At 38.6% G+C, this 72089-nt stretch overlaps 2 protein-coding genes across 2 annotated transcripts; both read left to right on the forward strand.

The window, feature by feature from the left end:
* Positions 1–25889: 25889 nt before the first annotated feature.
* srsf4 (serine and arginine rich splicing factor 4) lies at positions 25890–32342 on the forward strand. Its single transcript, XM_067411120.1, has 6 exons — positions 25890–26040; positions 27260–27402; positions 29081–29190; positions 30554–30762; positions 30967–31032; positions 31192–32342. The coding sequence occupies exons 1-6, from the start codon at positions 25910–25912 to the stop codon at positions 31634–31636; spliced, it is 1104 nt and encodes a 367-aa protein (XP_067267221.1). The 5' UTR covers positions 25890–25909; the 3' UTR covers positions 31637–32342.
* Positions 32343–33052: 710 nt separating this feature from the next.
* tmem200b (transmembrane protein 200B) lies at positions 33053–39498 on the forward strand. The gene is made up of 2 exons (XM_067412271.1): positions 33053–33443; positions 36944–39498. The coding sequence occupies exon 2, from the start codon at positions 36977–36979 to the stop codon at positions 38180–38182; it is 1206 nt and encodes a 401-aa protein (XP_067268372.1). The 5' UTR covers positions 33053–33443; positions 36944–36976; the 3' UTR covers positions 38183–39498.
* Positions 39499–72089: the final 32591 nt, after the last annotated feature.

Below are 72089 nucleotides of genomic sequence, written 5' to 3' on the forward strand. Positions count from 1 at the left end.
CGAAGCCAGTTATTTTTGTGAGAACAGTGCCCGTACACTCTTTTGATGCGCAAAGGACTGATGATATTGATGAAAGATTTAAACCATTCATGATGAAAGGTTTTCTTTCAGTAAATAGTAGGCCTTAGGAGCAAAAAGAGATTCAGATTTTGCGAGACACTGGTGCAATTCAGTCATTTGTAGTGGCTGATGTTGTTCCGCTATCAGATCAGACATCTTGTGCTTCGAGTGTGCTCATTCAGGGTATAGAAATGGGTGTGGTTAAAGTACTGCTACACCTTGATCATCTCCAGTGTGAGTTGCTCACAGGGTTTGTTAAGGTTGGGGTACGGTCCTCACTCCCTGTGAAAGGTATTGCTTTTATCCTCCTATGATTTGGCAGGAGGAAAAGTAACACCAGTAGTGGAGGTTGTTGACTAGCCTGATTGTTTCATTAGTGCTGACGATATTGCTGATAAATATCCAGATGTATTTGCAGCTAATGTTGTAACTCGTGTGCAAAAGTGTAGGATAGGGAGTGACATTTCACTAAATGACTCATTCATGTTGCCGCTTTTTACTGAAGAAAGCTCTCTGCCTGAGGTCCAATGTTTTGAAGTTGTGAAAAATGATAAACAGCTTAACGTTGTGAAAGATTCAGAGTTGTTGACGGTACCTGTTACGTGCGAACAGATGATCGCAGCACGGCGAAAACCTGAGTATGTATTAGACGATGGATTACTGTTACGTAAGTGGCATGTTCATGTTCTCTGCAACCCGATTCCCAAAAGCAATTCCGTTTGAGAAAAAATACTGCTGCAGCTATTGTAAAGTCACTGATCAAATTCTTTTCCAGATTTGGACTGCCAAAAATTTTACAGACGGATCAGGGAACAAATTTTCTTTCCAAACTGTTCAGACAGGTGTTAAAAACTTTAGGTATAACTCACAGAGTTTCTAGCGCATATCACCCAGAAAGTCAAGGGGCAATTGAGAGGTTTCACCAAACGCTGAAATCGATGCTGCGCAAATACTGCCTAAGCTCCGGTAGAGAGTGGGATGAAGGGGTCCTGTTAGTTCTGTTTGGCATTTGCGAAACTGTTCAAGAGTCCCTCGGCTTTAGTCCCGCAGATCTAGTGTTTGGATAAACAGTGCGTGGTCCCCTCAAAATTTTAAAAGAGGGAATGCTGGGTGAAAATGTAGCACCCAAGGACAATATACTGGATTATGTTAGCCGATTCAGGGAGCGCTTACATAATGCCTGTTCGTTCGCGAAAGAATCTTTGGCTATAGCGCAAAAGAACATGAAAAAGCACTTTGAATTGAAGTCTGTCACTCGTGTAATCAAACCTGGAGATGAAGTCTTGGTACTTTTACCAGTTCCTGGTTCTGCTCTGTCTGCTTGTTTTGCTGGTCCATATGTGGTATCTAAATTTAGTGACACAGATTATGTTGTGCATACTCCTGATTGTAAACGGAAATTTCGGACATGTCATAAATATGTTAAAGCTGTACTTTTCCAGGGAATTGCCTGAGAAAACTGCAGAGGAGGTGGTTAGTCCAAAAGCTGGCTTTGTTACTACACCTGCTGCAGTTGTTTCAGCAACCACTGCTGAGGATTGCAAAGTGATATTGCCACCTGCTGGTGAGTTGCTCACTGACGATGGCATTTCCCTTCGTGGTGCTCAGATGAGCGCTAGGCTCTCTAATTTGGAGATACTACAGTCACTGCCAGCCTCTCTTTCTAATTTGACCGAAGCTCAGAGACAGGACATTGTTAAAATAATTAATGATTTTCCCGTGCTGTTTGGAGATATCCCAACTCAAACGAAACTACTGCAACATGACATCCAAATCACTTGCAATTCTCCAATTAAACAACACGCCTACCGAGTTAATAGTATGAAACGATCAGTAATGAAAACTGAGGTAGATTACTTACTGAAAAATGATTCAGCCAAACCCAGTTTCAGCCCATGGAGTTCTCCATGCCTTCTTGTCCCAAAACCAAATGGTACATTTCAGTTCTGTACGGACTATCGAAAAGTCAATTCCGTTACTGTCCTGGACAGTTATCCTCTGCCCAGAATGGAGGACTGCATAGATAATTTGGGTTCTGCAAAGTTTGTAACCAAATTGGACTTGTTAAAAGGTTACTGGCAAGTCCCCCTCATGCCATGCGCTGCAGAAATTTCCACCTTTGTAACTCCTGATAATTTTTTACAATATCATTTTCTACAAAAAAGGTTATGGCGTTTGGATTGCGAAACGCTCCGGCAACAATTCAGCGTCTTGTCAATATAGTATTATCAGGAGTGCCCAACTGTAATGCTTACCTTGATGACCTGGTGATATATTCCTCTGACTGGAATGAGCATCTGTCCCTCCTGAGAACAGTATTCAAACGATTAGCAAATGCATCCTTAACCATAAATCTGGCGAAATGTGAGTTTGGCAAGGCAACAATTACATACCTGGGCAAATCCGACCTGTCAGTGCAAAAGTCACCACTATCGTTGATTTTCCTGTGCCCACCACACGACAAGAATTACGCCGCTTTTTAGGCATGGCAGGGTATTATCGTAATTTTTGTAGAAATTTTTTCAACTGTTGTACATCCCCTTACCAGTCTATTAAGTCCTGCCAATGATTTCGTCTGGTCTGACTCTTGCCATCATGCTTTTCAAAGCATAAAGGCCTTACTAATTAGTGCACCTGTCCTTGCTGCTCCGCAGTTCTCTCGGCAATTTAAATTAGAAGTGGACGCCAGCGCATTAGGCACTGGCGCAGTACTCCTTCAGGAGGATGACGCTGGTTTGGACCATCCTATTTGTTATTTTTCGCGGAAATTTAACAAACATCAAATCAATTACTCCACGATAGAGAAGGAAGCCTTAGGACTTTTGTTAGCATTACAATTCTTTGAAGTATATGTCGGTTCATCTGCTTTACCTGTAACTGTATACACTGACCATAACCCATTAGTTTTCCTGTCAAGAATGTACAACCATAACCAACAACTCATGGTCTAAGCCGAAGCCTGGCACAAGCTTAGGGTTCCTCAGAAGCTTCTAGTTTCTTAGCATCATCTTCACATCAGCATTTTCAATACAGGAAAACAGAGGGAAGAGGGTGGGATCTTGTGATCAGTGACTTTAAAGGGTGAAGATGTCACACCCTCTTGAGGTGTCTGAGCCAATAAAGATTTGCCCCTTTAGAGGGAAGATTTACGAGTCTTTGTTCTGTAATAAGATATTAGCATAAGACATTGGATTGGATGTATGAGAGAAGAACCTTCTAGATTCTTATAATACTAATGTGTCACAGAGGTAGCAACGTGTAACATTAATTAACAAATAGAAAACAGAAATTGGAGTTCATCGATACCAAACATGCTACCCATGTGATTTTACTTAACCATAAATTTTCAACTCCGAAACATTAATTCCAAAATAGTTCAAAAGAGAGAGAATTAATACATAGAATAAACCCTATAAAAGGAAAGTCATGAGATGGGAAAATTGGATACATGTTTATACATTTCTCAAGTGGTTATATATAGAATATATAGGATTAAGAGGATTTATTTGTCCTTCTCAGAAAGAATGAAGTCAGAGTCACTAGTTTCTGCAAAATTCTTTCTGATCGTAAAAGTTCTTATCAGTTTTCCCATGTCCTGTAACAGGACACCTAGTTCTGCCTGTGTGTTAGCTACGTTTGGGATGCTAGTTGCAGTTTTAGCGGATGGGTTCACAGAACTCTGATAGAGTGAGTTTCTGGATAATTCATTACATATAATGAATTAGTGTGTGTCTGATTGGTCCAGACGCTACAAGGGAGAGGGAGAGTATGCACGGCAACCCCATGCACAGCTGCGACAGTCGGAACAGAACGAGTTGTCTTCGCTAGAAGGAAGTAGAGTGAAAGACAGAAAAAGATGTTGAAGACGGAACGTGGATCAAGAAAAAGGGGAAGGAATTACAATAGCTGATGAATGGAAACTTAGAGGGGAGTGAGTAAAAAGAAAAATGGCTGGATTAATTGGTTCTATTGGACCATTTGATGAATCAGTAGAGCAGTAGAGTGCTTAAACCAAAAGTTTTGACTACTTTGTGCTGGCAAACAAAATAAAAAAATGAAGCAATTGTGCCAGCATTTCTACGTGTCATAGGTGTGAAAACATTCAATTTGCTGCAAAGTTTAACTCAGCCACAGAAACCAGGCAACAAATCATATGAGGAAATAGTGGGCTTACTCAAAGATCACTATTTACCCAAACCACTGATCATCACAGAGAGATTCAGGTTTCATAAAAGAAATCAGCAAGACGGTGAATCCATCTCACAATTTGTGGCTGTGTTGAAACGATTCTAGCGCATATCACCCAGAAAGTCAAGGGGCAATTGAGAGGTTTCACCAAACGCTGAAATCGATGCTGCGCAAATACTGCCTAAGCTCCGGTAGAGAGTGGGATGAAGGGGTCCTGTTAGTTCTGTTTGGCATTTGCGAAACTGTTCAAGAGTCCCTCGGCTTTAGTCCCGCAGATCTAGTGTTTGGATAAACAGTGCGTGGTCCCCTCAAAATTTTAAAAGAGGGAATGCTGGGTGAAAATGTAGCACCCAAGGACAATATACTGGATTATGTTAGCCGATTCAGGGAGCGCTTACATAATGCCTGTTCGTTCGCGAAAGAATCTTTGGCTATAGCGCAAAAGAACATGAAAAAGCACTTTGAATTGAAGTCTGTCACTCGTGTAATCAAACCTGGAGATGAAGTCTTGGTACTTTTACCAGTTCCTGGTTCTGCTCTGTCTGCTTGTTTTGCTGGTCCATATGTGGTATCTAAATTTAGTGACACAGATTATGTTGTGCATACTCCTGATCGTAAACGGAAATTTCGGACATGTCATAAATATGTTAAAGCTGTACTTTTCCAGGGAATTGCCTGAGAAAACTGCAGAGGAGGTGGTTAGTCCAAAAGCTGGCTTCGTTACTACACCTGCTGCAGTTGTTTCAGCAACCACTGCTGAGGATTGCAAAGTGATATTGTTCTTATCAGTTTTCCCATGTCCTGTAACAGGACACCTAGTTCTGCCTGTGTGTTAGCTACGTTTGGGATGCTAGTTGCAGTTTTAGCGGATGGGTTCACAGAACTCTGATAGAGTGAGTTTCTGGATAATTCATTACATATAATGAATTAGTGTGTGTCTGATTGGTCCAGACGCTACAAGTGAGAGGGAGAGTATGCACGGCAACCCCGTGCACAGCTGCGACAGTCGGAACAGAACGAGTTGTCTTCGCTAGAAGGAAGTAGAGTGAAAGACAGAAAAAGATGTTGAAGACGGAACGTGGATCAAGAAAAAGGGGAAGGAATTACAATAGCTGATGAATGGAAACTTAGAGGGGAGTGAGTAAAAAGAAAAATGGCTGGATTAATTGGTTCTATTGGACCATTTGATGAATCAGTAGAGCAGTAGAGTGCTTAAACCAAAAGTTTTGAATACTTTGTGCTGGCAAACAAAATAAAAAAATGAAGCAATTGTGCCAGCATTTCTAAGTGTCATAGGTGTGAAAACGTTCAATTTGCTGCAAAGTTTAACTCAGCCACAGAAACCAGGCAACAAATCATATGAGGAAATAGTGGGCTTACTCAAAGATCACTATTTACCCAAACCACTGATCATCACAGAGAGATTCAGGTTTCATAAAAGAAATCAGCAAGATGGTGAATCCATCTCACAATTTGTGGCTGTGTTGAAACGATTATCCGAACATTGTGAGTTTGGCCAGTCATTGAGTGACACTATACGTTTATTTGTGGTCTTTATTTGTGGTCTTTAGTGAAGCTATACAAAAGCTACTAACTGAAAGTAACTTAACATTGCAGAAGGCCATAGAAATCAGCATGTCAATGGAATGGCCGCAAAAGAGGCACAACAAGTGCATCCACGCAAGTACAAAGTACTTATATAAGTACTTTCTGCCCTTCTGTTGAGTATTTGGGCCACATGATTGATAGTTCTGGACTTCACAAGCACCCTCAAAGGTGAAGGTGATAGTGAAAGTGCCAGCTCCGCAAAACGTGAGTCAGCTTCAGTCTTTTTTGGGGCTGTTGACTTATTATGCGAAATTTGTGCCAAATCTAGCTAACAGGCTGAAACCCTTGCACGAGCTACTGAACAAATCCAAAAAGTGTGAATGGACTAAACAATGTCAAGAATCCTTCAATGAAGTAAAAACAGCCTTAGCCCAGTCTAAAGCTTTCACTCAACCTCGCTCTGCCGGTGCAGCTGGCATGTGACGTATCGCTCTATGGCGTGGGGGTAGTGTCACACATCATGTCATTGGGTGAGGAAAAAAAACATCGCTTTTGCATCACAAACTTTGAGTAAGAATGTAACTATGCCCAAATCGAGCTTGAGGCACTTGCTATTGTGTTTGGGGTGAAGAAATTTCATCAATTCTTATTTGGAAGACGATTTACGCTTCTAACTGATCACAGACCTCTCACCTCCCTCTTTGGCCCACATTCAGATATTCCTTCACTTGCAGCTGCAAGAATGCAGAGTTGGGCCCTTCTTCTGTCTGCACATCAGTATGAGATAAAATACAGAACATCAGAACATCATACTAATGCTGATGGGCTCTCCTGACTTCACATCCAGAACCGGCAAAGGCAGAAATTTTCTACTTCAAAGAGGTGGACAATTCCCCTGTAATGGCAGCTCAGGTAAAAAAGCACACACGTACTCACCCAGTGATGTTCAAGGTTTTGGATTTCATGCTCAGAGGGGAAGTAGGAGATATGTCACCGCTCCTTAGGCCTTATGTGACCAGGAGAAATAGCTAACAGTAGAATCTAGATATCTACTATGGGGCTCAAGGGTCATTATTCCACCACCATTGAGACAACAAGTACTGGAGGAACTTCAATCAGGACACTGTGGAATAGTTTGGATGAAGGAAATCACCCGTAGCTAACTTTGGTGGCCAGGTGTGGATTCGGAGATTGAGGAAAAAGCAAAAACGTGCAGTGCATGTCAAAAGCTGTGAAATTCCCATCAACCAGCCCCATTACACCCCGGGGGGGGGCCTGAGAAACCATGAGTGAGAGTCCATACTGATTTTGCAGGGCCATTGGAAGAACATATGTTTTTAGTTCTTCTTGATGCCCACAGCAAATAGCCAGAGGTTGAGGTAATGAAAGGCACATCATTGAAAACTGTGGCAGCCCTTTGTTCAATTTTTGGTTGTTTTGGCCTACCACAGCAACTTGTCAGTGACAGTGGGCCTCAGCTGGTATCGGAGGAGTTTGAGGCTTTCATGAAGGTCAACGGGATTCAGCACATTCGATCAGCACCTTATCACCTGTCAACTAACGGTCTTGCTGACGGTCCAGACAATGAAGCAGGCTCACTGCCATTACACGATAGTCTGAGAGGTGCCACACGTGATTAAGTTAGCCGTTATGCTTTCTCCAATGGTAAGAGATACAAACCCTCTTATCTCACCATTATATACAATCTCTGGATAAGCCTTTATGCAAAATGGAATCTCACGTGAATTTGAAACACTTACAGATAAGTCTTGCGCTGAGGAAACATTTCACAAATTAAACAGCACACATATGTCAAAGCGCCTGACAGGGCAAGCCATGTTAAACATTGCGCTAATGCATTAGCTTGAAGCTTAAAATAAAGAATATGTTTTAGGCAGCTTGGATCGAATGTGGAGAAAATTTCAGTTGTGACATTGTTTTTTGAGTGTCAGCCATCTACCAGGAAATTTTAGAGCACTTCATGCTTCTTTCTGCTGACAAGCTTTATGGAGATGCTGATTTCATTTTCCAGCAGGATTTGGCACCTGCCCACACTGCCAAAGGTATCAAAAGCTGTCCATGGTGTTACTGTGCTTGTAAACTTGCCTGATCTGAACCCCATAGAGAATCTATGAGGTATTGTCAAGAGGAAGATGAGAGACACCAGACCCAACAATGCAGATGACCTGAAGGCCGCTATCAAAGCAACCTGGGATTCCATTACACCTGAGCAGTGCCACAGGCTGACTGCCTCCATGCCACACCGCAATGATGCAGTAATTCATGCAAAAGGAGGCCCAACCAAGTATTGAGTGCATAGAAATGAACATACTTTTCAGAAGCCTGAAATTTCTGTTTAAAATATCCTTTTTTTATTGATCTTGTTAAATGTGAGCTAAAGTCACCACAATTAAAAGAACCAAAGACTTAAAGTAGTTCAGTCTGTGTGCATTGAATTTATTTAATACATGAGTTCCACAATTTGAGTTGAATTACTGAAATAAATAAACTTTTCGATGACATTCTGCACCTGTCTGTGTGTGTATATATATATATATATATATATATATATATATATATATATATATACAGTGCTCAGCGTAAATGAGTACACCCCTTTTGAAAAGTACCATTTTAAACAATATCTCAATGAACACAAAAACAATTTCCAAAATGTTGACAAGACTAAGTTTAATATAACATCTGTTTAACTTATAACAAAAATAAGTACAATCCACAACAAAAACTACTACATCTAGTACTTTGTATGGCCTCCATGATTTTTATTGACAGCACCAAGTCTTCTAGGCATGGAATGAACAAGTTGGCAACATTTAGCAAAATCTATCTTTTTCCATTCTCCAAGAATGACCTCTTTTAGAGACTGGATGCTGGATGGAGAGTGATGCTCAACTTGTCTCTTCAGAATTCCCCATAGGAGTTAGATTGGGTTCAGATCAGGAGCCAATGAATCACTTTCACTATGCTCTTCTTCAGAAATCCAACAGTGGCCTCAGATGTGTGTTCAGGATTATTGTCATGTTGGAAAAGTGAACAACGACCAAGGGCATGGAGTGATGGTAGCATCTTCTCTTTCAGTACAGAGCAGTATATCTGTGAATTCATGATGCCATCAATGAAATTCAGCTTCCCTACACCAGCAGCACTCATGCAGCCCCACATAAGGACACTGTCACCACCATGTTTCACTGTAGGCACCATGTATTTTCTTTGTATTCCCCACCTTTGCCATACAGTTTTGAAGCCATCAGTTCCAAAAACATTTATCTTGGTCTCATCACTCCAGAGTATAGAGTCCCAGTAGCCTCATCTTTGTCAGCATGGGCCCTGGCAAACTCCAGGCTGGCTTTTAGAAAGGCTGCCTGGGCTTTAGGAAAGGCTTCTTTCGTGGACGGCACCCATGCATGCCATTGTACCACTTTTGCTACAGTATTCTGACTGATAAGTAAAGCTTTGCTGATCTTCTTGTAGCCTTCACCTTTCTGGTGTAAAGAAATTATTTTCTTTCTCAGGTCTTGTGACATTTTTCTTCCATGTGGTGCCATTGCTGACAGCATGACATGGGATGGGGTTTTACACCCTTTTATAGTCAACTGCCTACTGGACACCTGTATAATGAATAATTAGAATCACATGTGGTTGAATTCTTGTTAAATTAGGCATTTGTAGTCTAAAATTTAGCTTTGCTCCAGAGACTTTCAGTGGGGCGTACTTATTTTTGCATCACCCTAATTTGAGTAAAACTGAAAATTTTGTTCTCCAAGTTATATTATTAACCTTATTTTCATGTTATAACTTAAACAGATGTTATATAAAACTGTCAACATTTTGGAAATTGTTTTTGTGTTCATTGAGATGATAAAATGTTACTTTTCAAAGGGGGTGTATTTACGCCATGTGGCGACCAGGGCGGGCGAGAGCTGTGAGGGAACGGCGCGAGGCCGGTGGCGCGAGTGTTAATGAGCTTCACCTGGGAGGCACACCGGCCTTGAGTCCCTCACGGAGGAGCTCCGGGAGCATAAAAGGAGGAGCGACTACCGTGAAGGATGAGAGAGGACCAGGCCTGGACTTTATTTTATGTTTTGTTATGTTTGTGTGGCCGGCAGACATCTGCGAAGGTCTGCCGGCATTACTTTCGTTTTGTTCTTTGTTTATTTTACATTAAAGTTTGTTTGAATGTTCGCCGGTTCCCGCCTCCTTCTTCCCATATCTACTGACCTCGTTACACGCCGAGCACTGTATATCCATGGCTTCAATGAGGTGGCTGCTCGGCCAGAACACCTAGTAGTAAACTAGTTGTGTACTCAAAGTTTACTACTGTTATACTTAAAGTATACATGGCAGGGGCGCCGTTGGCACGGGGGACAGGGGGGTCAGGACCCACGCAGTTTTGATAAGGGCTGCTTCAATTAGTCACACTATATCATCTTTTAGCTTAGGATATTTTCTTTCAAATGAGACCATTTTCACGTTTCTGTGAGCTTCCGTTCGTAAATAATCAGCTGTTTTGTCGCGGATGCGAACAGGAAATGCACTCTCGAACGGAGAAACACGCAATCTCCAAACCATCGATCAAAGCGTGCTAACGTTTTAGGACAGGTCGATGGTAGACTATATAAATAATGCCCGAACGTTAGCGTTTGTCAATCAAGCCAAACCGTCCATTCAGAAACCGAGAAATTTGACACTTTAAGGTAAGGAGGCTGATCTCTCAGGTTAATGCGCGAGCTGGCTTTTTTTAGTTTTATAGTTTATGGACTGTTTTGATTTCGGTAATTACATCTTGAAAGGCAAAAGCATTGATGGCATCAAAAAAAGAGATATCTGAAATAGAAACGAAAGTGATATTGCCTCATCCAGTGGACGACGCACGAGAGGAGATCTGTGCGATCTGTATGTCTCCTGCGCCCCTGCATGAAAGTATACTTCATACACAAAAAATTGGCCCTGTCACCAGCTTACTTACTTTCATGCATTTCGGGAGAAGTGGATGAATTCACGTGTTGTAAATCCCTGCGGCACAAACTAACATGGCGGCGCCCGTAACGTGTATAGCTCAACTAACAGCAAAACACATCCACTTGCTCATATTTGACAATCGGAATATCAGATATTTCATGTTTTAGCTAACAAATTTGTGAATATTTTTATGAAATGTTTTTATAAAAACAAAATGAAAATCTTAATCTACTTTTATTTCATTTATCAGTCATACAGCGCTGCGGTGTGTAACGTGACAAGCAATGACACATCACCATGGAAACAATATAGGGATACATTCTAAATAACGGTCACCTGGAAAAACTCACGCTGGGGGGTCAGCCAGAATATTTTAAACTTGTGTGCGAAAGGGTTAAAGGTACAATTTGTGATATTTTTTTCCGCTAGAGGTCGCTAGAAGCCTATTCAAAACAAAGGCGTAGTTTGATGACGCCAAGTTTTAGAGCGGAAACTTGGGACATGTGGTCTCCATCTCAACGGACGGTGCAAAAGAATAGGGATTGGAGTCTGGAAGAACTCATGTTCGTGGATGCGATTATTAACGTTACTGTAGTATGAAGCAGAGCAGGACCGAGGGTTGTGGGAGCTGAACGAGGAGCTGAAGCGATTGATCAACACACGCCTCACGAGCAGCGGGGCTTTTATTATGACACAGTCGCCGGCGCCGCTTCCGCTTTTCCGGTCATGAGTTTACGGGAGCTGTCCTTGTCGGCAGAACCAGCGGCAGATGGTAAACAGTAATTATGTTCCATAAATAAGTAACACAATCCACCATAAAACGTGCAAGAATTAAATAAGGAACTGCTTGAAGCGAGCTAGTGGTTTGCTGGACGCTAGACACTACTTCCGCATTTGTCCACGGTACTGTTGTCATGTGGTTTCTACGTCAGTAAAGGCGGTAACAAAGGTAACTGACGTCATTGACAGGCGACTGCACTGCCCCGTGTCACTGTTTAGAATGGGAATTTTCTCATGATTTACAAGTAGTTGAAAACATTAGAGATATTGTTAGTAATAAACTGGACAAAATATATAACACTAGCTTAGTGGTTTTTGGATATTTTACTGCAAAAATTTTACATATTGTACCTTTAAATGCAATAAAGTTACACTACCAGACCTGTTCAACAAAATGTTGAAACAAGATTGTTTTTCTACAGACCTGTATGATTTACTGGAGGTCAGTCAGGTTTGAATACCTAGTCGAGAAGGAATGTGAATATACAAGGGAGACGTTCAAGGCATATTGCAGCTTAGATACTTATAACACAGACCAAAAGTTAACTTTGGGCCAGACATGTAACAGTGGCAGCATGCGTGTGGGCCACAGGTGCATATTAGAGCTCCTAGAAAGAGGCAATCCATCAACATTTACACGTACAGTCAATGTAGCCTATCTGTTGTCAGTTCACTCTCAATTGTAATTTTCAGTTCTGAAATTATTGCACTCGTAAGCACAAAATGGTAGTAGCTACTAGGGCTGCCCCCGACTAAAGATATTCCTAGTCGACTAACACTCCTGCATTTTTGCGATTAGTCAAATAATCGTTCATTTATGATATTAATATGAAAACTTGCGTATATACAAGGAAAGGTATAGTCCAAGTTGAAGTTTAACACTTCCATATAACAGAAAATGCTAAAGCATGATATTAGCACGTTCAAAATGAAAATGAAGCGCTTAAACGAATAGTAAAGCGTTGAAAGTATACAGCGCTTACGGACACAAAAATCAGTGGCTAATCAGGCTAACATAAACAGCAATCAGACTGCCTGTGCATTTTAATAATTTATTATCAAAAATACAAACTGTAACAGTTACATGTCAAAAAAAAACAAACAAAAAAAAAACTTTTGAATAAAATAAACTAAAATTCGTTCTTTACAATAAATTAAATAAACTTATTAGTAACTTAGGCCGTACAAAACAAGGCAAAAAAAAAAAGAAATACTGTAGCAAAAACGCTGTTTGGTATAAAAATAGTAAAATACAGTGGAAAATTAATATAATTTTTATATTGTTCAAAAGGAAAATTAACAAAAACGAACAATATAATAAATGCACATGGCACATCGCACAACGCCAAAACTTAGAATAAAAAAGAAGGCGGCAAACAAATGAACAGCCTAAGTATTTGATTAAATTGTTTAGAACAACTATATTTAAGACAAAATGTGGAACAAATAATTTAAAGAACACTAATACAAATCAAAAATATCAGAGCAAAGCCGCAAACTGCCATTAAGACGACAGATGAGTCTTGACCTGAAACAACAAATTGCAAACATCAGACTCATTTTTCTTACAGAAGAAAAAACAACTTCTGCATTATATAAAAACGAATAAATAAAAATAATATGTATTTATTTATTTGTATAGCCGACCCGTTATAAAAATACCCGTTTTTTTTTTTAATATAGCCTAAAAGATAGCATACAGAAACACTACAAAAAGGAAATTAAGCATTCTTACCTAAGCTTTCAATTCGATTTTATTTTTTTTCATATTATGTGAGAGGAACACCAGCTTGTCCACACTGTTGAGTGCTTTAGCGAGCTTTGGATATCGATGTTCATTTTTTTGCCACCATGCCAATGGTCGCGAATCAACCTTTGTTTTATCTGCCAAGTACATTTTTAGTTCATCCTTCTCTTCTGCATGCTCCTCCTCATCAGCATGGATATCTCAGCCTGCTTTTCCTTTTTCGGTTCGGGTTCACCCTCCTCTGCAGTGCTAATGCTGTCATGATCACTTTCTGGTGCAGCTTCTGTAGATAAACTTTCTGCCAGATCCGAAACTGTGGAGTATGCATCTCGTTCGTGTTGGTCAAAGAATGACAAGCTCTTAAAACGTGGGTCTAAGACAGCAGCTTGAATATAAATGCTGGTCGCGATATTTTCCGTCAGTTGCCATCTTGTGTCAATTTCTTTTGCTAGTTCTGTCTTTAGTGCTTTTGTGGTGGGACTGTCTTCGTTGTGCAGCACCAAATGGCATCTCTTCATGTTTATTAACATGGGCAGTGTGGCAGATAGGGATGCGTTTAAATCCTGAGAAAGCAGCTCAGTGAGAGTGATCATAGGCTTTAGCACTGCGACCGTGTCCTCCGCAGTCAGCTAATTTGTAGTTGTGAGATCTAGGCTTGTTCAGACCATTTGGTAATTTCAGGGTCTGACAGCACAGCTGTAACCGGCCATCTCTGTTCTCCAGCATGAAGTACGTGGAGTTCCATCTTATGGAGACATCTTGGATAAGTTTGTGTTCTGCAACATTCTGCTGCTTCTGTTTATGAGTCAGAGCTGTTGTAGCCTTGGTACTTTTCTTGAAATGCCCCACAAGGCATCTAGCAGCAGCGATGCATTGACATATGGGGTCAGTTTTAAGAGCCGCGTTTATGCATAACTGTAACGTGTGCCCCGCACAACCGACGCCCTTCGCATTACCCCAGGATGGATCATTAGAAATCAGTTCTGTGCACAACACCATATTAGCGGCATTGTCATGTACGACTGCTACCCTCTTTTCTGCAGGTATTTTAAATTCTTCCATCATTTCACTGAGTCGCTCTTTTATGTTGGTAGCTGTGTGTCTCTCCTCCAGCACTTTTGTTTCCAACACAAAAGAATGTAGTTGCCAATCTTCAGACATGAGGTGTGCAGTAACGGTCATGTAACCCTCAATCTTGATAGAGGTCCATGTGTCTGTTGTAAAGCTGACTGCTGTACAACTTTGAATTTTCTTAACAAGAATTTATTTAGTCGTGTTGAACTTGCTTGTTAAGCCATGCATTATTGTGTCGCGTTTGGGAATGGTGTAGCCTGGTTCAAGGAATTCAAACATTTCTTTGAACCCGTCACCACGGACAACGTTGAGTGGTCTCATATCAAGCGCAATGAATTCGACAATTTTCTCTGTGATTTCTCGCTTTCTTTTCTCACTTAGAGGGGGTCTCAAAACTAATCTCTGCTGCATCATTGTTAACTGCGAAGTCGAAGCGCACAACGCCACATCATCGCTGCTATATTGTGGATGAGCCTAGAGACAAATGCATGTAAAAAACCATGAATATGATTTAACTTAACAGCGCAAATGTGTTTATATCCTTATTGTTAAAACGAGGGGCCATGTGGTGGTTAACGTTACTTACATGTTTTAAATGATAAGACAGATTCGATGTTGACAAGTGATAGGCAAATGTTTGCCTGCAGAGTTTGCAAACAGCCTTTTTGGGGTCGTCCTTCAACTTTTCAAAATGATCCCACACTTTGGACTTTTTTCCTGACATAATTATTAGCATCAGCCAGACACCTCTCCCACAAGTGCGCTTTGGTATACCGCGAGGCACGAGATCTCGTTGATCTCTCGTTGCTTTGATGTCATGTCATACACTGATTGCGTAATTTTTTCACGTTATTTTTTTTGCGACTAACTACCTAATGAAAATGTATTCGACCAAGCCCTCTTCATATCGACTAACGTTTAGTCGACTATTTGGGGGCAGCCCTAGTAGCTACCCTGTCCTATCTCTTTTACATCACATTCTTTGAATGTACTGAGAATCTTTTGGTAAATCCAGACCTAGCTCCAAAAGTATACCCAATAACTCTGAATGTGCAGAATGAGACATTTCGGTTAGCTGCCCATTTGGCCAGTTTCCTTTAAGCATCGGAATATGGTTTGTCTTCAGGGTTGTCACGTACAAGTCATCAACTTTAGTATCAACATCAAAATCCAGATTTACAGCCTCATCAGCATTGTGTTACATTTTGAGTTTGCTTTTGATCTGTTTCCCTGTTCTGTTTATGTAGGAGTTAGTTTTTCCTTTGATCACATGTTCTTCTTTGTTCTCGGTTTCCCGCCATTTGTTTGTCTCCTTGGTTACTGATTAATTAGTGTCTTTAGTTCAGGTGTGTCTTGTTAATGTACCCTTGCCAACGTAATGAGCTTACAGGTATATCATGTATGGAATAAACCAGCAGTCAATATAATTTTAGTACAAAAGCTTTACATAGCAGTTTTATTGAAAACACCAAAATACACTTCAGCATAGACGCATTAAAAAAAAAAAAAAAAAAAACTAATAAACAAAAAGAACAAAAACAAACCAGGCAGCACATTTAGGAACAAGTGGAGTGAAAAGTTAATACTCCAAACCAAAAATTCATTCACCACAGCTTTACTTACTATGTGAAAACCCACACACCAAACTGCATCCACAAAAACACCACATGTGTGTCCACTGCCCCTCGAGTGCAACCGCCTGGGAAAACCTAAAAAGAAACAAACACAAAAACATTTAAACAACTCAGCAATCACCATTCCTTCTCATGAAAGCCATCTATATGATATTATATCCCAATACATATTGGACATTTATTGAAGAAATGGACTCATAATATACTGAGCACACTAAAAAACAAACATTTAACAGCGAGTTCAAAACTCATTAAAATACCACATTAGCTAAACACGACAGAATACAAAACTCTAAAATAAACAGAACAATCGGTGCCAGTCCTATGATAAAAACGGTCACGTTAGCACATTTCTAAAACAAGAACAATAAGGCAAATCAGTAGTTTTGACTACTACCTTGTTGTCTTAGTAGTGTGTGCTATCCTCAGATATAATAGTCATCAGCCCTGCTCCTGAACCATCAAAATATACATGTTAGTACATTTCTAAAACAGAAACAATAAATCAAAAAGTTCCGCTACTAACTTGTCTTAGTTGCTTGTACTATCCATGATATAATAGCAATCAGTCCTGCTCCTGAACCATCAACAACAAACAGCAACAAACAAGGAACATAACATTATGCTTGGAAAACAAACAAAACCATAAAAGCAGGTGCTACCTTGCCTTAGCAGCTTGCATTATCCACAGCTATAATTAGCATCAGCTTGCTCCTGAAGAGCCCAGCTTCCCGTTTCCATTCTCTTCTTCTGATCATTTATCTTCCCTTTAAAATAGTTATTGTGAGTGGTCGTCCTTTGAAAAGGTATTTGGAGGAGTTTCTCGAGCTCTCCCATCTTGTGAGCTAGCCTGATGCTTCTCTCATTGTGTGTTTTCGTATGGGATTGGATAGGGATACCATTCGGTATAGCAAACCTGCTTGTTATTTCTCCCTAGTTGAGTCTATTAATCTTATTCTTTATTTAAACTGTTCTAATTTTGAAGATGAGGAAGTTAAAGAAGAAAAGTATCTGCCTCATCCAGCCCCATTGAAGACACACATAGCGCCGGTTCCCTCCACATACGCCTCCAATGGATCTGTCCATTTCTGTCCTCTGGCACTTCCTCAAGTCCTCAGTCCAGTGGTTAAGAGGGCCACCATCCATGAGCCTTGTCCCAAGATGGCCGCCATCCATGAGCCTTGTTGCAAGATGGCCGCCGCCATGCCTAAGCCCTCTGTCAAGATGGCTGCCGCTGAGAATGAGACTCTTTCTGAAATGGCTGCCCTGCCTGAGCCCTCTCCAGAGCTAATGGAGGACTTATGGCTGATCGACATCTGGTCTTATGGCTGATCCACTTCTCAATCAGCCATAAGTCCAGCTAATGGAGGACTTATGCCTGATCGACTTCTGGTGCCTGAGTCCTCTCCAGAGCTAATGGAGGACTTATGGCTGATCGACTTCTGGTGCCTGAGTCTTCTCCAGAGCTAATGGAGGACTTATGGCTGATCGACTTCTGGTGCCTGAGTCCTCTCCAGAGCTAATGGAGGACTTATGGCTGATCGACTTCTGGCTGATTCTGCCTGGTCCATAGCCTGATCTGCCAGCTCCATAGTCTCCATCACAAGGCTTAATAAATGCTGCTGCACTCTGACTTTGATTCTCCTTGTCCGTGAATTGCCATTAAGGTAATCCATTTTACTACAATGCAGAGAGGAAACCAGGGGCATAAATAGACATATGGTGTCTCCCCCAAACTATTGGATCTGTCAAGTCATCATACACCAATTGTATTTTGTTTTGAGATCAAATAATGCATAATGGAAGAGAGTTTAGAATTTCAGCCTTTATTTCCTGATATGTATATGCATTATATACTACATTATAAACTACATAAAATTTTATTACAAACTACATAAAGCCATAGCACTCTTTGTATTATACAAGCCAATTAGCCAAATAACAAAACTATTGGGACATCTGACTAAAAGGTGTTTTCGTTACCTAGGATTTAAACAATAGATAGCTCTGAATGTCTTCCCATGGTTTTGTCCCTCTGTTTCAGTTGTGAAGACTACATTTGTTGTGAAAAAGCATAAGCCAGCATAAAGATCAAAGAGACAAGCCTGAACAGAATACTCAAATCAATATGTAACCATAGAAACAAACTGACAGGGGACAGAGGAGAGCTGAAAAAATTAACATATTAGAAGATAAACTAGGAAACAGAGACATGAACAGAACTCAAAACGTGACAGTACCCTCCCCTCCAGAAGGCGTGTCCTTGTGCCAGAATACATACATAGGGGTGGGAGGGTGGGAGCCTGACAAGGAGCCGCTTAGGCAGAGTAGGAAGCCTCCAGGGTGGTGCTGGCAGTTCAGGGGGGCCAGGAAGGTGCAGGTAGTTCAGGGACGGCCTCCTTGGCAGTGTATGAGAGAGAGCGGGCATCTCAGGGAACCAGGGAGGTGCTGGCAGCTCTGGGATAGCCTCCTTGGCTATGTATCAAAGAACAGTCAGCTCTGGTATCCAGGGAGGTTCTAGCAGCTCAGGGATGGCCTCCTTGGCCAGGTAGCCCCCCCAAAAAAATTTTCTTGGGAGGAGTTACGGCTTTGTGTGCAGCCCACACACACAAAAATGGCCATAGCCATGATAGTCAGCGCTACATTCTCTGGGTTAAAGTCAGAGGCTGGAGTGGATGCTGGAGCAGACTCTGGAGCAGACTCAGGGACTGGAGCAAACTCTGGAGCGGACTCAGGGGCTGGAGTGGACTCTGGAGCAGACTCGGGCTAGAGCGGACTCTGGAGTGGACTCAGGGCTGGAGCCATCTCTGGACTTTGGTCACCATCTCTGGACTCTGGTCAGGGGCCGGAGCCATCATTGGACTCTGGTCAGGGGCTGGTGTGGACTTGTGTGCGGCCCAGACACACATAAAGTTGAGAGCCATAATAGATGATATAATAGAGTGCAATGCTCTCTTGGTTGGTCTCTGGGATTTCCCTCACAGGAATGGACTCTAGGGATTTACCCTATGGTTTTACCTGATCTCCGTTTTATACAGTTGTACATGTTTTAATTATACATTAGAATAATTAAAATGAATAATGGTAGTTATTAATCTCTTATTGGCCTGTTTAGCTTGAGCCATGGAACAGAGAAACAAGCCTTTAAAATTGATAAAAGAACACAAATTATACAGACACTCTATATTTAATCTTATTAGATGATTAGTTAATTCCATTTAATTGATTTTACTTTAAATAAAACTTTTGCAATACATTTGTTAAAGTGTATTTTTAATGCATGTTTGGCCTGAGTTTTGTTGCATTTGCACTGCTCTGACCACTAGCACTACCTGATCTGAGGACTCTTAAAAGGTTAGTTCACCCAAAAATGAAAATTATGTCATTAATGACTCACCCTCATGTCGTGCCAAACCCATAAGACCTCCGTTCATCTTCGGAACACAGTTTAAGATATTTTAGATTTAGTCTGAGAATTGAAAATGTATTTACAGTATACTGTCCATGTCCAGAAAGGTAATAAAAACATCATCAAAGTAGTCCATGTGACATCAGTGGGTCAGTTAGAAATTTTTAAAGCATCGAAAATACATTTTAGTCCAAAAATGACAAACTACAACTTTATTCAGCATTGTCTTCTCTTCCAGAATCCTTTCCATTTAATTGATTCCATTGAATCCTTTCATCTGTCGGCGTTGGTAATGCACTTTTACATCGCCGTGGTTGTTTTTGGAGATACATCCGCGACATTTTGAAGCATCATTCTGGAAGAGAATACAATGCTGAATAAAGTCGTAGTTTTTGTTATTTTTGGACCAAAATGTATTTTCGATGCTTTAAAAATTTCTAACTAACCCACTGATGTCACATGGAGTACTTTGATGTTGTTTTTATTACCTTTCTGGACATGGACAGTCTACCGTACATACATTTTCAATGGAGGGACCGAAAGCTCTCGGACTAAATCTAAAATACCTTAAACTGTGTTCTGAAGATGAACGGAGGTCTTACGGGTTTGGCACGACATGAGGGTGAGTCATTAACAACATAATTTTCATTTTTGGGTGAACTAACCCTTTAAAGGCCCTATCAGTTCACACCCATTTCGGTGAGGTGACTAGTTAATGAATAAAAATGAGACTAAATGTGGTTTACAAAATAAAAACTATATGGAATAAAACAACTGTTGCTTATTACAATTGCATCTATATAAATCTATGAGTGTGGAAACTACAAACAAACCTGCTCTTTCTCGTGAATGAAGGACCGCTAATCCTCTTCCTCAGCTCTTTGTTTGCAGATCGGAATGTTGATCGTCAAAGTTTAATGCAGCATAACACTCGAGATCCACATATCAATGCTTAGATCAAAGATGGAAAACATTTCGTCTGTTTATTAGCTATAGTGGCATATCGAAAGTTTTCAGGCAAGCCAAGAAAGCCGCGTTCACGGCAGTCACGTGAAGTTAATTTTAGAAAGTTCTTTTATAAGCGTCTGCTAAGTAAAAATACCACAAATGTAAATGTGAGGCAATGCTTACCAGAACTGTTTTCTCGGCATGACTCCATACATTAATATCTCTTGGTAAATAATCCATTGTTTTGCTCGCGTCCGCTCCAAACCGCTCAAGCTTGGCGGATTCACCCACTAGCACAGGTACGAGACCCCTCCCGCGTGCGTGAACATGAATGAATCACCTGATCGAGCGTACAGCGAATCGCGTTTAAAATAAATGAAAGCGTTTAAAATAATGAAATGCTACATTACTTATAAATAGATTTGATATTACACATATTAGAGAATGTTCTTTCTTATATGGCACTTTTATTATATTAGGTTTTACCGCAGATATGTTGTTATTGACAAATTTGCTACATTAAACGTGTAACGTTAGTTAATTCATATCAGATACTACCAGGAAATTAAGTCTTAATAAAATTTTAAGACAATTTAATTATTGCTTATGTAACCATCTGTGAGTGAACATAAGCCGAGTCATTGCCAGAAGTGGCACAGATCTCTATAGCCAGAGTTTGGCCAGTTACAGTGAACAGGAATTGGCCCAGTGCTTTACAGCCATAACAAATACGGCTGGGCCACAATCGGCCCAGTTAACATGCGCCGATGCCGATTGTGAGCCGCAGGCGTCGCGGGGCCGCCGAGCTCGGGCCGATTACTACATGCTATCTGGGTGCTGTCAATAGATATGTCTGTGATTGGCTACAAAATATCAATGCTTAAAAAGATGTTGTAAATAGACATCCGTGACACTCTTCACCGAATGCTTACACCGAAACACATGGAATCATTTGAAAGCAGGTGTCTCTCTGCAGGATACGTTTATCAGCGGACATATTAGGGATCCACTGAAAGATGCCTACTTTCAAACAAATATGTTGCATTTATGTTTAATATATATAACTTTTTATATAAGTGAAACCATTAACATACATATTGTCTTTTAAAATTATTGTTATATGAGAATGTTTTCCTTGGAAATGTTGTAACAAAGATTTATTTTTGTAAATAAAATGCAATGCAATAAAATGCTTTCCAAATGTCATAAATTATGCTTTCAGAGGTCACTTAGAAGTGAGAACAGTTGTGATAGTCACACTGGAAGATCATTTAAAATTGAATTTCTTTCATGATAACTGAGCGTCTGGCATAGTAATGGGTATGAAAATGTTGAAATATTTGGTCTTGGCAGAGTACATCTGCTACACAGCTGCAGAGCAAGTACGGGACTTGCTACTGCCAAAACATATGTGACACACTACTGCCAGCAAGTAAGACATGCTGTTGCTGTACAATATAGCATCCATAAATTACCCATAGCAGATCTAGTCAGGTGGAGCTGGGGAAGATGGAGGGTGTCTGAAAGCTTACTGCACTGCTAAAGCAAATGCTAACCAAGTAATTGAAGGATGAGCATGCAAGCTCATTGGCTACTGATTAAGCATGAACCAATCCACTGTTCCCTATATAGAATGATTGCAAGCAGGTTGAGTTAAGGACCTATTAGCCTTCACCATCTAGAGTTTAATGACAGAAATCTGTATTTATCTTAAAAAATAATTTTAAAAGTGAATTACGTGAAATGTGAGCACCACGACTTTAAGCCTACCAAATCTCTCAAAGTGAATGGTGAAGGCTTCAAAAGGATTAAGCAAGTAGGCCAATAATTCTTAATAAAACACACCCCAACTGTGGTAAAATCAATAATGTCAACACTGCAAACTGACCAAGAACACAAGTGGAAAACTGTCCAACCATGCAAACAATTGTTTGATAGAATTAGGTTTAGGAAAACACCAAATCATTGAACTATGTTGAAAGCGACATAACCATTCTAATCATGCATTTCGGAAAAGCACCACCTTTTTATGTCTGAATTTTCCCCAACCAGTTAATGCGCAAACTCGCCCAACAGCTGGTTTCATTTGTCAACTCAATTATGCAATTCCCTGTCAATAAATGTTCAGAGGTCTGTTGCATGAAGCTAGTTGAACAAAGAATGAGTTTCAGAGTAAGTTTAGTGTTGACAAACCCATACAAATCCAACCTGGTTCAGATTAGGTTCAACTGGCTCACAAAGTTCGGTATAAACATTCTCTGTCAATTCAGGGTTGATTAGTGAATTTTGCAATTAACTCATGCACCTGAAAGTGAGTCAGTGGAGGCCTATATAGACAGATTGTGCAAAGAGGTTAGAAAGTACCCTCATTTGTGCAACTCTAGCATGAAAGAATACAAATATATTTACATGGGTTGGTGAGAGATTGCTAAAAACTGCATATGTGTCAAACACCTGTGTATGCATACAAGTCAAGTGAAGTACACTTTGGAAGGCTGTGCGTTTGACTGTGCACGCATATAAAAACGAAGTATACCCAGGGCTTAAATCTCTTAATTAGATTATGCGACTTTAGCTGGGGTTTCACAGGCGGGGTCACATATGGTTATAGTTAGGGGTTAGTATTTGCTTCAGCATTGTGGTTGGGTTTTTCTCAAACCTGTTCGTGGAGCCCCCAACACTATTTTTAATAGACTCATTTGAGATGCCAAACACATTGCGAGATGAGAGATGGCTGCAGTCAGGGGTGGAGTGAAATAAATATTTTTGATTAACAACACACCCACTGGTATTTTAATTTCCCCCTAAAACATGTCTTCCATCTATTTTCAGTTTAATAACAGGGTTCCTACGCGGTTTGGAAAAGTATGGAAAAGTATGGAATTTGATTTGAGTTATTTCCAGGTCTGGAAAAGTATGGAAAACAGAAATTAGAGTATGGAAAAATATTTGTGTTTCCGGACCATTGCCTCTATTCAGTTTTCTAATTTATTATACCTGCAAACTAGTCACTTTGTGGCGAAATTAGCAGTTTTGAATCAAAATACATCATTTATGTGAATCGTTTACATCCGAAGAGTTATTTTTTCGGGGTGAGTGACTGTGTGACACAAGATTCTCATAAGAATTGCAAATGGGGTTGCTATTTTTCCATAGACTGGAGTTAGTCACGATCTTTCTTGGTGCTCTGTGGCGTGACAGCTCGCTGTAGCGCTCGTGAACCAGCAATCTCTTTGACTTTACTAGTTACAACACAAAATGATTGAACATCTGAAGGTATGTTGAAAGATACAGTACAACTTACCAAAATCTGTCATGTCACATGCAATCGATTAATCAGCGTTTCAACCGCAGAAAGGCGTCAATAAAACAGCTTGTAAAAATGTCACATTTAGCCTACCTCAGAAAAGCCTTACAATGTCCAATAACTCATCATTTAGCTACAAAAATGAACTTTGAGAGGAGCATTTTGATAAATATATGCTCTATAGGCTATTACATATTCATTGTATTTGTACTTAACATGTGCTTCTATATTGAATACATAAATCTGTTTTATGACAGTCACCATTTAAATGTTTAGGCCTACATAAAAAGAGTAGAAAAATAATTGTCACTTTTATTATAACGTTATTATAAAAACTTCCTTATGTGTAAGTTAGCCTATATGTAAGTAACTTACGATCAATTTAACCTATTATTATAATGACGTACCAGCTGTGGTTCCCTGTATTGTTTACAGCATTAGTTGAGAGATTTTTTTCTTTGAGGAAATTTGCCATGTACTGTACCTGATAGGCCCAAATTAATCAATACTGAATCAAAGGTAATCAAACCAAATTCAAATCGCAAGCTTCTGAATCAAAATCGCATTCAATTGTGAAATTTGTCAATGCTCAGCCCCGGTGCCAAAATGTTTTATTTTTTACTTGTTTTTTCCATTTATGTTCTTTTCAGAGTGCACCAGAATGCTTCCTTTACATGTTAAAATCACAAAAATCTTCTCCTGGGGGAGGATGCCCCCAGACCCCCTACAACTATCTACTTTCTACATGTCACCTTTTTCACCTCTCTTCACTTTGCAAATATGTTTATAGAGTTACGAATTTCTAAAATATTACGGAAACTGCTTGTGCTACTCATACTCGTAGGCTACTCTATAAAAATACTTTGATACATATAATATATGAAACATATAATGTTTCATATATTATATGTATATATGATATATGATAATATATGATACATATAATGTCGAGAACAGAGCAGATGGATAAATCACAGAAGGATCTCTATAAAGGAAATGTATCGAATTAATAGACAAATTAAATATTCACGCCTATGTAGCGAGTGGTATGGCCGGAAAGGGAAACAAACTAAATCATGCCAACTTGTTAAACGGAATATATTAGTACTTGTAGATTTTATCCCCAACAAAAGTTACACAGGTACGTGGTTTTTAAGAAGAGAAGGGCCTAGACATGAATACTAAATACAAAACTTTATTTCAACAATCAGACTCTAATTTAAAAATCACTAAAAGACTGTAGGACCCGGACTACAAACATGAAGCAGTGACATTTCCTCTCTCAAGATCCATTAATCAGTTCATGTGAGTACAGTGGTTCAATATTAATATTATAAAGCGGCGAGAATATTTTTGGTGCGCCAAAAAACATAGAAAAGGAGACTGAGGCTCACCAATGGCAGAAATCGTTTGGAAGGAGGTCTAGAAATTTAAGTATGGAAAAGTATGGAATTTTGAAATGGAAAATGTGTAGGAACCCTGTAATAAAGACACACCCATACACACCCACCCACACACACATAGGCTATATATCGACAATCACATATCACAAAGAGATTGCACTGACAGTGTTTGGGAATATTCAAGCATAATTTAGACATAAAAAAGTGATACCAGAGTTTAAACATTATAATACATTTTACAGTTTGATTAATGCTAATTTTAAAGCTCCTGTGTTCTTTGTCTAGCCTACTTTCAAAACTACTTTTAAACTGTCAAACTACAAGTGACAATTTCAAGCTTGAATAGATACAGTTATGTTAAATATAAATTAAAAAAAGAAAAGTAAAAACCTTTAGTATCATAATATAGTATAGGCTACTTTAGTATCATAACATAGTATTTATTATAAACTTTATATATATAAAAAAGCAGATGTCCAGTGTGCATTGTGCTAACCACTTTGAAACTGTGAATCGCAAAGCAGTTAAATTCATTCAAAGAACTGGAAAGCTTTTTTCTCCCATTACTGCGTTGCCATATAAAGTGTTGATCTTTTACAAGTCTTAAAATTAAGAAAGTTCGGTAGCGAGAAAAGTAAGCAACAACGTCTGTGCTCTTATAGGTGTAACTTTCACAAACACACCATTTTGGCTACATTCTTTAGGACTCTTATTTTGGAAAACACCAATACAGGTCCCTTATTTTGACCACAGTCTTTAGGACTTTTATATTGGAAAACACCAATGCGTGTCGCTTATTTTGAATCTCACATATGTTGTTGCTGATTTTGCATGCTGAGCTACTGCACCGGGAAAATGTCTCGAGTTTACGTGGGAAAATTGAGCTATCGCGCCAGAGAGAAAGATGTAGAAAGGTTTTTTAAAGGCTATGGGAAGATACTGGAAGTGGACCTGAAAAATGGGTAAGAAATATACTCTTTATACAAGCAAATTAAATGTGCAGCCGGAACAGCGATTGAGTCATTAAGCAGGATAAACTGTTTGTTCTTGTGTTCCACATGATTTAAAAGAGAGCTAAATTATGAATTCACTAGCAGCATTACTAATGAATTACGCATAAAAATATATTTGAAAATGGTATCGGCTTTTAATCAGTCATTTTAAATATATTTTTAGCTGTTTTAGCATAGCATGCTATTGCTAACCTCCATTGTTTCCAGGCTGGCCTAGACTGAGTTTCTACATTTTGTCTTTTTTGTCCCATTCACTAAAAACTAACTCATGTTGATATTTATTTTATTATACAGGTACCGTAGGGTCTGGGCCCCTCGTGAATATGCTTCTTTTTCTTTTTTTTTCTTTTTATTTTATTTTTTTATTTTATTTTTTTTAACAAATTTTATTACCAGCAATTTGAGTGAAGAGTTTAGTTAAAAAACGTTAATTGAAAACGAGAATATTAATAACAGAAGCATTCGAGTTGAATGATCGTCAAACGTGTCGAGTTTAAATGCTGTTCATTACATTTTCAGTGTGGTCGTTTTTCTTTTTTTTTCTTTTTACCCTGCTATGTTTATAAGGGTGATATTTCATTTTGTTTATATGCAATATTTTCGGTTCTTGCTATTTTATTTACATATTGTTAATAAAAATACGTAATGGATGTAAATCATAGTTCACGGATTTAACTAATGCCTATGGCTGTGTTAAAGAAAAAAAAAAAAAAAAACATAGGCGCGAACCTTTTGATATGTCCCGCCTAAACTTAGTGTTTGAAGAGGAAATATGTTAATACAACATAAAACTGTGCTTAGCAAGCTATTTCATGACTTTACATTAAATTAGACTATATAGGCTAACAAGTATAACCAAGGGAATGGCTGAAAAGGCTAATTTGATTATTAGACAACTGGCCCAGGTGGAAAAAAAGTGCACTTCCAAAATACTATCTCTGTATTAAAAAAAATGTATTTAGTTCATATTCATGGTGTCTCAAAATAGCACAGTTGAGTACACTTGTATGTTCTTAAGATTATCTTAAAAAATATTAAAGAAGAATTTTTAGTATATTATGTACAAAATTGGTGCATGAAAATAGAGCACTTTAAGTACATTATGGAAGTGTAACATTTCACATGCATATTTTTCCTCAAACCTCATAAATCCTATCTATCTCTTTAGATATGGCTTTGTAGAGTTTGATGACCCCCGTGATGCAGATGATGCTGTGTACGATTTGAACGGCAAAGATCTTTGTGGGAAGAGAGTGATAGTGGAGCATACCATAGGACAGCGCCGTGATGGAGGAAACAGATCTGGAAGAAGTAAGATATTAATTTACCCGCTCTTACAGAATACTATATTCCACATACTATTTCTTTTGCATATTAATTTCTATTTCTTTGGTAGATGTTAGATTGTGCAAACAAATTCTTTTTTTCAGGCTTCTCAGCTGAAGAGTTTGGTGCTCAGCATGCTCATTATGATTTTTAATCACTATACCAAAATTAGTTGTTTTCAGAATTAATGTTTCAAGTGATGTCACTGCAGGTCAATAGGTAAAGAAGATAGTTTCTGACATTGTTTCCACAGTTCCATCCACAACTCTGTCGAGTAAGACACTGATGGTTTAAAAACAGTGAATCACTTGTCCTTAGGCATGTTAATGTCATCATTGATTTGTTTTTTTTTTTTTGTTTTTTTGTTTTTTTTCATCTTCACATTGACTCATTTGATCTAACAGAATAGAACAGCATGTTTGAGAGTGTCTGGTCTCTCTATGAGAAGCCTGAAAATTGTATGTTTGGAAATTTCCTTTGTAACATCATGCAATTACTGTTTAACTTTGTAGGGAGCGATATTGTTTGGATCGTAATCTTTACAATGTTATTGATGGGTGATTCTTCAGTTGGGAGTATCTTTCTGTCCTTGGAGCAATATAACAAATGGCATACTTTTTAGAAAAAAAATAAGAAAAGAGATCTGCCTCAAGTAAGTTTCTCAAGTGTCCCTAAATGAAGAATCACCCTGAAAAACGTTTAGTAATTCTAAATATTGTAATTTCTGCTTTACTATATGCAGATATCTAGTATTGCAATATAACTGATTGATTTCTTTTCATTTTTTTTTAAATGAAATAACTTTTTAATTCAAAATAATGTCAAAGTTAGAAATTTAACCCTCAATGTTTTATTAAAAGAGTCTGACCGCCTGCCCCTTTTGCTGGCCATGGTGTCCCCCTTCCCATGCGTGTGGCTCTTTGACCAAACTGGGCCCCTGGGCAGACCATTAAAGCGAGCCAATGTGAATGAGGACCGCTTTTCCCATTAAGCCGGGTGGTGAGGATACCAATGGGTTTAGGAGATGTGGGTTGAGCTCTTTTAGGTGCCTGTAATATGTTTTGGTTTTATTTCTTTCCACATTTTCTTTTTCCCCTGTTAAATCTTTTAAATTTAAGTACAGCGTAAGTATGTTATTTGGTGCAATATTTTAGAGCAAATCTGTCTATTAAAGTGATATTTCACCTAATAATGATTGTCATCATTTACTCACCCTTATCTCATTCCAAACCTATATGACTTATGCAGAACACACAAGATATTTTGAAATATGATTCACTTATTGTTTGTCCAGACAGTTGACTGACTGAAGGAAAAAAAAAAAAACATGATTTTTCTCCAACATATCATCTTTTGTGTTACACAGACATGTGGGTGAATAAATAATTCATTTTTGGGTGAAATGTCCAAAATTTCAGAGGGTAACATTCAGTTTATAATGTATTACACTCTAGTAGAAGTAAATCCAGTTTCTTAAACCATTCCTTTTTTTTTTTTTTTCTTGAAATTTACAGATTTTTGTAGATGTTATAAGTTCTTTGTTTAAAGTTTAATCTTTTAGTGTTTCTGTGTGAAATCCACAAAGACTTAAAGGCTAGTGTAGATACTTAATTGTCTTTTACCAATCCTGAATCATATACATCTTATTCTCGTCATTTTTAAGGTAATCGTTATGGCCGTGGAGGAGGGGACAGGTACGGCCCACCTACACGCACGGATTACAGGCTGATTGTGGAAAATCTGTCTAGTCGTTGCAGCTGGCAGGACCTGAAGGTACAAAAACATACTAGTTTTAGTTCTTATGTTTGCTAAAGTGAATATCACTGTTACTATTTCTTATGCTTAGGGTTAGGGATTTGAACAAACCCCTGACTCAAAGACAGGAATGACTCTGCTTGTTGAGGAGAGGTGTGCTATTGCTTCTCAAAGTGATTCGACTTAAGATGTTCACCTGTAGGGTGATAAAATGGATAAAAACGGAAAAAAAAGCCATAGACTTGCATCGAAAGAGTGTCCTTAATCCAGAATATTGCATATTCTAGAGACCAGAATATTACAGAGATAAGAGGATAGGCTTTTTATCTTGGGACAATTTTTTTTATCTTTCTAGCAAGTTCACTCAACCAGTTCAACCACAAGTTCAAACACCCTAGCAACTACATAGCAAAATGCTAAAACGCCTTAGCATCATGGTGGCGAGTTATTGCACAAGCAAGCACCACTCACTTTTTCTTAAAAAAAATAATTATATATATATTATATATATATTTTAAATCAGATAACGCTGCCTCTAGCCAAGTTGCATTTTGTTCCTCCATATCAAACTATTGTCTTTAAAAATCACAATGAAATCAAAATCATAATACTTAAGTATTGCAATATTTATTAGTGATTTATCTGTGCACATCATTAAATTAATGTGCTCTTGTAATCTTTCATCAAAATAACTTCCCCTCCCTCTTGCAACGACATCTCGTTTGATGAACGTGTTTAGTGGAGCAATAGGAAACCACAGTGATCCATTCCGTTCCAGACAAAATCAAATCCCTCCCTACTTTTTTTTTTTTTCTTCGAGATACCATTTCACAATAGGAAAATGGCTTCTCCTGACAGCTCAGGTCACTGAATAAGAGATGCCTTGTGGTTCTCTCACAACGAGACAAAAAGTCACTCTCCAAAACGTTTACTCTCTCTGTTCCTCTCTGGTGGAATGAGCTGCCATCCTCCACCCAAACTGCTGAGAACATCACATCTTTCAAGAAGAGGCTAAAGACACAGTTCTTCCGCAAGCACTTAACCACCCCACACTCTTAAACCACTGCACTTACACAAACATACGCACACAAAAATTCTCTGCATTTCTTTTTTTCTCTGGCTGGTCCTAATCTAGTTGTCTAAAAAACCTGGTATTGTGTACTACAATGATTGTTTGCTCTTTGATGAATGCTTTGAAGTCACTTTGAATAAAAGCGTCCGCTAAATGCATAAATGTGATGTAAATGTAATGGGGAAGATGAGATTTCTGTTTTATGCCTACTTCAAGCATTTCGAAAATTGTCATTTAGAAGGTCTGTTCTGTAAACGTGATCAGCGATTTTGTCTTGAGAGTCGCTAATGTGTCATTGATTAATTTCAGGACTACATGCGTCAGGCTGGTGAGGTAACTTATGCAGACACTAATAAGGGCCGCAAGAATGAGGGGGTCATAGAGTTCAGGCAGTACTCGGACATGAAAAGAGCCCTGGAGAAACTTGACGGCACTGAGGTCAATGGAAGGAAAATTCGTCTCATTGAGGACCGACCTGGTGCCAGACGCAGACGCTCCTATTCTCGCAGCGCCTCCAGGTGGAAACAAATCAGCTTTATAATTAAATTATATTGTAAATGTGGGAGATGTATAACTGATAATTTAGATATTGCATTCGCACTAATGTCATGTTACTTGGTGTTGAAAAAAATGAGCTAAATAAACTGCTTGTAATAAAATCTACTTTAGAGTTTAACAGAGAACATGTGTAAAGGTTCTTGCTTCTTGCACACATACTTCAGGTCTCGCTCCAGGAGCAGGAGGTCTCGCAGGAGCCGAAGCCACAGTCGAACCAGTAGCCGCTCAAGGTAGGCAAATAAAAGTGAATTGTGCTTAAAGTAGAATGATCACAGTTTGAGTCCACTAGAAGGCAGTAATTTCTATAATAAAAATAAAAGTTCTGTGTGGCTTCAGTCTTGCTAACTGATTTGATGTATTTTTCTTAAACCGTTCCCTCTCTTTTCCAGACCCTCAGGCTCACGATCACGCAGCAGGTCAACCAGCAAGAAGACGAAGGGCAGGAGCAGTAGGATGGAGGAGAGCAGTAATGGAGCTCGCAGAGGAGGTGAAAGCGCAAGGGATAATAGCTTGAGCTGCAGCCCCCAGAACAAAAAGAGCAAACGGGAGAACAAGAGGGGTCGCTCTTATTCTCGATCCAGATCTCGGTCCAAATCGGGCAACAACAGGGATCTCTCCAGGGAGTCTGGGTCCAAATCTCAGGAGGCAACCAAGAGCGATGAAGGCAGAGTGGCTGAACGGGTGCACCGTTCTAGAGCTCATTCTCGATCCAGATCACAAACGTCACCAGATGCTGATCGGCGCAGGGAATCTAGATCCAGATCCAAATCTCGCTCACATTCACGCTCAAAATCGTATTCCCGATCTCGGTCCCACTCAAGGTCTCGTTCCTAAGTCTACTTCAAAAAAAAAAAATTTTTTTTTTCTCAATCAGTATTTTTCATCTTGTTTTCCAGTCTAACTAAAATCTTTAAAACAAGAATATATCTTAAATTAGTGTTTGTTTGTTTTTTTAAATACCCCACTGACAATTTTTGTCACTAAATTGTTAGATTTTTTTGCTTAAAACAAGTTATTTGCTGTTGGGGTTAGAAAATAAACTTAATTCAAGGTATACTGTCTGAAAACAAGTCTGAATATGTTACATTTTTTGAGAAGCAAATCTCTTGTTTTTAGATGTTATTTCTTGAAAATAAGATGACAAATAGACTGAAAATTGTTTTGCAGTCAATGTCTAAATGTTGTTCTGCCCTTCATTTCTATTATTTTGAAGCAAACCACTTATGTTTTTTTTTTGTTTGTTTGTTTTTTTCTTCTTTTGTCAGATCAGATAGGTATTAGGGAAAATGCTTGCTTATTCACAGTTCAGTATTTTCTGGTATTGTTAACCTTATGCATCATTTTTAGTAGTGTTTTTATTTGAAAATTGCTTGCATATATTTTATTCATTAAGAGTAAAATTGAGCCCTAACCTTTGCATTGTATACTTTAGACATGTTCCATAAATGTTGTTAAGATGGGGCAGAGTTTATGGTCTTTTTACAACAAATTTCTCCATACAAAATAATAAAAAAAACTGCCTCACAATACTTTGTCCATTCAGTTCATTTACAAAGGTGTTTTGTGGTGGGGTTTTCCTATTATTGTGGGTCAAATGTATAAAAAGTGAGTATAAAGGAAATTGACTCTCATGTCTGTTCAAACCTATATGAAATTACATTCAATGAAAATGAACAGCCGTCCAAGCACCAGTATAGAAAGTTTAGTTTTTCCTCTGTTGTGTCTCTAAGTCTCAGTCTTTGGGGATTTAAAATAATCTTGTCATTATTGATCTTGAACCTGCTGCGATGCTTTGAGAAGTGTATTTGCAAGTGCGAATGAAAAATCTGCTGAATTTGTCTAGTGATGAAAGAAAATTAGACCATACAGTGTAGTATGACAGGAGAGTGAATAAATGAAGAAAATATTCATTTTTGAGTTTACTAATCCCACTATTCACTGCATCAGAATCTAAGCAGTTTTATCTTGAATATATTCTAATCTATAAAGGTCATTTGCGGACAATTATTTATCCTCCTCTCCATGTACAAATAAGTCCGCAAGATGTCGCCAACATTCAGATAACAAAAAAAACAAAAAAAAGCATATGTCCGGTGTCTGGTGTGTCTACTTTACTAACCTCTGTGTGCCTACTTTTACAGGCATTTCGTCGTCGTTTCTCTAAATATTACACTACAAATCTTTTTATAAACGCCAGCATATTTTGAGGCTTTACTTCTCAAAACTCTAAAGGGAGCAGTATTGCCTGTTGAATGTGTGTTATTGCCTTGTCTGATTATATGGAAAGCAAACTGAAGTCTGGTCACTCCATTGAGTCTCATAAAAAGACACGACGAAGGAGGCGCTCTCCTCAACACTTTACTGAGAGGAGAACACGAAATGTGAACATTGGAGAACGGACAGACTGTGACTACTGATGATGGAGCGATATTTACCTTATCTGCCTTCAGAAAGTCAGTTCTTTTAACCCTTCAGTGTCCCCTTCTGGAGAGGAAGAGCTGTCATGGGAGAAGCGCGGCACTTCGCACGCGCCTGGATTGATGGAGAACCGCGAAACTTCGCAGTGGATGAAAAACATCACGAGAACGCGTGTCCAGCGCGGTAGAACGATGGAACGCGGACGCAATATACTGTAACAAAGGCAAGTAAACGCATTGTCTCCTGAGGCGCGTTTGATACATTGTTACGCCAAAGCGCCAGTATCGATACAGCAACTGTTGACCTTATTAGAGGTCGATAGATCTCTAATGTTATTGAAGTCCAAGCATAAGCTGGACAATCTCTAAGAAGCTTCTTGAAATGTGTATGAAATTACAACGAATTACAAATAATTGACTAATTCTGGTGCATTTATTGAACATTTTTTTTGTGTGGTGCATTATATGTAACATGCACAAATAAATTGGCGACTGACAGTCTTTGAGAAGCTTCTTGATATGTGCGTGAAATAACAATGAATTACAACGTAATTACAAAGTAATGGATAAATTCTGGTGCATTTATTGAACATTTCCTATGTGGGGCATTATATTTAACATGCACAAATTAATTGGCGAATGAGTCCTATATTAAGAAAAAAGTTTGAATGTTTTAATGAGGCTTGCTGCAGTGTCAGAAATGATCGTGAACGGACCTTTTTTACGTGACGTGGAAAGTGGTAGGCTAAATACAGCAGAGGTGTCACAATGAATCCATTTAGACTGTACTTGCATCTATGCCAGTGATTCCAGTAATATTTTAGTGTTCAGACATGAATGTAAGTGACAGTTAAGTTCAACTACAAAGGGATCTCTTGGGTGCATAAATAATTGTCTGTACAAATAATCAAACAGTAATTTGAAACATTCAACACAATTCGGATTCAACGATTGATCTGCATCTGCTGTTTATATTGTTTACTCTTGTATAATTAATTTCACCCATTTGGAAACCAGAGTCAACAGCCATTAAAAGTAAAGCTGAAATTTGTAATGGAAAAAAAGAGGTCTGGAATTCATCAGTCTAGTCTTTTGATGAATCAGTCCAAACATGTGCTCCAAGATGCATGGCACTATACATTGTTTTTCTATATGGATCTCATTTAACTTTTGAATTTGACATTTGCATAGTTGTAAAGGGATAAGTTTAAACATTTATGATGCAGCATTGATTTCAAAAGGCAGTTATTAGTGCCAAACCTACACATTATTATTATTATTATTACTACACACTTTTGGCCACAGCCTCATTGTTTACATTTGGCCATACTTTGGATGTTCTGCTAGAGTACTTGTATCAGATAGAACTTGTAAGCAAGATGTCAGTATTTAAATATCCAAAGCATTTCCTATGAGTTTAAACAAACCAAGAAAGTCGGCAGAATGGTAAATTACATTTTCAGAGTTGTTAAGAAAACTCTGCCAACGGAGTGTTTGTTATTCCAGAGTGAACTGGCTACATATAATTTCTCATTATGGACTTTTGTTTTTCCCCTCATTCTTCTTTGGTCAAAAGTGGCATGGACTTTAGAGATTCTAAGTGGTTCAATTTATTTTTAGCCCTGGTCATTGCCTATACAATCAACATAAGGCTTCCCCTGCCTGAACACCTGTTTCTTCTTTGAGTTAAAATCAACAACATAAATAAATGCTGTCTTACATGACAAAATCAGCTATCCATTGTTTAAAATCTGGAGCTCCCTTTGGGAGTCCAGCTGGGTAGTTTATCTGTCAGTGTAGATGTCATGCCTCAAAACTAATGCAACAGTTTACAAATGAGGGATTGGGAATACTCTTGCTGCAGTAAAATACAGCATCAGCCACTTTACTTGTAACGATGGCTGTATTTAAAGTATATACAATTTATTTTATTTATAGATTTAAATAGATAGTTAATGATTTGTTTGTGGTGCCCCATCCAGAGGAATCAGAATTGTTTTACTGTACTGTACTCAGCATTGCAGTGTTTCATTATGTTTCTGAAATTTTAACTAAATTGTTGGGGTATTATAGTTAGACATCATAACAAGACCAGTATGCTCAATGAAGACCAGGAGTCAAAGTTCAAGTTGATAGAGAGTTTACTGAAGACAAATTTCCTGACTTCCAAAGGCCATAGAAATGATTAAGAGGATCCAGCCTCAAACTAACTTAGGATACAGAAACACTTATAGTCATATGGATAATCAGTTGACATAATTTCTGCAGGTTCAGATAGGTTAAAAGTACAGATAATTATAGCAGCATTCGAATATGGTATTCTGTTCTTAATGCAAATGAGGTCATTTAAAAACATCTTTGATACATTTTGTTCTATATACATAAACTTTTGTAAGGGTCACAGGTAAGTCATAAATTCCAGAAGGACTCTTCTCATCTGGGACACTGTTGGTTGAACTCTCCTGGAGACTATTCCTTTGGCATATTCACATGCAAATAAACAGCCCTTGAAAACACAATTAGATAAAACATAGGTGACATCTTTTTTTGTCAGAACTTCACTGGAACAGAACATACAAACTACAACCATACAGGGCACAGAGCACGCATCCAAACTTCTACACATGATTCACTGTCATAGTTTAACATATAGTAACCAGTGGTGCCATAAATACTAAAAAGAATTACACATGCTAAGTATGCATATGTGTTAGTGGATACATGAAGGCAATTATTGACCTTCGTGACTTTAGACACAAGTGTCTTTACATTTCTGATACTGTACAGCTATCATTAGAGCAGAATAAAATGAATAAGAATAAGGTTCACACAATTCTAATTCTACAAAATGTAACTAGTGATTAATCTGGTTGTATGAGCAAATTAATTAATGACTAAACAAGTATATATTTATTCTCTGGAAGCTGGCTAAATGAGTAAACACTGTTACTGCATTCCTGACATGGGTCAGACCCTCAGAGGGTATCTGAGGGTAACTGTATTTGGTATGAGAGGGTCTGATCCAAATTATGTTATGCCTGTAACATAAATACCAGATACACTGGTTTTAAGAAAACATTTTCAATTCATTATATAATGCAGGAAGAGGTGCTGGAAATCCACCTCCTTCAAAATCATTGGATCATCTACATGCATTCCATTCTTTGTTTTTGCCATTTATCTTTGAATTTTTCATCAAAGAGCAAGATGCACTGGTTCAGACATGGGCAGCCTTTTCTCTTTTTAAATCAATTTTGATTCATCCAGTAAAAATGTTATGCAACAGTTAAGCAATTACAATTTATAAATGAAAAATTCACTAATTTGTTTACATAGCCCAGTTACATAGCTTGACTTGTATTTAACCTGGAACATTCCTGTAATTTATTACTATGTATTAAGTGCTTTTTGAAGGTTGTGTAGGAGAAATCACAGCACTTGTTTTCTTAAATTATTTAAAACAAGACAAGCCCGTATGGATTAAATATTAATAGAAGCCATTATAATAAGAAAAAAAATCCCAGGAGCATTAGCATCAATGTTTCAAACACAGTTTAAACAAGGGATTATAATAGTTGTAGCATATAGATAATTCAAGCTGTAAATTGATTTAGGGGTCTGAAGCAAATATTAAAGTGAAATTCTCTTGACTTTAATAAATTACTGAATGCAGGTCACCACTTGACCTCAACCTTGATATCCCCTTTCCTCCTCACCTTTACAGATTCCCATAAGGGATCTTTACAGACCATATGCCATGAGGACTCAGAAATCCCACGGCCGGACGTCAGGCACACCTTCCCGCCAACGCCTGCCACGTTTCAGTCTTCACTCCAGGAGAAAGAAGGAATGTGTAATCCAGGGAAAGCTGCGTATCCGTTCCATGCCGGGTGCCTTTCTGGTGCTTGGGGTGGTGGTGGTTGTTGTTGGTACTGCACTTGCCGTGGCAGGCTACTGGCCATACAGGCCTCGATCATCAGTGGACACAGAGGAAGGATCCTCTGGAACTGCATCAGGATGGGGATTAGGGTCCAAAGGACTGTTTTCTGCAGCAAGTCTGGTTCATAGCGAAAGGATGAAACTTCTAGGACCTGTCATAATGGGAGTGGGACTTTTCATACTTATTTGTGCCAATACGGTACTCTATGAGAACCGGGACAGGGAAACTCAAATGCTTCTGGCTCAGATGCGGAGCGTCATTTGCTCTGTTTCTGCAGCCATGCCTTCGGCTGACCTCTTGCAGGTGAACTCTCTTGCCAGGCACTACCAATGGGTCAGCAGTTTACCTGCAGCCCACCTGAATATCCTCTGCCTGCATGAAATGTCCAGTTCGGAGCCTCTACTCCGAGTGAAGAGCATGGATGAGGAGGACAGCATTCAGCAGCACGACACAGCGCACACTGAGGTTCTTCATCATCAGGACTCTTCCTCTTCCCCCTCTATTCACTCCTCCAACTCTTGCAACAACAGCAAAGAGATGTTTTGCACAGAGGTACAGGGGGCCACCTCTGCACTGGATCTGCGGCAAGAAAGTTACTTTGGTCTCAGCAACTGTATGACTGCATCCTCTATGTCCACACTAGGTGGGGAGGACTGTGAGATCTTCTCAATCCCACCCAGACGCTCCTACAGCATGAGCCACAGGACTAAACCACATATACTTCCCAGGGATCTGGTTCATCTAGAGGACAAGTCTGTGTCATCTATGGGTCACCATAGACTGCTTCCAAGACAATCCAGCTCAGAGGTGTGTGTGAACATGGTTGGAGTTGGCATTACAACCCTTGACCTTATACCTGTGGAAGAGCAGAGGCACCGCAGCTGGCCTCGGCTAGACCTCGGAAGCGCCAGGAGGTATCTCAAGCTGGAGAACAAAGAGGATTCTGTGGACAGGTTACTGGATCAGCTTGAGCAGCAATGCTTACAAATGAACAAAAGCTATGGCTCAGGTCCCTTCCAATGAGCTGAGGTTTAATCATTACATTAATGGATTGACAGTTCCCATGGCCATTAGGAGGAGTCTTACTAAGTGACATACACTTGGAATAACTCAAATTGGCACAAGTTTCCAGTGGATATTGTTTGCACAGTTTCTGGAATCCCTTGAGGCCACCTAATTTGCTGATTTCCAAGACCTGGCCATTTATCACACTTGACTAGTTTTTGCAACTAGTTTGTTTGGAGATTTGTGGAGTATGGAAATGTCACTTGAAAGAACATTAACACCTGCAACATGGTCCCTGCTGCCATTGACGGTATGGAAATGTAAACATACATATTGAAGGAAACTAAGGATGGCGGTATTTTACAGTCCTGGGAATATGCTAAACAGTTTGTGATGTCAGATGATTGGATGGATCTCACAGCTTATGTGTAAAACCCAGTTGGTGGGATAAATTTGTTATTATTGCTAAAGTCGATACTTGTTACTAAGACACAGTAAGCAGCATTTCTTAATCTACGAGGTAGAATAAACTAAGACCTTAGCAGTGATTAGATTTAAAGTAAACACATTTCTGACTTCCGAATTCAGGTCAGCCAAAAGCATGGCTCCAGATTTGATAGAGATAAGAGACAAAAATGGAGAATGCTGGTTCTTTGACCAAAAAATTGATTAATCCAAACAGCGTGTTTACTGTTGAATTATTAATTTAAATGATTACAAGTTAAGGTAAACAAACCTCAGCTGAAATGTCTGTAAATCTTTGTCTATGGTTTCCCAGAGTGTCTATTCTCCTTGTATCTCACATTTCTTCCATCTCTGCCTGACGGCAGTGAAACAGAAGCATTCATGATGAGGGTGCAATGCCCTCTTGGCTTCATTAACCAAGGTGATCAGTGTTTTTGCATGCACTAATGCGGGTACATAATTGCTTTCCCTTTAAAGGGAGGAGCTGGACAGAGCCCCTCCTCTTTGCAATGAAAATGTGTAACTTCACCCTGTTTACAAAACCAAGGCTGTCACCCTGTCTCTATTTTGTCTGTGTAGCCTGTTTTGGTACGCTGTGTTATTTGCTGTGTGTTCTCAATGTATACTGAGCAATATCCACAGTCTGAATGACCAATCAGTGATCAGACACACCTTTGAACTGAATTCCATGCCTGTGTTGCAAATAAAATGCGAAACAAAACCACTTTGAATGCAAGTGTTTGTTTGCTGTCTGTGATTTTTCAAGGTAGCATCAGAGGGTCAAGTTTTGGCTTGTTGTGCCCTTGCTGGTGGATTACAACCATTATGCAGGCAAAAAGCTTCTTTCTCCATTAATGGACACTCAAATGCAACATGACACAACATATTTTTTTTCTAGTTTTAGTTTTCAGTATTTAGTATTCAGCTAAGAATTAAGCCATTTTCAGTATTTAGTATAAAGTATTTAGTATTCTTTATTTCTTTCTTAGTATAAGAAATAAAGAAAGACAGAGAAAAAGAACTGAAAGCACATGAAGGTGCCAGTATACAGGTTAGAAAATCGCCCACTGACTTTTTGACATTTTTTGGATGACTTTCAAAATCTAACAAACAATAATGTTATTGTAATATTTTCTTACTGCATTATGGTCTTCTTTCTTACATCTGTTTGCATACTGAATGATTTTTCGTGTATCATTGTAATGATCTATAGTCAATAAATGTGAATGAGTTATATCTTGTTGTGCACAGGCAACATATAGAAGGTGTGCATGAGAATTATGATGGGCTCTTGATGTTGTATATAATTTACAGTACATTGACCCAAAGCTTAAAAATGTTTTAATAATTTATCAAAAACTTTTAACTTTAACTCTACTATTGTAATTAAACTCTGAAGGACAAAACTAATTGAACTAATTCTACACAGTGGTGCTCAGAATTATTGGCACCCTTGGTAAATATGATCAAAGATGGCTGTAAAAATAAATCTGCATTGTTTATCCTTTTGATCTTTAATAAATAAACTTAGCAAAAATCTAACCTTTCATTGAAAAAAAAGAATGGGGGGGGGGAAAGTCACATTATGAAATAAATGTTTATATCCAAAACACGTTGGCCACAATTATTGGCACGCTTTTATTCAATAGTTTTTGCAACCTCCTTTTGCCAAGAAAACAGTTCTGATTCATCTTCTATAATGCCTGATGAGTTTGGAGAACACCTGACAAGAGATCAGAGACCATTCCTTCATGCAGAATCTCTCCAGATCCTTCAGATTCCCAGCTCCATGTTGGTGCTTCTTTTCTTCAGTTCACTCCACTCATTTTCTTTAGGGTTCAGGTCAGGGGACTGAGATGGCCATGGCAAAAGCTTAATTTTGTGCTCAGTGACACATTTTTGTGTTGTTTTTGATGTTTGTTTTGGATTATTGTCCTGATGGAAGATCCAACCATGGCCCATTATAGGATTTCTAGCAGAAGCGGTCAGGTTTTGATTTTTTATCTGTTGATATTTGGTAGAATCCATGATACCATATATCTGAACAAGATGTCCAGGACCTCCAGCAGAAAAATAGGCCCACAACATTAAAGATCCAGCAGTATATTTAACCGTGGACATGGGATACTTTTTATCCATGTGTGCACCAAACCCATCTGGTGGGTTTGCTGCCAAAAAGCTCTTTTTTTAGTTTCATCTGACCATAGAAGCCGGTCTCGTTCGAAGTTCCAATCATGTCTGACAACTGAATATGCTGGAGATTGTTTCTGGATGAGAGCAGAGGATTTTTCTTTAAAACCTCCTGAACAACTTGTGGGAATGTACTTGTAGGTGCTGTTTAAATTTTTTTTTATTTTTTTTTTTATCGCTTTTTGAGACTCATGATTCAACTAATCTCTGCAATTCTCCAACTGTGACCATTGGAGAGTCTTTGGCCACTCAAACTCTCCTCCTCACCATGCATTAGAACGATTTAGACACATGTCCTCTTCCAGGCAGATTTGTAACATCTTTAGTTAATTGGAACTTCTTAATTACTGCCCTGATAGTGGAAATGGGGATTTTCAATGCTTTAGCTATTTTCTTACAGCTACTTTCTATATTGTGAAGCTCAGCAATCTTTTGCTACTCGTCATTACTATATTCTTTGGTTTTACTCATTGTGATAATTGATTAAGGGCATTTGGCCTTTGTGTTTCCTCATGTTTATACTCCTGTGGAACAGGAAGTCATGAGTCATGGCTGGACAATTTCATGTTTATGATCACCCTGGTGTGCTAAGAAAAAAAAAAAAAAAAAATTGTAAATATGACTGGGAATATACTTCAGAGATACTTTACTCATAAACAATTCTAGGGGTGCCAATAATTATGGCCAACATGTTTTGGAGAAAAACATTTATTTCATTATGTGATTTCCCCCCCACTTTCAATTCTTTTACTTCAATGAAAGGTTAGCTTTTTTTTTGTTGTTGTTTTTTTTCTCATTTTATGAATTAAATATCAAAAGGATAAACAATGCAGATTTATTTTTACAGTCATCTTTGATCATATTTACCAAGGGTGCCAATAATTCTGAGCACCACTGTAGTTCTATATTAATTCATAAATAATAATAATAATAATAAAGATGTTTTTTTTTTTTGGCAGAAAAAGCAAAACATCTGACTATACCTGATTTTTAACAGTAATCTCTGGTGCAGAGAGGAATAAGATTATTGTAATGAAGCAGAGCTCAGCGATGTGCTTTGTTAGATGTGTATGTGCATGATTTATGGATGTTTGATGTTTCATTGCTGTAACCACTCAACCATACAGCCTTAAAAGCAAGGTCTGTTTCAGTGATGATGGATGAAAGCATTGGAAAAGAGGTTTTCTTAAGTGTGAATATATATTTCCAAGGTGTTCCAATACTGATATTACTCAGACATTCAATTTTTTTTTCTTCCCAAGTTTAAGAAATTAATTCAGTTCGAACTACTTATTGGACTCCAATCCATCTTTATACTTTTCAACTAGTTTAAGTCAGGTCATTTATGTAACTAGCATTTGTATACCAAATTATGATTTGTCTTTTTGATATAAAAAGTGTACACATGCCCTTGAACTAATACTTAGTTGAGCATGCCCTTGAACTAATACTTAGAGCACGCTTTGTTTTTATTTTCACTCAGTTGGTTTGGATAGGAGTCTATTAGCTTGGCACTTGACTTAGGAATATTTCCCCACTCTTCTTTGCAAAAAAATGTTCCAAAATTTTAATTGCGAGGGCATCTCCTGCACAGTCGTCTTCGGGTGCCCTTACAGATTTTCTATTGGACTCAGGTCTGGGCTCTGGCTGGGCCATTTCAAAACATTTCAAAACATTAATCTTTCTTTGAAGAGGGTTGTGCACAGGAGATGCCCTCACAAATGAATAGATCTGGAATGTTTTTGCAAGTAAGAGTTGTTCCGGTGACATTTTACAATAAGGTTTCATTAGTTAACATTAGTTAACTAATTTAGTTATCATGAACTAAGAACAAACAATATTTCTACAGCATTTATTAATCTTAGTTGATGTTAATTTCAACATTTACTAATATATTATTAAAATCAAAAGTTGTATTTGTTAACATTAGTTAATGTACTGTGAACTGACATGAATTAACAATGAAAGACTGTATTTTTATTAAGTAACATAACAAAGATTAATAAATACTGTAACAAATGTATTGCACATTGTTATGTTAGTTAATACATTAACTAATGTTAACAAATGAAACCTCTTTGTAAAGTGTTATCGTTATTCCCAAGTAAAGATAGCAAGTTGATAGATTTTGATTCAAATAGACTGAGTACTTTAAAAAAAATCAAAAATTATTTCAGGTGTGTGAACACTTATGTAGTTAGTAATTCCAAGGTTTTCATTTTTATTCTATTTTTCCCTCTCAAATAAGTCACTCTGACTTTCAGTGACATTGCATAAGTTCTGATATTCTGATTTTTTTTTTTTTAAATCACAAAAACCAGCAGTTTTAACATGATTGTGTAAACATTTGATATTCACTGTATCTAAATTTTTGTTTTTACAACCTTTCTACATATCTCGTTACTTTTTTTATTTTGCTGCCTTTTCCATTGGGAAATGCAAATCTATAGGTTATTTTTGGCCATCTTGCCACTTTTATTGATAAGGACGGAAGAGGTAGTGATGGAAGAGGTAATGACAAATCAAACTCAAATTCATATCACTTACATTAGTCTCTATCATAGCATGTTACTGGTCCTTGAGTACCACAGCACTGCACATATTTTATTTCTCCTTGTGATTTAACAGCTGATTTTTATAGGTTAATTTGCAGAGCCTCTGAGACAGACCTGCATTCACGTAAGGAAGACATTCAAAATATGCAATTCTGTGGGCCTCCAGGACCAGATTTGAACAATACTGTACTAGACTGCTTTGATAACTCTACTTAACTTCAGAGTTATCTTAAAAATTTGAGTCTCCCTCTATTTTAGTTACCATGTCAGCAATTATGATTCCTCATAAAAATGTAGTTCCTGAAGATCAACTGGTACATGGCACTGGCCACGTTCAGGTCTTTCGTTCTTTCTGAGGGAACACACACTAATTGTCATGACCTTTCAAGCAATATGACATGAAATACTTTATCTAAAACTATTGTAAATGTTATATTATTATTGTTGTTCTTGTTGTTGTATAATTGATACTTTTCTAAGCGCCGCCAACAGACACATTTAACAGAACTGGTTTTCTTGAGAGAAAATTATGATGCTTATAATATTTCTACAACATTCACTATGGTATTGTATGATTTTTTTTATTATCAACACTATGACCTGAATTAAGATGCAAATATTAATTATTATATGAATTATAACATATTAATTATTATTTGTTTGTATTTGCCTCTGTTGCATTTAAAGAAAATGCAAATGTTTTTACTGATTTTACACATTTATTTGGAAATTATGGCTGACACAGTTTAATTCATAGCACTTACCAAATTTTATTTAAAGATTTAGAAAAGGCTGAGAATACCACTTTTATCCTTTCTATAAAATTTCAAATTCACTGTAAAAAAAAAAAAATCATTGTTTGAATATAAAAAATACATTATTAGAGTACATTTTACAAGAAAATGTTGGCCTTTTTAATAAATTTTGTTTAATTCAGTGTGTTACTTGCTGCTTCTTTCTGATTTGGGTAAAATTTCTGATTTTAAAAGTAAATCCTACACCAATATATATATATATATATATATATATATATATATATATATATATATATATACTGCAAAACTGATCAACGTAAAAAAAAAAAAGAAAGGTTGGTGAATTTGGTTTAGTAAGTTTCTGTAATGGAAGAGGAAGGAGGAGGGGAAGAGAAATTCCCCTGCTGTAATTATCCTCAGCAGTGTTTTTGTCAGGGGCCAACTTTTCCCCCCTTATTAGGTTTTATGGCTCCTTCCGGGCAGGTATGCAGTCTCTCGTGATCTCTTCTCATTTAATTGGTCATTTACAAGATGGCTTCTGCGATTCTAACAGCTTGTAAAGCTAGCAGGCAAGACCCAGGCCTTTTTTTTTTTGTTGCCAAAAATTCAATGAGGAAGAGTTGTATGTAGGTGGAGAGGAGGCAGAGCAGAAGACTAAAGTGCAAAACAGTTTTTGTGTGTGTGTGTGTAAATTTGAATATGATGTTTTAAACAATGGCAATGCTGCCCAGTATGGTGTTACATGGTATGTCAGCTGGTTGCTATACAGCTTCCATATATATATATATATATATATATATATATATATATATATATATATATATATATATATATATATATATATATATATATATATATATATAAAATCTACTAATCTAATCTATACTAGTCTAATCTACTTCGAGTGTTAACTAAAGCCAGAGCACATTGGCATATTTATGCAAAAATCAGAGGGCAGGACTGCTTTAATGATATTTACATGTAAGGGCAACAAAAACACAGAGCAATGTGAAAAATACAGAGCATGATCCAAATAATTTAAGACGATGATGAACAGTGTGATTATTTGCAACAATGCAAAATCTGGTTGTTAATGGTTGCTGAACAACTTCACAACTTGCCACATTCTGATATGCAGTCATAGGTGTGTGCGTGTGTTAGCTATTTATGCACTGATGACAGTTACTGTCATTGATTTATGGCAATCTTGGACAATGGTCTTCATCCAAGACAAATTGGCACAGCATTGCATCTTGTGCTTTACCAGATACATTATCCTCTGGCACATGGTTATTAGCCACCATCAGCATCTGCAGTGCATTAAAAAAGTTTAGTAAAATCTCATGCACAGATTTAAAGTTACTTTCTGCACCTTTAACGTGACAGAAGTCTGTTTAAAACATCACCTCTGCACTAAACACAGACAGATGTACAGTTTGGGAAAACATTGTAAGCCATAATACAGCCTGTTTACCTTATGCAGAAAACTGCTGGTCACAGTATTTTTAAAGTGGATTATAGTTTTGAACGATACATCATGTAATGCAGCACGTTGGGTCAGAGCATGATGTTTGAGTTTGTTTATATGTGTGTGTTCAGGATGTTAGCAGGAGGGTTGTATAAACGGCCTGGATGTAATTGTTTTTTATTGCTGCGTGTCCCAGAGGCACAGTCTCGTTGGCTTGTGTGCGGGCAGTCAATGGGATCCAGGTGTGACAACACACTCACATGGCCATTCATAACTGTTTTACATTTTGGTGAAATGGTGGCTAATTTGTATGATCTCATTTATATGTTTTTGTACAATCTGTTTACATCCCCTAGGTTTAGATGTAGACCTTCTTGCTTACACTTTTCTAAAAATATGTTTTCATAAAAATCAAATATTAAGTATTCATATGAAATTGTGAAATAGTTATGTTTTCTATGAGAACAGACTATTGAAATAAGATGCCACAAGACAACTATAGGACAAAGCAGAAGAAGACATGGCTGACACATTGCATTCCTTGCTAATGGAGCAAATGGAAGTATTTTTCATAATCATTTTGTCCATTTACATGTGAGCATATATTACCAAACAAACTAGCTCTGTGATGAATCACAACCTCATAATTGAATTACCTCATTGAATTAAAAAAGAAAAAGAAAATAACCTGTACAAAGGTACAGGACTGTAATTAGTTTAAGAGGGATTTAACTACTCATCGAATGAGGCATTGCATATGACCATGAATCAAAAATAACAGTACAATATGAAACTTTTGACTTGTCTAATCTACTTTGGTAGATCTTACTCTTAACTAAAGCCAATTCACATGCGATATTTGATAGTTTTTGATATTTGATTGATACTTGAATAAAATAGGCAGCAGGTGCAATGCATATTCAACTTTTCACTTGGTGTTGGTGTGACGGTGCTGCAGCGGTAGTCACAATCTCAAGAGAGAGAGCCATCTACAGAGAGAACGTATTCAATGAGAGTGTGTGCACAGGCTGCACTAAATCCCTGCCATTGTTGCTGTGGCCATTTCCCCTGTGTGCTTCAGCACTAATAAAGATAATAACTAATTTCCCTAAAAAATGTTCCATCTTTTTAAAGATGACATTCCCACCCATGTGTTTCTGGATGCACTTGTTACCTGGCGCGGATGGTCACGATTGTTGCCTCACATGTCTGGGCATCAAACTAGCCTCTGCCTCTATCTAGTTCTCTTCCTGGTATAAACCATGTGAGGACTACTTCAGGTAGTAGCCTGGGTGATCTGAGGATTACGGTGAGGGCTTCCCCTCCGAGGAACCAACCTCCCAGGGCCCCTCATCCCTCTTGCACTCCGCAGCCAGTAGAGATGCCCAAGGAATGCACTGGACCTTCTAATCGAAGTGTACCAGCTGTATCCTTCGGGGCTCTTCTTGATGACCAGATTTGATGACTATGCTTTCCCGGGCCACCGAGAGGGTCAGGCTTGAGTGGAATCCTCCACCGTGTCCCAAGCCCTTGAGGTTGGATGATTGGTTTCTCGGTCCCATTCTTCCCAGAGGAGCATGAGGAGCTTACTAGGTTGTGGATGTCACCTTTTACTGCCAGAAGCAGACCTAGTTCCTCCTCTCCTTCACTACCCTCAATGCTGGGGCGGCTAGGGGGTATATGGGGATCCCCTAGTGGAACGGTCGGTTGCAATGCAATTGAGTCTGGGAACCACTGCTAGTATTCGTCTAGTCTAACTGGCAATGCTTATGGAGCCTGTGGGGAGACTGCCTCCACCCTGCATGCAATGCCGTTGCTGCAGGTCCATCAAGCCAAAACACTCAAAGACCTGCACAAGAGAGGTCTACAAGAATTTTGTTCCCACAATGGACCTCACGCTACAAGTGTCAAAGGTCACTGTGCGGTCTCTGGGTTGTGCGATATCCACTTGGTGATCCAGGAATGCCATCTCTGCCTGTGCCGACATGAGGGATGCTGATAAAATCAGGATTCTAAATTCCCCAGTGTCCCGGACCAGCCTGTTCAGCAACATGGTCAAGAGCTTTGCTCAGCAGTTCTTGGCTGCACAGAAGCAGACTGAGGCCATTAAATATATCCTACCCCAGCGGACAGCTGCTGAATCCACCTGACCACCAGCTGCAGCACCACAATCTGCCCATCACCAAAGGTGCCCTCCTGCATCTGCCCCTGCTCCCACGCAGCATCAGCAGCAGCCTCCAACTAAGCAGCGTCATGGAGCTCAATGTAAGCAAGGGGCCCAGCCTATCCAGGCCCCTGCCAAACCTGGCAGAAAGCACAAGAGCAAGAGGCCCTGAGACGGGTGACCCAGAGATGGAGAGAGCAGCTCTTCGGGAGATGGCGACTGCACCACTCCCGGAAGGGGGACGGTGGAAAATTTAAAAATTTGGTTTCATTTTACTTCTGTTACGCCCAAATTTTCAAAGAAAGAGGCATGGAGAGACTGAATGAACATGACTGACTGAAAGAGGCATGAACATGACTGACTGAAATGGAATGTCTCGGTTACTTGTGTAATCCTTTTTCCATGAAGAAGGGAACGGAGACGTCATGTCCCATCCCGTCGACGCAGTTGCTTTTCCATTGCTGGGGTGGCTGGGTCACCGACTCAGCTCCTCAGCGAAAACCTGAATGTGCATTGCACCTGCTGCCTGTTTATACTCATGTTTCAGGGCTTGGCAGTCAGATGCCAATGTGCAGTGGCTTATTTAATTAACACTCGAAGAAGATTGGTCTCTCTGGTGAGATTCCCAATTTGATGGTCACTGATGTGATGTCTCCGTTCTTGAGGAAACAAGGGTTACACTGAGTAACTGAGACAATATATACAAATATGACTATATATCTTTTCCATAGTCCCTGCTAAAAAATCTAGCATCGCTGGTCACCAGCACGAGGTATGTTTTGGACACTGGGACCAGCATGGGATACTGGTTACTGGTTTGCTGTGTACTGGTGGACCGTTATCTTTTGAGTGCTGGTATTATTCCAGGAAGACCACAACAAAAGTCATATGTGTTACATATCACATTTCTTTGTGTGTGCTCATAGTAAAAAAAAATTATACAATTATTTAAAAAAAAAAAAAAAAAAAGTTTAATAAAGAAAATGCATGTTGAAGGTGACATGTTTACTTGTACACAGCAAAATCCTCAGTGTTAAATAAATACTGCTCAGTTTTCATATGGCCCCAATCTATATAAAGTAAAAGTAACGCTGAAGCAATGATGCAGTTAATGAAATAAAGTAGATTCACTGTACAAGTGATGATTGACCTTTAATGATGACACCTGCGGTAAAGAAGCAGAATTGCTGAAGATAAGAGGAACAACAAGAACATAAAAAAGAGAAGAGACAAGCAGAAACACAGCAACTACAACTGATTCACAGCCACACAGCCTTAGATGAAATAAACTGCAAATAAAATCAATATCTCCCCAGAAGATGCTTAAACAACTCCAAAAACTGACTTACCATGTTCATTTATTACAAACCAATTTGTCTTTATTTCTTTCATATGATACTTGCACAAAAGCTGTTTGAAGTCACCATTATGGTGATTATTGTTCCTTTTTGTTAGGTACTTGGCTATTGACTTGTTAAATTAATTCTTTCAGCAATTGTTGAAAGTGCATGCTATTACTGTTGTCTAAAATATATCATGCTCCTGCCTGCAATGACAAATTTACTGTGTACACTTTTTGGAATCAGTGAATGACAGACAGATTTTGACACGTCAGTTGTCAAATGAGCATGAAAGTCTTTAAAAACAGCTTTCAATTTTGAATTTCCATAATCAAGTTGTTATTAACTGTACCATTGAAAGAACTCCTCTCATTACCCGTGTTATTAAACTAACTTTTATTTGGCATTTTTCTTTTTTTATTTCACTAAATGTTTTGTTTTGGAATGTACACAAGCTCTTTTTAAGTGAAGTTCCTAAACGTAATTTAGGGAGGAGCGAGCCCATCTAATCTTCCAATCAACAGCCAGAGTATATAAGCAGCTGCTTACCTCTCTTCAGTCTCAGCTGTTTCAGCATCTCTCCACCTCCCCAAACTCCACCTTCATTTCAGGTACCTTGCCCTATGTAATCACATCCTATTTATTCACTGGGGGGTGTATCAGAGCTCGAGTTGAAGATGCTTCATCGAGCCCCTCCTCAGTGGACAGCAAGCCAAATTAGCTAACCTAATACCCTAAAGATTATATGGGCAAACGGACTTGTTAAACTGATTTTAAATGATTTGTGTAAAGATTTAAAAAATTGTTACACAAAAAAAAGTTTTACACAAAAATTGTGTAAAACACAAATCCTTTGATTCTTTGAAACATTTTACCAGTTTGAATGTTTTCTTTGTTATCCAGATGACAGTGATTAATAACATAAATCATAACTAAAACAATTCAAATGTTCAGTTCTACTTTCAACAGAGGGAGCAAAAGAAATTACAAAGTTATATATTACATAAATCATATGTTTTAATCTTATATTATTTTCCTTTGCATAATTAATGTGTTAAACATAGAAATGTTAAAGCAAAAACAATCCTTGTCCCCAAAACATTGCTTGCATACAGACAACTGGCCTACTCACAATCAAACCATGACCGTGCTGGTGAACTATCTTCAGCTCTGTTTTGTTTGAGAATAGCATGACTATGCTGATCCACCAGCTAGCTTCTAGACCAGCACTGTACCAGCACTATACCAGCACTAACCAGCCTAAACCAGCCTGGACCAGATTTTTCATCTGTGAATTGTGCTATCTAACATGGTTGCCTTGTTATTTATTTATTTTTAAATCCCACTGACTTTCACACAAGCATATATCATCTCTTTGAGCTCAGGTCTCTCTTATATCTGTCTTAAAAGGCTTATACCTCTATAGAGAAAATGGATGAGATTGCTACTTCCAGAACCCTACTGTGGCACTCTATACCCATGAGGTTACTTCTAGAAAGGAGTTCTGAGCACACATCTTCAAATCTATGCAAATCTGACAGAAGAGAGAACAAATAAATAAATACATTTAAACAAATAGATAAAAGAGAAAGTCTTTGGAACTTAATGAGAATGAGGCTTTATAACAGTCTTTTAGATCTGTTGATGCTCCTCAATGAATAAGCATATATGGACTTTAAGTGAGAAGGATGTATGGGGCTAACAATATTCTAACAATGCAGAATGTTTACCTTAATATTATCAGGTAAGAGGAATCTGACAGCATGTAACAACATGAAATGCATTAGATAAAGCATGCTTTGCATGAGATATGGCATTATTTTCATGACAATAAAGAACATTTTTCACAAAAATTCTGATCCTTGTTAAAAACATTTTGCAATGCAGTAATGTGAATCTATTGAGAATCATCGAGTGTGTGGGGCAAATGCAGCTCCCTTTCAGTCAGTCATGTTCGACGTTCATCAGAAGTGAACAGACAAATTGCTAGAGAGCCCTATCACCTTCAAGTCTAAACTAAACGAGCCAATGGATATTGGCGTACGTGATTAACCCTTTCGCATGTAAGTTTAAAATATTCTGGCTGACCCCCCAGTGTGAGTTTTTCAAGGCGACCGTTATTTAGAACTTATCACTTTATTGTTTCCATAGCGAGGCATCATTGCCATGGTGCTGTCACGTTAAACACCACAGCGCTGTATGACTGATAATCTGCTTTTATTTAATTTTTCCTTTATTATTATAAATATTCAAAAATATTTAGTTATAACATGAAATATCTGATATTCCGATTGTCACATATGAGCAAGTGGATGTGTTTTGCTGTTTAAACAGCTTTATAATGATCACATTAGTTGAGCTATACACTGTATGGGCGCCGCCACGTTAGTTTGTGCCGCAGATTCTGTTGGACTTACAACACGTGAATTCATCCGTCTGTCTCTGGTTTAGCATCAGCCAAAGCGCGTACGCACGTTTGAATTTGGCAGTTGATCACATGATGCACTGAAACTTCTGATCACACCGGTGTGATTGTACGCTCCTAGGACCAGCCAAGACTGATTACACTGGTGTGATCGGACGCATCAAGTTAATAGCACCTACTCCATCCTGCAGCGCGGGTATAAGTACAGATGCAGATGCACACGCACTTTGTCTTTTGCTTCAGAGCCAAGCATTTGTGTTCCTGCAAGATCGAGTCTCTTGGAGAGAAGAATGCCTTCTTGTGAAGTCTGTGCTGGTGTTACGGCACTTACAGAGGCGGCCACAAGCTACAGAGCTCTCAACTGCTGTTTTTACAGAAAAGCTGGGGGCCCCTGGGGGCGTAGTGTGAGACACGTACTTACCTTGCCCCGCCCCCTGTATTTTAGCCCGGATGTGCATGAAAAACTTGGTGGTATGGAAGCCTTTTGGTGCCAAATTTGGAAAGCCAAAAGGACCATAATCTGCATTAAAAGTTTTTTTTCACCACCTCTGCCCTGCATGTGTCTTGGCCCCCAGCGGGTCTGTGGAAGGCAAACGCACTCATTGCATGTGGGTAGTTCTGAGTCGGGGTTGAGCTACGCATGATGCAAGTCACAGGGCCGGGTGGACAATCTTTGGTTCCATTCTGTTTGGTTCTGTTCCGTTCCGTTCACCCACCTTTTCACAAAAAGAGCTGTTTCCCAATCCTCCAGGTCCCAAGAGGGCGCATCTGGCATTGTGCGGTGCAATGCCTTGCCACTCTCAGCCCCCTCTCACCTCGCCAGCATGTGCCAGGGTTTATGTCGAGGCCGCCTCTCTTGTGCTGTCTCCCATACATGCTGTCACCTCGCGAAGTCCGACCGGGCCGGGCCGTTAAGCCATCCGAGTCGGGTCCCAGCACTCTGCCTTGCTGCCCCACGCTGGGTACATCTGTCGTGCCTTTGGTCCCACTGGCTCGGAGTCTGGAAGCCTAGTTAGCGCTTCCCAGCTTGTCCCAAGAAAGGCGGTGGGTTACGGGCAATCCTGGATCTGCGAGTCCTGAATTGGTCCCTTCACAGGCTGCCGTTCAAGATGCTTACGCAGAAACGCATTTTCGAATGCATCTGTCCCCAGGACTGGTTTGCAGAGATCGACCTGAATGATACATACATTCATGTCTTAATTCTGCCTCGACATAGACCCTACCTACGGTTTGCGTTCGAGGATTGGGCATATCAGTACAAAGTCTTATTCTTTGGGCTGGCCCTGTTGCCCCGCGTCTTTACCAAGGTTGCGGAAGCGGCCATTGTTTCCCTCAAGGAACAGGGCGTTCGCATTCTCAACTACCTCGACAACTGGCTCATTCTGACCAGCTCGTGAGAGCAGTTGTGCGAGAACAGGGGCATGGTTTTAGCTCACCTCAGCCATTTGGGTCTTCGGGTCAACTGGGACAAGACCAAACTTGCCCCCGGGCAGATGATCTCTTATCTCTGTATGGATCTGGACTCGGCCGCCTGGACAGCGTGCCTCACCGAGGAGCTATAACATGGCAACGCGGTATGTTCCTTGTTCCCATAACACCGAACTGCCATCGCACCCTCACTCAGTGGTCAGACCCTTCATTCCTGCGGACAGGAGTTCCCCTGGAACAAGTGTCCAGGCATGCTGTGGTCTCCACAGATGCTTCCACCACAGGGTGGGGAGCCACATACAATGGGCATGCAGTCTCGGGTCTGTGGACGGCGGCCTCAACTGCATTGGCATATCAATTGCCTCGAGTTGCTAGCTGTACGTCTTGCACTGGGCTGCTTCAAGGAGCTGCTGTCAGACAAGCACATACTGGTCCACTCAGACAGCACTGCGACCGTTGCGTACATCAAGCATCAGGGTGGGCTACGCTCCCGTCGCATGTCGCAACTCGACTGCCATCTCTTCCTATGGAGTCAGAAGCATCTGAGGTCGCTTCGTGCCATTCACGTCCCAGGCGTGCTCAACCATGCAGTCGACGAGGTCTCACAGCAGCCTCCGCTTACGGGTGGAGACTCCATCCACAGGCTTCCACAGGTGGTCCAGATGATTTGCCAGCATTTCAGAGCCACACAGATAGATTTGTTTGCCTCTCTGGACACAGCCCATTGTCATTTGTTCTGCTCCCTGACCGAGGGCACTCTCGGCACGGATGCACTGGCACACAGTGCCATTAACATGATCAGAACATGTCCTGATCGTCAGGTTCCTGAGGGGTCGAGGAGACTGAATCCACCTTGTCCTCCCTCTATACCCTCTTGGGATCTCTCCCTGGTACTTACATATCTCTGGGGTCATCCCTTCAAGTCTTTGCAGTCAGCTGAGTTAAAAGTACTGTCCCTTAAGACCCTTCAGGGAACGAGGGTTACATACATAACCGAGACGTTAATTGTCATGAAAATAGTGAATGTGATGAAGTTGACGATGTAGACTTGTCATCTCTGCAATAATAGACACCCATATATGCACGTTTCACATGGATTACATAACCTGAGAATATTTGTTTTCCATTTGAATTGATTAATTTAAAAGTTGATATTTCACTTTCTATATTTTTCATGTCTGTGAGGCAAGTTTAAATGGAGTTTTGGTTCTTTTCAATGTTTTATTGTTATTGCAAGTGCACAAATAAAAGTAGACTCTTCACAGATTCAAAAGATTTATTGCTCTCATCTGTATGACCAGAAATGACAGAGTATTTTAAGTGCAAGTGATCGCACCGGCACCTCCATGTTAGCCATCATGCAGTGTGCTACTATTCAGCTTTCACACTCCACACAACACTTGGATAGCCAACATATTTCTAGGTTAACGTTAAAGTGAGTGACCATGTAAAGTTGCTACTACTTACATGTTTCAGATGATAAGCCATATTTGAGGTCGATGAATGATAGGTGAGCATTTGGATGTCCCGCCCGATGTACTGTAATTACCACATAGATGATCTGTCCGATTTTTTTCCTAAGCCTCTTCTCGTCGACTAACGGTTAGTCGACTACTAAGTGGGCAGCCCTAATAATATTAATAATAAATATAGCTGCAAACAGCAATTAACAGGGCTCAAATGTTTTAAAGCCTTTAAGCACATGCGTAAAAAGATTTTTAGTTTTATTTAGCAAGCCTGTAACCATATCGATCATACATGGAAAATACCAATACAGGCTATATACCATATATATATATATATGGTTTGTAAAGCTTTTTAACAGTTATCAAGGTTGAGCCAAAAAAACTAGGACTAGTTCACCAAAATTGTTTTTTTAAATAGTTTCCAATATTTAATGAATGATTTGATGGACAGCAGTGGTCCTAGAGGCAAAGTTGCTAAGAATGAGAAGTGGCCGATTTCCTTTGAATTTTTTCACAGGTCTCTTGGGCCGTGAGTTTAAGAGGCCCAGCAAGTTTCGGTCCGATCAGCCTCCTTTAACCCTGTCTGAAATTCAGAGGCCAATGGCTGACATGTTTTTTGAAATGTGTCAGTGTCCTCATAGAAAGTCGTGGCTCCTCGGACAAAGACACTGCATGCCATTTGATCAAGTTGATCAAGCTAACAGTGAAGTAGTTATAGCCATTTTCAGGTTTTTTTCCTGTTATAGCGCCACCAAGTGTCAATTTGCCTTCTTTTTCACACGACCACAGAATGCACTCTTACATATGTGTGAGTTTGGTAAAAATATCTCATTCCATTCTTGAGTTATAGCCATTTTAGTAAAAGTGGCTCCACCCACCTCAAACATTTTGGCAGCCCTTAGGGAACGTGAATTGGAATTTCAACTTTTTGGGGGATAACTATTGGCAATCAGACTCCAGAGAATCTGGCTGCACTGGTTTGGTTCCGATCCGGCCAAAAACCCAGGACTAGTTCGCAAAAGTAGGTTTTTCAAAAATATCCAAAATATGTTGTGAACTTTCTATACAGGATGTTTTTAGAGAAAGTTTTATTTTTAGCAAAGCTTTTGAAAAAGACACTTAAGCATATTGACTGTGTACAAATGTATTTATTATTTATAAGTGTATTAATTAAAAGAGGATACTTTCAAGTAATGTAATTTAAATAAATTAAAAGGATACTTTAGTGCATAATATACTTCAGCCAAAAGTTCTGTTCAGTATCAGCTGAAGAATATTATTTTACAGTTACACTTTAAATGCAATGCATTTCCTACAAAAAGCACATTTAATCAGAAGTTTACTCGATCGTCATGTCTACTTCAGTTAATACATTTTAAAAACATTTTTGTGTGGAACACACACACACACACACACGTTTTGTTTTTGTGAATTGTGGGGACTTTCCATAGGCCACAATGCATTTTATACTGTACAAACCGTACTTTCTATCCCCCTACCCTACCCCTAAACCTAACCATCACAGGAAACTGTGCACACCTTTATTTTCTCACAAAAACATCATTTAGTATTTTTATTAATTCATTTACATTGTGGGGACCGGTGGCTGGTTCCCGCGATGTAGGTGAACTCAGGTTTATATTACATTGTGGGGACATTTGGTTTGGAACCTTTATCTTCTTTGGTGTTTTGCAGAAGAAAGTCATACAGGTTTGGAATAGAATTGTCAAAGAACACAGACTCATGAGGATGGTGAGTACAATGATGAAACAGTTTATTATCCAGCAGGGTGAAATTATATAGCAAATGAAGCAAATCACAACATCCAACCAGAGTGGATGAGGATGGAAACAGTCCAAACAGGTAAGTGCACCATACACACCTTGATGATTGCTGAAGATGATGATGATGTCTCTTATCTTTTTAGGAGCTGAACAAACAATAATGGAGGGGATGGGAATCCAGGGAATAAGGAACAGATGAATGGAGCACAACAAGATGATACTGGTAAGTAGATCTAGGTGAGTAGTGAGTAGCAATATAAGTATTCCAAGTTAGCAAGACCAGACAAGGCCTGTGTGTGTGGTGCTGGCTTTTATGAGAAGAGTCTGGCTGCATATTGATTTGTGTTTTATTAATGTCAACACCTCCCCCAACCCTAAACCTACTTTACAATAATGCAAATACAGTAATTAAATGACGCAATATTGATTTGTGTTTTATTAACGTCTACACCTACCCCAACCCTAAACCTACCCTTACAATAATGCACATACAGTAATTAAATGGCGCAATATTGATGTGTGCATGCCCAGTGGCCATAGCTGTAGCTGTAGCTAGCTCCACTAGTGGAGGTGACGTATTTCCGCCCTTGAGTGGAGCTCCACTCACCCCCTCAGGCTGCAGCCAGCCCCTATTGGCTTTTATGGAGAGTTAATGTGAATGATGGCAGACAGGTGTGTGATTGGGAAGGTGATTACCAGGGATAATTGTGGGAAATGTAGTGCACAAAGGAAACAGGCATGGTGGCTGGTGAATGGTGATCCTCGGTGCGTTCCAAACGGGATATGTCGCCCTCTGAAGGGCACTTCGGAGTGAAAATAATCATGGCCGACATATTGAAGGGTCCTTCCAAACCGAAGTGCTCAAAACTGGCTACTTCAAAGGGCTCTTCTGAATGAAGGATTTCGAAAGGGTACAACTGATGGACACTTCAGGCCCCCATGATCCTTTGCACAGGGAAGTTCTTTGATGTCACAGAATAGGTACAGGAGGTTAGGAGTTCGATTTTACCTATAAATTTATGTATAGTATTGTTCTATATTACTATGTTCTATATTAATATTTATATAAGAGTTTAGTTATAAATAGTTTTTTGACCCCTACACCCTTCATCCCTTCGAAGCTCTCACTCCGGAGGGTAAACCCTTTGAAGGGATTAGGGCATAGGGATGAGCCCTTCCGGAAGCAGGGCCTGACAAGAATGACATGAGGGTGAGTAAATTAATTTTTTTCGGTGAACTATACATTTAAGAAATCAAGTTTAAATACAATTAAGTTCCATTAAGTGCACATTTAAATATGTATTATGATATCTGAAAGTATATTATTTTTATTTTATTAAAAAAAAAAAAAAAAACATTTAAATTTATTTTTTTTCATATGGCCTGGGTTGCAACATAGTAGCTGTAAATCTGTGTTAAGCCATAGGCTGCACTGGAGGTTAGACCTTTTTATCTGCATAATGTACTGTTGTGCATCATTATGTTGAGCCTCAAGCATGAGGATGCTATTAAATAAACATAAAAAGACCTTTGAACATCCTTTTTACTTTATCCAGAGGGAAACGTTGACATAACCAGTGAAGTGGAGCTTTATTTTAATTTTAGCATTAATCTGATTTTTTTTTCAGTTGAAATAATGGGTCTGTATAGACAATTTTGAAAAGCATTTGTGAGTACTACCCTTAACTTCATGCAGTTTAAATGACTGAATGCTCTCCAAGAGACAGACAGCAGTTCGATCAATTACAGTACATACAAGATGCCAATAGTTGTTCAGGTCACATACAGGTTTTGCATTCAAATAACAATCGTACAAGGCACAATAATACCTTATGTGTATTATTGTATATGAATGCTTACAGATTGTAACATCATGTTTGCTGTGATATGGGTCAGTGACAAATATGATGAATAGAGAGAGAGAGAGAGAGAGAGATACATAAGAATGTATACATACAAATTTTTTTATACATAAAAAAATATCTTATTACATTTAATTAACAAGACAAAACATGTTTATCATAGAAGTCTATTCATTGTCCACACCCAAAAAATATGTTATGCTATTCCAGAACTGCCTGAGCCAGAATATTTTTCACTCCTCTTTTATCTCCTAGCAGACAGCTCAGATTTTCACTTTCATTAGATTGCCATTGTTATACGTTATAGTCTAAAGTTAAAATCTCTATCGATCACAATAGAGAGAGCTTTTTGGCAATGCACATCTGTTTACATGTTCTGTGTTTTATGGTTCATGATGAGTGCACAGAATCCCACTCTTCCCATTCAAGACAGCAGAGGTGAAGAAAGAGAAAGTGTCTCTCTGCATCTGAGCTGAGGATTTGATTACAGATATCAGAATCTGCCAAACCGAATTAGAATGCCTGTAATCCGAATATAACCCATGTAACCCCACCTCTCACTAGATTTACAACAAGCTGTTGTGGACTGTCCATTGCTGTGTTGATTTCTAAACCTATAACCTTCACACAAACTTCTGGACAAACTTATCCCCCCCCCCCCACCCACCCACACACACACACACAAAATTCCCTCTACAATAAACTCATGCTCTGTTGTGTGTTAGTAGCTGTGGTATTGATTTGCAGTCCACACACACACACAAATGTGCATTTAAATGGTTTCTGTAGGAAAGTTTCTGCTGAAAGCTTCAAATGGAGACATGGAAACTTTCATTAGTCACAGTTAACATGATTTCCACACTCATTTGTGGATCTTATGAGACTTAGTCCCATTCTAGCATTAAGTTAACTGTGTAATCACTTTTATTATTTTTACTGTGTGTATGAATTGTGTATATGTGTAATCAAATAAATAGTCCAAAAATTGTATTTACTTATTTGTTTATAGGTCAGTCAATGATATAATCAATCAATCAATCAATCAATGGTTCTTGAGCGTGTCAAATCCAATTGGTAGGCTGAAGAAGAGAACATTTTCAGCAATTATGACTTCAATTTTCCTAGAATTCTTTAGTTGTTATGATGAGACTGAGAAGCAGCTCACCATGTCTTCATTTGCTCTTTATTTCCTCCCAAATGCTGTCTACATTTGGAAAAAATAAAGTTATTTTTCTTTTCTATCTGATGTCAATGTGTTCACTTTACATGAAGGCTTATAATCTCACATTTTGAGTTTTGCTTAGAATGATTCTGCTCTAGAAATCTGTCGTGTTAGGATTATAAGGATTTGTCCAATGCTTATGTAACATGGCATGCTGAAGTGTGTTTAGTGAGTGTGTTTCAGCTGGCACAGGGTTTCTTGTGTCATGAACTCAAATGTCACATTAACCCATTTCAGCTCAACGGCAACTATATTTGCCGCAGTGTATTGTTGTCATTTTCCTTTTGTAAGTATTTTTCTAGATGTTATCCATGTTTTATGTCTCAATGACATGCAAGAAAACAACCAAATAAAGGATTTCAAGAACAAAAAAAAGGTATTCACTTCCTTCCTGCCACATGAGGCTGTCAACTTCCTACCCCTACTTCCAGGAAGCATGGCGAAGGCAAACTCTCCCAAAGAAATGTAATTTTCATGTTACCAATAAGTATTTTTTGTTGACATATACATATCTACATAATTATGAAGGTCTCTAGAATCATCCAAACAAAACAAATCTTACAAGGATCTACAGTTTTTTGTACACTTAGTCAAAAGTTCAAGCGGAAACTATAGTTGCCGGTGGGCAAATGACTTGTAAATACGTATATCATGGGGAAATGGGGCATACTGTGTTAATAGCTTAATAAGTCAAGGTCATTGGTCCTGTTTAGTGCTTTTTTTTCTTTCATAATATCCCACCTAGAACATAACTTAACCTTTTAACTGACATCTCTGCTGTACAGCTTAATTTGATAGTGATGGATGCACTTCCTTTGCATGTGAGAAATGCGGTGTTGCCTTGCATGTTGAGTTGCTTCAAGAAATTTCATGCAAACCACTAAAACTCTACCCAAGAGAGATAGAAAAGTGGAGTGGGGAGGACGCATATGAAATAACTTACTATTCCAAATGTCTTTTGAAAGAAATTGTCTGTATGCACTGTTATTTATTTATTTGTAAAAAATTATAAACTTTTTTAAAATGAGATTTATACATCTGAAAGCTGAATAAATAATCTTTCCATTGTTGTATGGTTTGTTAGGACAATATTTGGTATAATATAATTATATAATATAATAATATAAGTCTAAGCTGTCCTCTGAATGTGTCTGTGAAGTTTCAGCTCAAAATACCCCTTTTTTTTTTTTATCCATTTTTTAACTGCCTATTTTGGGGCATCATTAACTATGCACCAATATATAGGCTGCGGCCCCTTTAATTCTCGTGTTCCCCCACCCCCGGAGCTCGCGCTTGCCTTGAACAGCATAAACACAGTTCACACAGATAATATAACCCTCAAAATGGATCTTTACAAGATGTTCGTCATGCATGCTGCATGCATACATCGGATCATGTGAGTATTGTATTTATTTGGATGTTTACATTTGATTCTGAATGAGTTTGAGGCTATGCTCCGTGGCTAAAGCTATCATTACACACTGTTGGAGAGATTTATAAAGAATGAAGTTGTGTTTATGAATTATACAGACTGCAAGTGCTTAAAAATGAAAATAGCAATGGCTCTTGTCTTCGTGAATACAGTAATAAATGATGGTAACTTTGACCACATTTAACAGTACATTAGCAACATGCTAATGAAACATTTAGAAAGACAATTTACAAATATCACTAAAAATATCATGATATCATGGATCAATTATTATTGCTCCATCTGCCATTTTTTGCTGTTGTTCTTGCTTGCTTACCTAGTCTGATGATTCAGCTGTGCACAGATCCAGACCTTCTGCCCTTGTCTAATGCATTGATCATGGGCTGGCATATGCAAATATTGGGGGCGTACACCCAGACTGTTACGTAACAGTCGTTGTTATGTTGAGATTCGGATTTTCGAAGGTCTTTTAAACAAATGAGATTTATACAAGAAGGAGGAAACAATGGAGTTTGAGACTCACTGTATGTCATTTCCATGTACTTAAATCTTGTTATTCAACTATGCCTAGATAAATTCAATTTTTAATTCTAGGGCACCTTTAAAATCTGGAATCAGAAGGTGCAAAAAATAAGTAAATAAATAAATAATAATAAAATATAAAAAAATAGTGAGAAAATCGCCCTTAAAGTTGTCCAAATGACATCCTTAACAATGCATATCCACTCACAAAAATACATTTTTGATATATTTATGGTAGGAAATTTGCAAAATATCTTCATGGAACATAATCTTTCCTAATGATTTTGTAAATAAAAGAAAAATCAATAATTTTGACCCATACAATGTATTGTTGGCTATTGCTACAAATATACCCCATGCGACTTATAACTGGTTTTGTGGTCCAGGGTTACATTTAGATGTAAAATTTTCTTCATTCTATTTATTTTTATTTATTTATTTTCATTTAACGTTTTGATTCACAATGCACTTTGTTCTGCACTGTGTTCCACCACTTTAAAACAAATGGATTTGATGTGTTTTCATATTCAAGACTTTTATTATAAGCTAGATGTCAAATGTTCTACTCCTATTCAAATTTGACAATAAAAGGGTGCTTACAACATATTTGCCCATCGGCAACTATAGTTGCCGCACATTCAAATACGATTTTTAAGAAGAAAAGGAAAAAAAGAAAAAAACTTGGGGAAAATAAATGCAGACATGGGACACTATTATATGAATGAAACCATTTAGAAAAAATTGGGCACAAATGGGTTAATAGTGTATAAGAACAGATTAGGAATATGGAGTAAATTCACAGGTTTTATCTATGTGTTTTGATGAGATAACCCAGATAAATGCGATGGCAATGATGTGATTGGGGTGAGAAAATCTGTTTGACGGACCAATGGAAGACCAAGGGAGTGTTCAATAAATCTGTTGAAAATCTTTTTTTTTTTTTTTGCTATTCTATTAGATGACATTAATGATGCAGAAATTACACACTTCAGCTTAACCCTAACTTGTGAGTGTATCTGTGTAATTGAGATTTGATTGTGTTATTCTGTTCACATGCATTGCCTCACATTCTCTAGCCCTTTGAGTTTTGAATTAGTATGATATTGTTCAGTGTGTGGGTCACGTCTTGCCTACACTGTGGGGAATAAACTCCCTACCATGTTTGTGTGTGTGTAGTTCAGGTATTCCCTACGTTATGGGACAAAATGGCGATACAAGAAATCTTTGCCCTTGTGGGGACATTTTTTGGTCAACATGAGGAAAACAGCTTATAAATCATACTAAATGATGTCTATCTGAAAATGAAAAAAATGCAGAAAGTTTTCAGTCATTGGTACTGTTAAGTTAGGGGTAGGATTATGATAAATGTTTATAATATACAGTTTGTACAGTATAAAAATCATTTTGTCTATGGAAAGTGTGTGTGTGTGTGTGTGTGTGTGTGTGTGTGTGTGTGTGTGTGTGTGTGTGTGTGTGTGTGTGTGTGTGTGTGTGTGTGTGTGTGTGTGTGTGTGTGTGTGTGTGTGTGTGTGTGTGTTTGGATGGTGTAACAGGGCTGTAGGGGGTTCCTCTGGCTCAATGGTTTGTTTATCATCTTTCAATTCACAAAGTTGAAGAGAGAAGCTACTCTGTTATTCAAACGGAATAATCAAACCCTCTGTAGCTTGTTTTACTTCCTTACTAAGTCACTTTATGCCTCTGTAAGTCTATCCTTGTTTTCTTTTGCTTTCTCCTTAGACACATCAAACTCTGCAATCTCATTTTCACATGCTCTTATATAAGATTATCAATTTTAAATGGAAATATAAAGGAACTTAAAAAGGATTCTTTTTTTACATTTTTCATTTGCTATTCTCCATTTTCTCCACCAACTCTCATTCATGCTGCTGATATCATTCATTCTAATCACATGGATCATTTTTTTTTTTTTTTTAAATAGACCTTAGTGTGCTTGTGTGTATTGAATGTGCACTTGTAGTGTAATTCAAATATTAAAAGTATATTTAAAAAAAAAAAAAAAAAATCTCAATGTTTTCAAGGTGTTGCTTTGGCCTCCAAATTCCCTAAATGTCAATCTGATTGAGCATCTGTGGGATATGCTGGACCAACAAATCTAATCCATGGAGGCCCTACCTTGCAACTTCTAGGACTCAAAGGATCTGCTGTTAATGTCTCGGTGCCAGATACTGCAGGACACGTTCAGATGTCTTGATGGAGGAGTCCATGCCTTAACACATAAGAGCTGTTTTAGCAGCACAAGGATGACTTATACACGATAATAGGCAGGTGGTTATAATGTTTTGGCTGATCAATTACTTTTCCAATGACAGTACTACTGTTTTATTTATTTATTTATTTAAAATCAGCCTACTGTGGTACAGTAAGGTATCAGCTAATAATATCATGATATTTTGTTCAGGGTTATTATCGTTATGTAAATGATTAAATGTAAATGTAACTAACTGAAATAAACAATCTGGGCTTGACATTAACACCCACCAACCAGCCAGATGCGGGTGGATTTCAGCATTATATTCAATCAAATATTCAGTTCAATTCACATTTATCCCGTGTCCCGAGGTAAAACAGAAAAGCAAATATAGAATAATTAGCATAGCTGCTGTTCACAACATTAAGCAAAGATACGTGCAATTGATCTGACATGAAATGCATGATGTGAACGCTTGGCTAAAGAGATGCGTCTTTAATCTATATTTAAACTGGGTGAGCGAGTCTGAGCCCCGAACATTATCAGGAAGGCTATTACAGAGTTTAGGAGCCAAATGTGAAAACGCTCTCCCTCCTTTAGTGGACTTAGATATCCTAGGTACAACCAGAAGTCCAGAGTTTTGTGATCTTAAAGAGCGTGAAGGATTGTAGGGCAATAGAAGATCAGTTAAGTACACAGGAGCTAAACCATTCAGAGCATTATAAGTCATTAGCAATACTTTATAATCGATACGGAACTTAATGGGTAACCAGCGTAGAGATGATCAAATTGGTGATATATGATCATATTTTCTTGACCTGGTAAGAACTCTAGCAGCTGCATTTTGTACTAATTGTAGCTTATTTATTGAGGAAGCAGGACAACCAGCTAATAATGCATTACAGTAATCTATTCGAGACGTCATGAAGGCATGAACTAACTTTTCTGCATCAGAAATAGATAACATTTTCCATATCTTAGCAATGTTTCTGAGGTGGAAGAAGGCTGTTTTTGTAACATATGAAATATGATTTTCAAAGGACAAGTTTCTGTCTAATATAACACCCAGGACTTTAACTGTCGAGGATGGAGTAACAGTACAGCCTTCTAAATTGTAGTACATCCCTTCAGATTGTAGTCTGAGAGATTCTGTGTACAGGTTTTTGGCCCAATAAGTAATACTTCAGTCTTATCTGAATTTAATAGAAGAAAATTACTAGTCATCCAATGTTTTACTTCTTTAACACACTCTGTCAGATTGGATAATTTAGAGATTTCATCTGGTTGTGTTGAAATATAGAACTGAGTATCATCGGCATAGCAGTGAAAACTAATTCCATGTTTTCTTATAATATTGCCGAGTGGCAGCATGTAGATTGAAAATAGCAGAGGGCCTAACACTGATCCTTGCTGGACTCCATAATTTACTATATAATGGAGTGTCCATAAATAATTATGGACATCTGTCTGGAAGCCCTTAAATCCACAGTAATGATGCTTTACTGTTACATATCACACATGCGCACTTCAATAAGCTGACAGAATGCTGGTTAATGTGTTTACATGCCAGGCAAAATTGGGGTAAGGGGCAAAAATCTAGCTGTGTTGATTGGGCTGTTTTTGAGCTTACACTGAAAAACGGGTTAAAGTGTTTACATGACACATGCATTAAGCATAACCAGGAAAAGAATGTGCATGTAAACATGCTTTGTGCCTATGTAGATAATTCCCTATGTTTGGGGACATAGTCTATGTCTCTGTGTCTATCATTCTATAAAGCAAAACACATATATTTTCAAAGATTTTTGTTCAGGCTTCCTTTATCCTTCTTTGATATCTTCCCTCTCAACTTCAACCATCTCTCTCACCCTTCTTCCCAACATCCCGTTCTCATGATTCTCTCCATGTAAGCGCTTTCATCTGCAATCCCTGTGATCTGTACATTCACACTGAGTTTCAACAGGAAGCAATCCTTTGAGTTCTTCACTCTGATGAGTTAAGTTAGAGCGAATAAGCCCACATCATTACATCCAGTGGCTTACCCTGTTTAACTTCCCACCAGCATGACATTTCAACCCAACCAAAAGAGGCCACCCCCATTCCAGAAACCATTACACAACTCCATATCCCAACAAAGAACTGCACGCTCCATCTGAAATTAAGCTTCAAACGAATCTCAGCGGGAAAATGACAGAATGGGGAAATGTAGACGTAAGCCAAACTATTTTGCAAGAACTGTTTCTTGTCCAACCACAACAATTCACAATGAGTTTACATTATTGAATTGAGGATAGTTGGATGGTTACTGGGTTTCAAAACAATCACACTTAAGTGCTGAGGTTGTCTGTCAGTGGCTGATTGGCTAAAAAGAATCTTTGGTGCATGTTATCTGGGCTACACTGAAATGGGAGCATGAAACGCTGACTTGTCATATCAGAGAGCCGTTGGCCAGGCAGAAATGCTTTCTGACAGTGTGTGTTTGAATGGCTTATCCTGTCCTGAGCTGAAAGAGTGAATCAGTGAACTGCTAACTCTATTTTAAAACACACTTCATGTTAATTAAAAAAAATAAAAAAATAAAATAAGGATGTGAAAGATTTGTGTAGTCTTTACAACAAAACTAATTAGAAAAATCTGACACGTAGGCTAACTGACACATAGGAAAAACATGGCTCTATATCTACATTTTTGCAAAACTCCAAAAACGTACTTGTACATACATTTCACTGCAGTTTCCTTCCAGCCATAATGAATACTGGTGGCAGTAAAACACCAGTGACTCCTTTTCACACAAATTATGATTATGCGGCAGAATATTAATTAATAAAGACTTATTTTTGCATATTTGCCTTGTATAATGCTATGTTATGACCTCAAAACACTTTTACCATGCATGATTTGAAAATGAATACATTTTAACCTTTACATCACATAACCACCTCCATATATATTGACTTTTCTGATGTAGAGAACTTGCTTGGTAGCTCACCTGTTTTTTTATTTTCAAACACAATAGAATTGCCGCATACGTACAACAACCAAAGTAGTAAAACATAGATTTGTGTTCATCAGTTTCAGATAAAAACTCACATATAGCACCTCTCACTGGACATTTCCCTTTGAAAGTGTTGCAAAACATGCAAGAAGCAATGTAATATAATTTTACAATGAGCCCGGGGAGCCCGATCGATCACACGAAAATGCGTATCAATAGTACGAGTTTGTAATCTCATAGAATATATACGCCAAAATGAGTTTTGGCGTGCTTATGGTACGCAGTTTTTCGCGTGCATATGATACGCACTTTATGGCGTATTATACTTACGAACGCCCCACCCCCCCACCCCCATCCTAACCAAGAGCGTAGCATATACACGCCATAAAGTGCGTATCATATGCACGCAAAAAACTGGGTCCCATAAGCACGCCAAAACTCATTTTGGCGTATATATATTCTACGAGATTACAAACTTGTACTATTGATACGCATTGTCATGTGATCGTATTGGCCTGGGTTGAAAACGGAGGATAAAATGAAACCTATATAGGTGAATCTATATAGTAAATATACAGACACTGTATATATAGTATAACAGTATGCAAAAAAATATTTTAGACACAATATAACAATATAAACAGTTCTGAATGAAGCTACAGCAGAATCAGTCTTTTTGAAAGAATTGAGTGAATGATTCAATGACTTACATTATATAATCATTATAGAAAGTCACTTGCTGACATCAACTTCCATAATGATAACATGCAAAAGAGTAACTGACAAATCCCCAATGGAAAGTCTGAGTGATACAAACAGTGAAATGTTGTATTGGGACTCTGGAAGCACAAGAATTAATGGTTAAATAACAGCTAATATCAACCACATAAGTATAATCAATATTCCTAGGTAATATTACATCTTATAGATGACGCAGATCTTGGCAATTTCTTCCATCTTCTCTGAGACTAAAGCCACTGGGGATGTCCATAACTGGATCTATTGCAGGTGTGCTCATCCATTGATCTCTGCTGTATAAATTAGCAAATTTCGAAACATTTTTGATATGACAAAATGTATTAATGGCACCTCAAGTCTAAAACATTTCCACATTGATTGTCTCACTAAACAGATATAGCACTATTTATATATCTAGATATGGAGCTAAAATCTGATGATGAAAATCAATACATATGATATTGCATTTGTGCAAGCACAGAATTTTCAGACTAGCCTTAAAATATAGTGAGTTTTAAGTGATTAGCCTTTTAAAAGACTTTTAATCCTGGGAACAAGGCCAACCATTGAAAAACAACCATTGGGGCTTAATTGTGGTTATACTGTTTAATCCACAGAAATCAAAGAATGCCCATGTGAATTGTCAGTTAAGGAAATCTATATAGCATTTAATCCTGTTTCATGTTGGAGCCCTGATCAGCCTGTCAGGGTTTATTTTGTAATAATGACAGACTGGCCCAGGCAAAAAGTTCCTTTTAAGGAAACGTTCCTAACGTTGCTAATATTTCCCCATATTTTTTTCACCTTGTATTTCCTTCATATTTTCTTTTTTCTCACATAATAAAATCTCAAATTAATATTTCATTACCATTTATTTATCTAGTAGGTAGCCATGGAATAAATGAGATAGTGTAAGGTAAAAACCCCTTCACTGTGACACAAGACCGAGATGCATACAGATACACTAACTACATGTGTTAATAAAAGCATGAGCAAAGGCAGTAAGCCTATCATTAAAGTCAAAATGGAATAACAAAAAGTTTATATACATAAAATTGTATATATTTTTCATTTAATTTTTCACTAGACTTAAAACTGTTCGGAGGTGAATGTGCTTTTAGAAACATTTCTATTTAAATTTAAGGAGGCCACAAGTGCCTGCCTTCAGCAAAAAAATGTGTTGTGGTCTTTCAGAAGGTCGGAAGTCAGCCATCAGCCTCTCATTTGTGATCTGCATGTGTTTTTGGGTGGTCCGCAGGCAGCAGGCAGGCACAGCACAGGAGGCATCATGCCATTTACCATTCCCTGATACACCATTCCACTGAGATAAGAACATTAGTGGAATATTTAACTTACGTTCCACTGAAGTTAAACTAGCGCTACTTCCAAGACAAACTAGAAAGCAGTTTGGAAATGGATCTGAATTATTGGATCTGAATATTTAGACAATATACATGTATATATGTATATATATATATATATATATATATATATATATATATATATATATATATATATATATATATATATATATATATATATATATATATATATATATATATATATATGTACATGTATATATTTAGACAATATACATGTATATATATATATATATATATATATAAAAATTGCATATTTGAAAAGTTTGCATAATTGTTTTTTGTTGAGTATCATATTTGACACTCCATTTAAGGCTTATATATAGGAGAATATGGAGTTCGTACTCAAGCAGGAAAAATTCAGAGGCCCAAGCTGAGCAAAAATATGCAGATGCTGATATTTATATGGCTAAAAAGCAAGATGAAATTCTGAGAGCTTTTAATGTAAATCAATGAGATCTCTAATAAGATTTAATAGTATAACAGACTAATTACATAAAATGCATTTAAATATCAGTTGTCACTCTATGTCTCCCAATAATACATCTTAGTAAGATGAAAATAAAATACAGTATATAATGCTATGCAGTACAATGATGATTGAGACGGATTCCTCTAAAACCTGATGTATCATATTTGATACTGAAAAAAAAAAAAATATATATATATATATATATATAAATGATGTATGGATAATCAAGTAAACCTAAGTTTACCTTTCAGGAACTCGTGCTGCGTCAAGCGCTGTGGGAACACCTCTGCATGATTGTGTTGTGAAGCATGTGAAATCAGTCCACTGGCATGACAGAACATCATAGGTGGGTGACATCATGACCAGGAAACTATAAAGCACACCTGAACCAAACAGTCAGTGTCTTCAGCAAGCGCTCTCTGTGAAACTGTGTGTCCTATTTGGTGTTGTCTGTCCTTATAGCAGTTCAGACAGGACCACTTTGGCAAGTTACTTGAGTTTATTGAACACAATTATCTTTGGCGGTATGGTTCCTTATGGGGGTTCTTGCTCCAAAATTAATTGAACATACAAGAGCTTTAACATTAACCCCCCGGAACCATCAGCCTGGAAATACAGAGACAATTAAGACACTAGTAATGTCTTTAAGAGCGAACGTGGTATCATGTAGATATGTGGGACATCTATACTGTAGGATGAGTGTCTCTCAGCAGTGCGGTCCATGCCAGCCGGGACTTGAAGCCTTGTTGACTTTAAGGTAGTTATCTGAAACAAAAGATGACAACCAGAAGGTGCACAGTAATATGCTCATGCTTATAATGGGGATGGAGGGAGGGTTGCGAGCAGTTTGAGCATACTTACTGAGCAGCAATGCCACGTATATATGTCCCGTGTCTAATAGGAGAATGGTAATGATTGGAGCGATTTGACAGCTGACCGCGTCAGCTGGTCGCAGCACTATGCCTACGTGGCCTGACTGAACTAACGCTGCGCTCGATTTCAGACAGGACCACTTTGGCAAGTTACTTGAGTTTATTGAACACAATTATCTTTGGCGGTATGGTTCCTTATGGGAGTTCTTGCTCCAAAATTAATTGAACATACAAGAGCTTTAACATTAACCCCCCAAACATAATGAGAAGGATTACTTGCCCGAAGTAGAACCCCCCAAAACCATACTTGTTCCATTCCTGCAAAAGAGAAAGACAATGTTATTAAGATATACTTAATGTAGCCTACTGACTATCAGAGGGGTATTCTCCCCTCTAGAAGGAGGGAGAGAATAGCAGGCACCTCTTTTAATTTAAGTAGCGAGGGGTGTTCATCCCCTGCAGGGGAATGAACAGCAGGCCCCTGCAGTTACAGCAGCAAAGGGTGTTCTCTCCAGCGGGAGAAAACAGCAGTCCCTTTTTTTTTTTTTTTAAAAGTACTGACTGCTGCTGGCCCCAATATACAGCAGTGGTGACTCTCCAGCGGGAGAAGCACAAAGCAGCATGTCCCCCTGAGACTGGCATGAGGGGTAGGAGAGCAGCATGCGAATGCTACAAGAATGCAGTGTGCGATTTTTTTTTTTCTTTTTTTCTTAGGGTGATTGTTCCCGCAATAGCTGCAAGCATGAAAATATTTAGTTATTATGAGTGCGACATTCTCGTTTAATTATAGCAAGAGGGGTTTGTCTTTCAGGCTTCACCTGTTCTGGCGCCGAAGCGCTAGTGTCCTGAGTTGAGCGGTCTTACGCCGGGTTCACACCGCAAGCGGCAGCAGAGTGGAAGCAGCGCGTTATGCCGGGTTCACACTGCAAGCGGCAGCAGCGCGTTACGCCGGGTTCACACCGCAAGCGGCAACAGAGCGGAAGCAGCGCGTTACGCCGGGTTCACACCGCAAGCGGCAACAGAGCGGAAGCAGCACGTTACGCCGGGTTCACACCGCAAGCGGCAGCAGCGCGTTACGCCGGGTTCACACCACAAGCGGCAACAGAGCGGAAGCAGCGCGTTACACCGGGTTCACACCGCAAGCGGCAACAGAGCGGAAGCAGCGCGATACGCCGGGTTCACACCGCAAGCGGCAACAGAGCGGAAGCAGCGCGTTACGGCGGGTTCACACCGCAAGCGGCAGCAGAGCGGAAGCAGCGCGTTACGCCGGGTTCACACCGCAAGCGGCAGCAGAGCGGAAGCAGCGCGTTACGGCGGGTTCACAAAACAAGTGGCAGCAGAGCAGAAGCAGCGCGTTACGCCGGGTTCACACCGCAAGCGGCAGCAGAGTGGAAGCAGCGCGTGAGCATGAACTGCAGCTGCAGAGACGCGCGAGAATTCACGCTGGAGCGTTTGTACAGCGTCACATCAGCGGCTCGAAGCTACATATAAAGTGAGTATATCTTTACAAAGACGGCTATAAATGTTTATAAAATTGGTCATTGTTAAACTTGATAGTCTTGAAAGTTTGTTAACATGCAAGGTGTACAACACTCACATATATAAACATAAAATAAATAAAAATAAATAAATAAAAGCCTTGTGTCATCTATTGCTGCACACGAATGAGGTAAGCTTTGTGTTTTACATCATCTGATGCATGAACATGTTTACAAGACTGCAAACTTGGCGAAAAAGTCAGCAACTCGGGTTTGATTTGGGTATGCAAGAGCCTATGTGCTGTCTGTGTTATAACTAAAATAATGTTTCTTTCATGACGTACTTCAATTCTCGTTAAAACACACTAGATATGCTTATTCTGTGCATTTTGAGTACTTTGTGTGAAATCACATTTATTTTGTACATTAAAGGTGTACTTCACTTTAATTGAGCGTTAGCAACGCAGCAAATATAGTTGAAAGTACGTTGCTGCTTTAGATGAAAATGATTTGTGGTATTTGTAAAAAAAAAAAGAGTACCTCCGTAAGACATGCGAGATCCGAAATAATGGTAGATAGGTATCTAATTCCTTTCTCCTGTCTGGATACACTTCATGGATAATGTCTCTGACAGGATTTGAGCCCGCAGTTGGGGAGAAATAGCAGCTGCTGGGGGCAAAAAAAAAGGCACCCCGGTGGAAGCG

Source organism: Chanodichthys erythropterus, chromosome 15 (genome assembly GCF_024489055.1).
Source record: "Chanodichthys erythropterus isolate Z2021 chromosome 15, ASM2448905v1, whole genome shotgun sequence".
In the NCBI taxonomy this organism is placed as follows: domain Eukaryota; kingdom Metazoa; phylum Chordata; class Actinopteri; order Cypriniformes; family Xenocyprididae; genus Chanodichthys; species Chanodichthys erythropterus.

Bases quoted from the DNA above. Each gene is read 5' to 3' on its own strand.
- srsf4 (XM_067411120.1), top strand. From the start codon at position 25,910: ATGCTGAGCTACTGCACCGGGAAAATGTCTCGAGTTTACGTGGGAAAA. The intron at 27,403-29,080 runs GTAAGATATTAA...GTCATTTTTAAG, and splicing joins AGGAAACAGATCTGGAAGAA to GTAATCGTTATGGCCGTGGA. The intron at 29,191-30,553 runs GTACAAAAACAT...GATTAATTTCAG, and splicing joins GCAGCTGGCAGGACCTGAAG to GACTACATGCGTCAGGCTGG.
- tmem200b (XM_067412271.1), top strand. From the start codon at position 36,977: ATGAGGACTCAGAAATCCCACGGCCGGACGTCAGGCACACCTTCCCGC.